Raw genomic sequence first — 60948 nt, 5'->3', positions numbered from 1 at the left:
CAAAACCATGTATACCACGTATACATGTATCCCAGTATACCATGACTGTCAAAGATGTTCATGTCCTGACCCTTAGAAACTGTGCAAATGTTATCTTACATGGCAAAAAGGACTTTGCAAATGAATTAAGGACTTTGAGATGGAAAAATTATTCTGGGTTATCTGGGGGAGTCCAATGAAATTATAGGAACTCTTACAAGTTAAAGAGGAAGCAGGAGACTCAGAACCACAAATATGATGAGAGAAGCAATGTTTGGGGTGATAAGCAGAAGGGGACCATGAGTCCAGGAGTGTGGACGGTCTCTAGAAGCCGGGAAAAACAAGGAAATAATTCTCCCGTACAGCCTCCAGAAAGAGTGCATCCCTGGGAAATCATGGCAGACTTTGACTTCTGAAACTTTAAGAGAATAAATTTGTGTGGTTTAAAACCACTGCATTTATGGTCATTTGTTACAGCAGCAATAGGAAACTAATACAGCTAGCAACTATTTTAGGACAGTTACAACATTTTGAGTACTGAAACTTGCTTTTTTCTTCACACCTTGGCCTCTGGGAAGGTCCTTCTTCCTTTCTGATTTGTCATACAGCAAGAAGGCAAATAGATACTTGGGCACTGGAAGGATAGAAAAGCTGACTTTTTGGTAAAGCCTTTGGCATTCTTATATTTTATTTAAATATCTATTACATTATTTAAAAAATTCCCCAGTGAAGCCACAGCTGAAACTGGAATTCAGCCATTCTAGGCAATAGAAATAAACAACTTGGGGTCTCCTGAGAATGGCAGATTGTAGATTGCTAGAGTCCAGAAGAGACTGTCCAGTTGAACCCACCCACTTGACAGATGAAACTGGCTGGAGTAAGAGTGAGTGTCTAGGGATGGGAAAGGTGAATGGGCCTCAGAGAACTGTGCTGGAGCCACTCACAGGCACTGCCTAGGCTCCTGGCTCTGCCCTGGTCCTGCCCATCAAGGCTGTTGTTGGTACTGGCTCTCAGTGGCCGTGTAGAAGTCGTCCAGCACACTCTGGATATACTCGAAGGTGGGCCGCTCCTCTGGACGGTTCTTCCAGCAGCGTGTCATGATGTTGTAGAGCTCCTCTGGGCAGTGATCCGGCCGAGGCATCCGGTACCCATGCTCCAGTGCCCGGATCACCTCTGGGTTGGACATTCCTGGGAAGGAGCCACGGAATTAACAAGAGAGGATTGGGAAATAGGAGCCAAGGCTTGGCAGACACTGTGGTCTCACCAACTGCCATCACTCCCCATCTCACCTTATGAGATGAGCCCCTCTCAGTGTGAAAGCCAGACACCCCCTTTTGCAGCCTCCCTTGCAGCTACAACCTGGCCTGGGACCCAGGTTTGACCAAAAGGAGCTACAGCGGTCTGCTGGGAGATTTCCAGGAAAGGTTTTCCCCCATGACTAAAAGAGAGACCTGGGGGATACCCTTCCTTCCTTCCTTTGGGTATTGTGAGATGATAAAATAGTTGGAGCAGTCATCTGAACACATGGGAAAGATAATCATAGAGAAACTGATAGCTGTTCTGGTGTTGGATGAACCAGCTACCAATGCCAGACTTAGGATGCGAAACAGTAACTTGCCTATTGTTTTGGCCACTCTTATTTTGTTATTTTTGTTACTTATAGTCTGATGCATCTGGATAGATTCAGGGTTCTATAATCCATTGCCTGGTTTTTACTAGTGTACTCACAAAACAAAACAGGTAGCAAGACCCAAGATTACTCTACAAGTGGGACCATTTTCTTGTTCAATTTAAGTTTATATTAGTTATCCACAAGAATAACCGTTAAGTGCCTGTGATCCCCAATCTATCTGCCTTGAACTCCAAACTAATGTATTCAAGTGCTTTCTTAAACATTTTTGTTTGGATGTCCATATGTCACCTCAAATTTAACAGGGCTAAAACAACTCTTGGCTTTTCACTGCTCTATCAAAGCCAGGATAACCATCCTTGATTTCTCTCTCCCTCACCTTCTCCATCAGCAAGTCACATCTTTTCTTTTTTTTTGAAAGGTAGCATCAGTTTATCAACTCATCTCTGTCACCAATGCCACCTCCCTGTGTAAGCCACCATCATCTCTGCCTGGCCACCTCTGTGGCTGCCTCACAGGTGGCCCCCCATCCCCTCCTCCCATCCACACTGACCCAAGCACCCCTTAAAGGCAGAAATCAGATGATGCCTCTTCCCATCATCTGCCCACATCCCTCCCATAGGTTCCCATTTACTTTGGCTAACATCCTACTTTGCACCATAACCCTGGGCCCTGCCTGTCCAATCCCTACTGACTTTCTTACCTATCATCTGCTCTTGTTCTTTGTCTCAAGGTACCTGGCTTTCTTGCTATTCTTCAGACACACCTGAGGCCCCATGAACAAGCAATGCCTTCTTCCTGAGCTCCTCTTTCTGGATCTGTCTTACAGTTCAAATAGGACCTGCTCTGAATGGTGCTCCCTGTCCACAGGAGCCTATGTTACTCTCTCTCTCACACAGCCCTGTTTAATGTTCTTCTCAGCAGTGATCTCTGTTTAGTGTGTGCTCCTCTAGGTCTCCTTATAAGCAGGAACCACTTCTCTCACTGTACCCTCATACAGTACTTAATGCACAGTAAGAATTCAACATATAGGGTCAGGGATTTAGCTCAGTGGTGCAGCGCCTGCCTCATAAGCGCAAAGTCCTGAGTTTGATCCCTGGTATCCCCTCCCTGCCAAAAGAATTCAACAAATGCTGTTGAATGAAGCCAGTGCCTACGTGTTTTAGTTCTAATCCTCACAAACACCTTTTGGAGGTAGATAGTTGTCTATATATTTTTGTTTACAGGTGAAGACACTGGGGTAGGGGGAGTAAAGTGAATTTCTCAAAGTTTATTAGCTGATAGAGACAAGATTCAAATTTGGAGGTGCTTACATAAAAATTCAGGGGCTCTTAGGGCCAGGGATTTAGCTCAGTGGTTTCACTGCCTGCCTCAAAAGCTCAAGGTCCCAAGTTTGATCCCTGGTACCAAAAAAAAAATTGCTCCAAAATTCAGGGGCTCTTTATATCTATCTTGCTCCTCTCTAGTGTCTGGCTAGCTACCCATTCAAGCCATAAAAGGAACAGAGATCCTCATTGTGCACAGAGTTCCGGGTAATCCACATACTGGGTATAGCTTTGTATACACATATGGTCTACTCAGTGTAGGCACTTCCTATATTAGGACTGGGTTACATTCATTCAATAAAGAGTTGCTAAGCACCCACTATGTACAAACATGATTTCTGGCCCTCTGAAGTTCAGAGTCTGATGGGGAAATTATTAAACAAATATAGAGCTATCAATTGTGCTAAATGCCATGAATGAAAGAGCATAGGTTATTATGGAAGAGTATCACAGGGGAGAAGCTTGGTACTTTAGGTATCTGGGTGGTAAGGGGCAGCTGGAAGCTGGAGAAGGAGGCAGAGGCTAGGTCATGTGGTATCTGCACATAGCTATATGAGTGTTGGGGATTTTGTCCTAATTACAATGGGACATCATTAAAGAAAAGTGGAGAAGGGACATGATCTGATTCACAGATTAGAAAAAAATCCCTTTGGCTGCAGGTGGAGAATGGCTGCAGGAGAGAAAGGGAGAAAGAGAGACACTGATTAAGAGATTACACACCACACCATCCACGTGCAAGATGTTGTTGGCCTTCATGTGAGTGGAGGCCGTGAGTTAGACAGGGGCATACACGGAATATTTTGGAGTTGAATGTGAGAACTTTGTGACTGCTAGGATGTAGTAAAGAGTGAGAGAGAATGAAGGACCAAGGAGGCTCCCAGAGTGCTGGCTTAAGAAATTGGGTGGATGATGGTACCTTTAACTGAAAACTAGAAGGAAAGTCAAAGAGGGGAGGAATAAGAACTCAGTTTGATGGACACATTGACAAGGTGGACCATTGCCAGGGTAGGTTCTAGAAGCAGCTCCAAGTTGATGGCCCTTCCCTTACCTGGGTAAGGGATCCGGCCATAGGTGACAATCTCCATCAGCAGGATGCCAAAGGACCAGACGTCAGACTTGATGGTGAAGGAGCCAAAGTTGATGGCTTCAGGAGCCGTCCACTTGATGGGGAACTTGGCCCCTGCAGGGTTGGACAGGGCAAGGTGAGGGGAGTCTGGGGAGCAGTCAGGGTGGGCTCTCTGCTAGGGTGAAGAAACAGGGCCGAATCATGATTTCCCTGCAGCATGGCCTCTCTGTGAAAGCAAGGGGCATCCATGCTGTAGACAGATGGCTAAGGTGGGGAGGGATCACAAAGGGGCATGGCATGGGAGCTCACTCTGGGGGGCCAGCTCATTAGTTCAGTAGATACCCCATGAACTATAATTGGAGGAGTGAAGTCCTAGAGATCACAGACTCTTTGGGGGACAGAAAGACTTTGGGGAGTATCAGCTAGTGCCTCAGTTACTTTATCTTGGTAATGGGGGAAGGGAGGACTTCACCTCCAGCCTTTGAGGTTTCCACCAATCACTAGATGTCTCCTCCCTTCCTTCTACTGAATCTAGAATAGGTTTGTTAGCCTCTTATTAGTACTTATCCTAATTATATTATGATTGGTGAACATGATCTGTAAGACATACAGATGCTTCTCAATTTATGATGGGATTATATCCTGATAAACCCATCCTAAGTATAAAATACCATAAATCAAATGCACTGAAACAAAGCATAATAATGTATACCTGTAATCCCAACTACTTAGGAGGCTGAGGCAGGAGGATCACAAGTTTGAGGCCAGCCTATGCAACTTAGTACCTTTCTCAGAATATAAAAGGGCTGGGGATGTAGCTCAGTGGTAGAGTGCTTGCCTAGCATGTGTGAGGTCCTGAGTTCAATCTGCAATACTGGAAAAAAAACTCAAAACACATTGCATTTGCCTAACCTACCAAACAGCCTAGCTTAGCAACACAACACACTGTAAGGTATTGTGATTGTGTGGCTTACTGGGTTCTGTGGCACACTGCTACTGCCCAGCAAGAGAGTAACATGCGTATCACTAGGCTGGAGATGGGATCAAAATTCAAAATTGGAAGTATAGGTTCTCCTAAATGTGATTTCTTTCATAAAGTTGAAAAATCCTAAGTTGAACCATCATAAGTTGGGGTCATCTGTATGTTCTTTGGAATTTGGCAAGATCTGCTTTATGACTCTGTAGTATTGGAAATGCTCTCTGTGTATATATGTTTTCCCTTCCCTTCCTTCTTTTAGATCTAGAGTTTTATTTCCTGCTTATCCTCTCCTGATATGAAATTATACATTCTACTTTTATTCTTTTCATATCCTCAATTTAAACATTTTTGGTGATATGGAGGATTGAACCCAGGGCCTTTGCCCTAAGTTATGTCCTCACACCATTTTCATATTTTTCTTATTTTTTATTTTGTGACAGGGTCTAACTAAATCATTAAGTTGCCCAGGCTGGAGTAGAACTTGAGATCTTCCTCCTCGGCCTCCCAGAGTGCTGGGATTATAGACATGCACTACCCAGTTTAAATTTTTTTATTGAGTTATAACAAACATGAAATAAAGTACACAAACCTGTAACGTACAACTTGATGCATCTTTATATATGTATACACACTAGTAATCCCCATCAGATCAGAACATTTTCACCATTTCGGAAGCCTCCCTTCCAGTCAATACCCCTTCTGACCTCTGTTGCTATAAATGATTTTGTCTATCTTTTTTTCTTTAACAGCTTTATTTGAGATATAGTTCATAGACCACAAAATCCACCCATTTAAAGTGTATAGGGCTGGGGGTTTAGCTCAGTGGTTTCGTCACCTGCTATGCAAGTGCAAGGACCCGAGTTCAATCCCCAGTACCAAAAAAATAAAAAATAAAAAATAAATAAAGTGTACAAAGTGATGACTTTTCAAATATTCACAAAGTTGTAAATTTTAGAATATTTTCACCCCTTCCCCCCCCCAAAAAAAACCCCATAGAAAGAAACCTCATTTCTCCACAACTTCCTGTAGCCCCGTAAACCACTAATCCACTTCCTATCTCTACGGCTCTGCCTATCATGAGCAATTTACATGTGCTTTGTGTTTAGCTTCCACTTAACACGTTTCTGAGGTCCATCCCTACTGTGGTGTACATCAGTACTTCATTCCACTTTATGGCTGAACAGTATTCCATTGTGTGGATGGATATTCCACATTTTGTTTATCTGTTCATCAGTTGATGGACATTAATTAGGGCTGTGCCCATTTTTTTGGCTATTATGAATAATGCTGCTATGAGCTTTCATATACAAGAACTACGACTAGAACTATCCAGCGCCTCCTTTTTTGTCTGACTTTCACGTTGATATTGTGTCTGTGACAGTCACCCACTGACTTGCATGCAACATTGCCATGTGCTTCTGCATTGCTGCATGGTATTATGTTATGTGACTATGCCACAATTTATATCCATCCTGCTGTTTATGGGCATTTGGATTCCTCCAAGTTTTCATCTAGTTTCCATAAAGTTGCTCTTCCCTTAATTTCAGCATGTACTTACTGAAGTCTCAAATTGATCAGTACTTTTCAGTCTGGCCTGAAATTTCCCTCTCAAAGTCACTGGGTGAGATTGAAATCCAAGGCACTGCCCAGGACACCACCGAGCTTACGAATGCAGAGACACTGGGATAGAGCTTGGCCTTCACCAGTCCCGCAGGTATCTGCTCTCAGCACTCACACCCCACCCACATGGACACACGGCCTGCTGGGCACCCCTCCCTACCTTCCCGAGCTGTGTACTCATTGTCCTCAATGACCCGGGCCAGGCCGAAGTCAGCGATCTTACACACCAGCAACGCGGAGACCAAGATGTTGGCAGCTCGGAGGTCTCGGTGAATGTAGTTCCTCTGCTCGATGAAGGCCATGCCTTCTGCAATCTGTATCCAAAACAGAGACATCCTCATCCTCAGACCTGCCTAGCCCATGAGGTTTCCACCCAAGAGCCGAAGAGGAGTGACCTAGTGGGAGAGAACTAGAAACTGTCTGCACCAGCTCCTTTTTTGTCAGAAGGGTCCTGGGGTCAGGCTGGCATTTCTGTCTACCTATCCAGGCTGAAGGGGATCCTCCAGACTTGGCTTAGTTTGGGGGGTTCTCCATAATTACAAAACTTCCAGAGAGTACTCTGAAATGTCCTCAAAGAAAAAGCAGTGGGATTATCTCTCTGGGACACACACACACACCTAGATTCATGTCATATTCTGATCTGTTTTTTACACCTTCCTCATCCCCATGACTGGGTAAAAAGAAAAATTCACTTATTTAACAAAAATGTATAGAGTATCCTGGGGTTGCCAGACATGTGACTTACACAGGAGGTGATCCAGAAAAAGCCTGTTTAGAGGGGACAAGTACTGTACAGAACAGATAGGGCTGGGTAAGAGGACAAGAAGTGTAGAGGAGGAGTCATTATGGTCTCTGTTTTACACAGTCAGAGATACTATTCCTGATCACATGCCAAGAAAACTGTGAATGTCAGCCTCACACCTTGGTTCTAGATTGCTGATCTGGTGCCCCACTCTGCCTCTAAAGTTTCCAGAATCACAGAGTTCTGGAGGGCAGCAGCTGGGTGCAATCTGTTAAGATTATTTGGACAGACTGGGGCAGGAAAGTCAGGACAGACCAAACCAAGGCACTGCCAGGAGGCAGTGGCCAGTGGGTGCCGCACTTGCAAGGAGTGAACAGCAGGGGGCACCCAAGGCAGCAAGAACAGGTCTACACTTGAGAAAAACTTGAAAGTGACTTTGGTCTTCTTTGGAGTAGGGTATGTGGGGAGTGGGGTGAGGCAGAGTCTCTAGGGAGTGTGGGAAAGTTATAAGGTGTCCTTAGACCAATGACTAGCAAAAGTTATTAGGCTGTTGGTAGATAATGTTGTTTGCTTATTATGATACTTAAATACAGCATTTATTGTAATGCTTTTTTTTGGTACTGATTGAAATCGGGACCTTGCACTTGTAAGGCAGGTGGCGGAACCACTGAGCTAAATCCCTGGCTGAACACAGCATTTATTGTGCTTTGGGGCAGGTACTTTTGCTATCAGTTCTCTTTCCATAGGTGAGAAAAATAAAGCTCCGGAAAATAAATAACTGTCCCATAGAAACACAGCTTTTAAACTGTAACTTCACAGTCCTCTCAGAACTAACACTTATCTATTACTCTACTTTATTTTTTCTTCCCCTGTACGGGGATTGAACCCAGGGCACTCTGCTACTGAACCACATCTACCACTTTTTAAATTTTTTATTTTGAGACAGTTTGCCCAGGCTGGCCTTGAACTTGGCAATCCTCCTGCCCCAGCCGCCTGAGAAGCTGAGTATACAGGCATGCACCGCTGCCCCCAGCTTGCCTAGTATTATTTTATGGAGCAGACACTAATGCTGACAGTCATTCTTTTTTAATACTCCCTAGTCCACGCTCCTCTAGTACTGGTTTTCTCATGAGCTCAGTGGGGCAGAGATGACCAACCCTACTGAGGATACAGTAGAGGATAATGAGTAAATGGCTCTGGAGCTACTTCACCCCCTATGCCTCGCTGTTCTCTGGAACAAGGACAATAATACGCCCTGTCTCCAAGGGGTCATGTGAAGATGAATCCTCAAGGCCCACATCAAGGGCTTGGGACAGTGTCTGCCATACAGTACTGACCCTGGTGGTGGCCAGCTGTGCTCTCAACTGGGGAGAGCAGCATGCTGCAGGGTTAAGCACTTGCTCCAAGTCCCACAGCTGGGAGCAACACAAAACCTAAGCCCACATGCTTACAGAGTGCTGCTTCTCCAGGATTTGTCCATGGAATGGGTAATGGGTAGGTTTACAGGATGCAGGGTGGGTCTAAAAACTGAGGCTGATAAGGGAGTTCATGACCACCAAGCAGGTTGCCATGAGGCCAAGTTCTAGAACTTGGGTTGCTTCCAAGAGCATCAGGGAACCTTAGAATCCAAGTTGGCAGGACTTGAAAAGATGTCCCAGTCCAGGGCTCTTCAAACTGGTGCTACTGATGCCTCCATATTGTCTGGGAGGACAAAGGGATGGCCATGTATGAAGCTCTACTCTGCCTCTTTCAATCAGAACTCAGTTTTGATTGACTGATTTTTATGGTACTGGGGATTGAACACAGAGACTTCATACTGAGCTACATCCCCAGGCCTTGTTATATTTTATTTTGAGACAAGGTCTGACTAAATTACAAAGTTGCCAGGCTGGGGTGGAACTTGAGATCCTCCTGCCTCAGCTTCCCAGAGTGCTGGGATTATAGGTGTGTCATGATGCCAGCTATATATATTGGGGCTGGGGATTTACCTCAGTGGCACCGCACCTGCCTTGCAAGTGCAAAGTCCTGAGTTCAATCCCCAATACGGGGCGGGTGGGGGGCGGTGAGAAAAAATATATATAATAGCTACTGTATAAAATCTCATTTGACCAACAGAGTTGTGGCTAAAATACTATTTTTAAACTGGAAAACTACTGCTGTGGTCTGATTCCCTTATTGCATAATGAGGAGACTGAGACTCAGAGAAGGTCTCGGGTAAAGAGAAAGTTGATGATGGGACTGGGGGATCCTTGTGCCACACCTGTCTGTCTAGGCCTGGAAGTGAAGACTAGGTCCCAAGGAGGTTCCTTTCTGTTCCTAGGTTCAGGGTCAACCTTTGCTTCTAAAAGGCCCAGAGCCACTTTCCCTCCCTTGGTTGGTTTCCCCGTATGTGCAATGGGAGAATGGACCTTGCTATAGCCCGTGATCCCTACCCAGCAAGCTTCCTGCTGGTTAGATGGTTATAACTTAGCAATGGGCCAGACTACTATTTCCAAAGGGCCCATTGGAGTGAGACCGCTAGTCTTTTTTTTTTTTTTTTTGTACCAGGGATTGAACTTGGGTCCTTGCGCGGCAAGTAGCGGAACCACTAAGTTAAATCCCTGGCCCCTCGAGACCACTAGTCTTGATTTCCATATGCTTTCAGCATTCCAGACTCTGAAAGTAGAGACCTTTGTCAGCCTTTGTCCATGGCCTTTGAGCCCTGGGATTTGCATACACAAATGAACTCTGCCCTGGGCAGCTCCAGAAGGCCCAGCCTCAGCCCCCACTAGGCTGCAAAGTCGGCTGTGTCACCTCGAGGCTCCCAGCTGACCAGTCCAGCTCCTTTGTTTCCCTGATGGGCTTCAACATAGGCCATTTCTTCCTCTAGTAACCCTTTCCTCTTGTCTTCATCTGCAGAACTTGTACTCATCCTTCAGGGATCAGCCTAGAGGCTACTTCCCCCAGGAAGCCTCCTCTGATTGCTTCTGGGCCATGGCACCCCCATTGCTTCTGCACTCCTGTGTACTCCCCTTTCTTCCCTCACAGGAGAGAAAATGAAAGAGGACAGAAGTGAAAACACTCAGTCCAGGGGTGAGAGAAGCTCTGGGAGAGGGGGAGATGAGGGAGAAATCTGTTTTTTGTAGTATGTGGGATGGAAGCCAGGGCCTCACACATGTTAGGCAAGTGCTCTGCCACCAAGCTACACTTCTAGGCCCACAATGGGTTTTAAGATGTGTTTCTATGATTCCCAGACATGATTTTCTTTCTAGATACTGTGCTCCTTTGATTCTGAGCCAGGGCCACTGGGTGATGATTCTCTAGGGTCAGTTCTTTAGTACCTGTCGACCCGCCTGGATGGCAAACTCTACAAGGACAGTAATGGTTTCCATTTCACTCACTGGTGCTTTCCCATAATTAGCACAGCAACTCAGCCAAGCCACTTAGCCTCACTGGCCTCAATTTCCTCATCTGTACTTAACTTCACTGTGCCTCCATTTCCTATTCTGGGGAAAATGGGATGGCAGTTACCTTCCTGTGGCCAGGCTCTTAAATGGGGGCACTTGCTGAGCTGTGGCTCCCTGGATTCATGCCCTGGGGCTGTCCCTTCCCACACTGATGCTGGGCTTGGCCATGTGACTTTCTCTGCTCAATAGGACATCAGTAAGCCTGATGCCAACAGAGGCGAAGTGCTTGCATGCTAAGGCCTGGCTCCCTGATGCAGCTCTTCTTTGTGCAATGCTATAAGAAGAGCTCCTGTCTAGTGAGGGATGAGGGCCTCGTGGAGCAAGATCCTGGAGGATGAGATAGCACTGCAGAATGTACCCGGTCACTTCCTGTCACCATGTGGTTGACCCAGCCAGGTGCAGTCAATGCACAAGAGCACGAGAAATGCTCCTTGTTGTCTTTTCAAGGTACTGAGCCTTGGGGTAGATTGTTATCCAAGAACAGGTAATGAAGTCCCACTCTAGAAGGTTGATGCGGCATTAAACAAGTTGGTCTGTGTGAAGAGCTGTGGGTCCTCCATATCTGTGGGCTCTCCATCCACAGACTCAGATCACAAATATTCAAAACATGGTTGCATCTGAACTGAACCTATACAGACTTTCTTCTTGTCATCATTTCATAACAATACAGATAACGTTATTTACATGGCATTTACATTGGATTAGGTATGGTAAGTTATCTAGACATGACTTAAAGTATATGGGAGGGTGTGTGTGGGCTACATGCAAATGCTACACCATTTCATATGAGGGTCTTGAGCGCTCTGGGTTTTCGGTATCCAGGGAACCCATCTCCATGGAACTGAGGAGTGACTAGACATACAAAAAGTACAGTTTTATGCAGAGCACTCAATAAATGCTATCTTTTAATTATTGCTATTATTATAGTACATGGCCAACAACCATGTGTTAAGTAAGTAGCTGAATTACTGTCCCGGTCCCCCAGCCTCCTTATCAAATTCTCACCTGGGCAGAGAAGTCGATCAGTTTTGGCAAAGGCTGCTTACTGCCTTCTTCACTTTTCAAAAAGTCCAGCAGGCTTCCTGTACAGAGGAATGAGAGAAGGTTTACTATCTTATTAATTGAGTGTCTTTTCATAACAATGCATTTTTGTTTTGTTTAGTTTTTTGAGATAGAGCCCCGCTATGTTCCCTAGGCTGATCTCCCTGCCTTAGCCTCTCAAGTATTTGGGACTATAAGCACTCACACCATGGCCAGCAATAGCACTGGATTTCAATAAACATATTTGCTGACCATTCCTGGTGCCTGAGAACTAGAACCTCAGTTTTTTGAAAGGACTTTCTCATTTTGATGGCCTTCTGAGCCCAGGGGCCTAAGGGCATGGCTTTATAAGCTGGCATAATGTACATTTAGAAAATGGAGGGGTTTTTTTTTTGGATAGAACTTGGGACTTTGCGCTTGCCAGGCAGGCGGCAGAAAGAAAATGGAGTTTGTTTTTTTTTTTTGGTACTGGGGATCGAACTCAGGTCCTTGGGCTTGCCAGGCAGGCGGTGGAACCACTGAGCTAAATCCCCAGCCCAAGAAAAGGGAGTTTTGAGATTTCAAATAATGCTCAGTGAGGCTGTATGAAATGTTTCTGTTTATCAAATAGAAAAGTTGTGAAAAGTAGCCTGAAAAGAAAACCTCTGCAATGTTCTGATTTTTTTTTTTTTTGGTACCGGCAATTGAACTCAGGACCTTGCGCTTGTGAGGCAGGTGTGGTGCCACTGAGCTAAATTCCCGGCCCTATGTTCTGATTTTTGACAGGGTGGGGTGGCCCAGTGCTGGCTTTGTCCCACTCTTTCCCAGTGTACTGGGACTGTAGGGCAGGGAGCTCAGTGGTGGTGGTGGGGACACACACACACATACACACATGACCCTGGTTCTAAGGCCCACGGGGAGCCCATGAGGAACCCCTGTGCCTCTTCTCTCCCCTCCCAGGCCCCTCTGGCCCTGCTCTCCTCTCCCTTTCCTAGGTGACCCCCTCCCACGGTGTCACTTATGGGCCAGGCAGGAGGGCTGGGCTGGTGGTCCTAGTGGGGACTCCCTGGCAGAGCTCCTGGTGCACTGAGAATGTCCATGCCATGGGCCCAGCCTGCACACCTTTGGCCATGAACTCCGTGATGATGTAGATGGGCTCCTGCGTGACCACTGCATGCAGCTTCACCAGCTTGTCATGCTGCAGCGTCTTCATGATGTTGGCCTCCTCCAGGAAGGCCTCCACTGACATGCTGCCCGGCTTCATTGTCTTCACTGCCACCTTGGTGTGCTGGTTGTAGGTGGCTGGAGAAGACGGAGCAAGGAAGGTGGTTAGGCTCCACCCACCTCCCCCAGCCCTGGAAGGCCAACTGCAGACCCACCTCTCACAGAGAGCCCTCCTTCTGCCTTAGAGAGGGAGGGACAGGCAGGGATCTCCCACCAATGTGGGGCAGACAGCTGGTCCCATACTTCCCAGCTGTGTGCACTTTGGCAAATCACTTAACCTCTCTGAGCCAGGAGTCCTCATCTGCATAGTGGGAATGATAAGCACTCCCTTTGAAGGGCAGATGCAAGATTGAACAACAACCTTAAAACACCACTTAGGTTATGCACACACACACACCCTACATCTTACTTTAACACTGTTCTTCTTCTTTTTTTTTTTTGTACGAGGGATCGAACTCAGGTCCTTGGGATTGCGCAGCAGGCAGCGAAACCACTGAGCTAAATCCCCGGCCCCATCTTGTGGATCTTGACAGTCTCATAACTGCTTTGGTTTTCATCAATGCCTTGGTTTCCAGGAAGCTCTAATCCAGATCTGTGGTCTTCCTGTAGTAAGACTCTAGGGCCTTTTATGACAGCTTTGGTTTTTTTCCCAACCTTACTACCTACCTCTGTCCTGCCTTCCTCTCCATATTTTCTTTTTCCTCATTCTTGTGTTCAGTGCCTGGCACACAGCAGGCACTCAAAGAGTGTGGTCACAGTAGGTGGATTTTAAGCTTACTTTCTCTGGCTGAATGTCTGCCTCCCTGCAAGCTGTCCTCCCTCCCACAGGGCACACTGTGGAGTGTCAACATAGCAGCACTGTGTTTACCCACCACCTTGCAAAGCAAACACTGCTGCTCTCAAGTTACTGGAGCAAGGACAGCAGGAGAAGAACATGCCTTTCTGGTGCCCCACAATGTCTGGATGGTACTGGGCACATCATGATGGGCTCAGAGTAGCTTGGTCCCCAGTTGCCAGCACTGAACTCACCTGGAAGTCTCCAAGCTGCACTGCCCCACTGTTAATTCCCTTTTCCCCCAGAGGCCTCTGGTTATGCCAACCCCACCCTAGTAGACTGTCCCAACTCCATACAAGGGAGGGGATTCCTTGTCCAGGACTCCTGATTCCTAGAAGGAAGTTCTGGGCCAGACCCAACCTTCCTGGCCCCAAAGGCAAATTGTGTTTGCACAGCAGGACAATTTGCTTTGTTCTGGAGGAATTGACCCTTTGTGGTTATTATTCAAATGCTCCCTGCAGCCTGGTGGCATTCCCACTTGGTTTCAGGATGTTCCTGGAAGCAGAAAACCTCCCGTTCCCCTCTCCACCTTCTCCCTCCCCAGTCCCTGGGTCCTTACCCATCCAGACTTCCCCAAACTGCCCAGCTCCAAGTCTCTTCTCCAGCTTGAGGGATTCCCGGGGAATCTCCCAGGCATCTTTCTCCCATGGCTTCTGGGGCTTGGAGGACACACATGGAAATGACAGCTTCTGGCACAGTCCGTCCTTCCCCTCTGGAACAGAGTCCCTGGGTTAGTTACAGGCAACAAGCTCCAAGCCAGCCAGAGGCCTCTTGTCTGGTACTCTGCATCTGGCCAACTTCTATGTGCTTGCCACACTGGGGACATATGCAAGACAGCAGAACATGATAGGATGGCACCTCTATATCTTGGCCACCTCTACCCTCCTGCTCCACAAGCCCAAGCCTTCAGGAGAATCCAAAGAAGCTGATTATCAGCAGAGAGTCAGGAAGGACTCTGAAGGCCTTAGGGGCTGCAGTGCACCTGTGACCAGGATTCCCGGGGACAGGCCCATCTTTGTGGGAATATGTGGGCTGGGGGACACAGCTCAGTGGTAGAGTGCTTGCCCTCTAGGCCCTGGGTTCAACCCCAGCACCTCAAAACAAAACAAATAAAAAAGTAAAGCAAAGTAAAGGCGTGGAAGACTAAAAGCAGTGGGGTCATATCCTTGTCCCTGCCCAGGCAGTACTTCATAGTGAGTATGGGTTCTGGGGTTAGACAGCTGGGATGTGGCCCTGGGCAGGACTCACTCTTGTAGTGGGCCACCAGGTCCTGCAGGCTGCTGAAGGTGCTCCTCGGGGAGACATAGAAGCCCCCATTGTCCAGGGTCCGGATCTTGTAGTGCTTCACTGTGTCTCCTTGCTGTGGGTCACAGTCTCGAACAGACAAAGAGTAGCTCCCTGGATTCATAAGAGAGAAGCCCCTCAGAATGGCAGCCTCCAGCTTGTGTCAGCCCCCTGACACCCTACCTGACCCCCAAGAGGCCACTGCTGCCACCATCCAGGCACCAGGGCAGGAGAACATGAGAGGAAGAGTGGGCTGTGGCACCAGGTGCCTGGATTCTATCCTGGCTTTGCCATTCCCAGCTGTGAGAATTGGGGCCAGTGACTACATTCCCACTCTGTGCCTCAGTTTCCTCATCTGTGAAATGGGCTTCATCATACCTCTCTATCTCATCACATTGCTTGATGATCAGAAGAAATAATGTTTGAAAAGGACTTGGGACAAACACTCCATAAATGTTGTCTGTCTCATCATCTTCCTGATTATTTTGCCATCTATAGTATCTATCTAACAAATAAAAAGCAAAGAAAATAACAAATATTTGTTTAACAAATAAACAGCAAAGAAAACTCAGACCAACTACTGGAATGTGAACATGTTGTTTTAGGCTGAATAATGGTCCCCCTAGATGTCCATACTCAACCTCTGACTCCTGGGAATGTTGATTTACATGGTTAAGGGGACTTTAAATTAAGGATCTGGAGCTGGAGTTATCCTGGTTTATCTGGGTAACCCCAGTATAATCCCCTGGATCCTTGTCAGAAGGAGCCAAGGTCGGGCCCAGGATTTAGCTCAGTGCTTCCGCAGCCTGCCTTGTAAGCACAAGGTCCCAAGTTTGATCCCCGGTACCAAAAAAAAAAAGGTCAAAGTTGGTAGTAGGAGATGTGAAGATGGAAAGAAGGGGTTGGAGAGATGTCAGGAAGGGCTGTGAGCCAAGAAAGGCTGTGACCTCGAAAAAAGGCACCGCACTTGCAGTAGTTTGTTACAGCAACAAAAGGAACACGTGATCATGTAGATAAACACACAAGCCTTTTGGTCTACAACCACAGTTTGCCATTTGAGGCTGTGTACCCTTGGACATGTCACAGGCCTCTCTGTCATACATTTTTCTCTATCACAATAGCACACAATGCCATAGAATCTGGGGGAAACTTACATCATTGAATGAATAATATTTGACCATACATGCCAGGCACTACTGTATTCCAAATGTCCTCTATGAATGAATAGGAATATTTATTATAATAAATTATAATATATAAAGTTTTATAATGAATTAATAACCCCTTGAAGTGGAAGTTTTATAATATTACTATCCTCATTTTTCTTTCTTATTCTTGAGATAGAGTCTCCCTATTGTAATCCAGGCTGGCCTGGAACTCATGGCAGCCTGGGCCTCATCATTGCTGAGATTACAGGCGTGCACCACCATGCCCGGCCTTACTGCCTGCATTTTACAGATGCAGTGACTGATGTCCAGAGAGGTGAAGTAACTCACCTATAGTCACACAGCTGGGAAGTGGCACAGGCACTGGCTCTGGGGTCCCTTCTTAGCCACTCTGTCCCAGTCAAGGTGAGGCTGCTTTGGCTGATGCCCAATGGGGTGGGCAGAATCCCAGAAGTGGCAGGATGGAATTCAGGGGCTCAGGCTACAAGTTTTATTAAACTGGCTAAGTCTCCACCACACCTCCACTGTGGCAGGCCATGAATCCTGGGCCCAGCTCACTTCCTTCCCCACAGGCCTGTGAAGGTTTCTTGGTTTCTTTGCCCTTGCTTGAAGGATACATCAGCTTGTCCCCAAGCTGTTCTGGGCACAGGTGGAGAGATGTGCTGAGCTGCATGTAGCTTTGCCTTTTTGACTCTGTTTCTTTTCCTCAGGGGCTGGGAGAGGACTTATTGCGTGAGAGGATTTAACACCTGAACACTCACTGACCTGAAACACTGTGAGTGACATTGTCCCAGCCACATTCGGATTTTGCCAGGGGTCAAATAGAAGGCCGCACTGAAACCTTTGATCAATGTCCCCAAAACAGTATGCTTCAGGGTACTGGGAGGTCACACTTCATACAACTTATTTATTTAAATGAATCATTTTTTAATCTAAACATGTATGTCTGACACAAACACTCTGCATGTGAAATCTGAAATCAGGAGAATCTTATTGTGACAGTTAATTGTTGTGTCAACTTGATTAAGAAACACCAACACCCAGTTGATTGGCTTAGCATAATCTGAATGGATTAACTGAAGATGGAAGATCCATCCTGGGTGTGAGTGACATTAACCAGTAGGTTTGTAGCCTAAGTGGAATAAAAAAGAGAAAGAAGAAGAAAGGCTCGTTTCTGTGTCTTCCGAGGAGCTCCAGTCTTCACCTTCACCCTGGACATTCATCTTCTGGCTTCCAGTACAGACTCTTCAGCCTTCCAGTGAAGACCCTTCAGCTTCGTGCTACAGACTCACCCAGGACTCTACAGTGAGCTCCAGGCCTTTGACTTTTGACTGTATGCTTCGATCTCAAGCACACAGCCTTTTTGTGCTCTTTCACACCTGACTCTGTAGGCACCCACTGTAAGCCTACCTTGTAAATCCATTAAATCTGTTTCTCTAGTGAGCACTGACTGATATACCTATTGGTGTTCATTCCCTTGGGAAAATTAGCCTCAGCTGGTGCCAGTTTGAGGTACTCAATATGATGTTCAGGCACTGTTCCTGCCACCCATCGCCTATTGTCAAGTTACTGCTCTCCCAGCACAGGGATTTCAGAAAGCTGCTCCTGCATCAGGCTTCCAAATATTTCCAAGGGGCATTTGAAGTAGAGTCTCAGAGGAGGCTGGCTTGGGTCTTTCTGCAATCTCATTCTGCCCCATTTCCCTACGGAGGGAGGAATCAAGCTTGTAGACAAGATAGATTGCAATGAGTATTTTTTTAAAATACAAGGTAGATCTGGGTGTGGTGGTGCATGCCTGTAACCCCAGCACTCGGGAGGCTGAGACAGGAGGATCACTATAAGTTTGAGCTCAGCCTGAGCTACACAGTGATTCCAAGGCCAGCCTGAACTACATAGAAAGACCCTGTCTCAGAAAAACAAAAAACAAAACACAAAAACCCCAAGCTAGTGAAGATCAAGTTTCAGCAGGGTATTTTTTTGTTTGTTTTCAGGGCTCAAACCACCTGAGACTACTACCATTGACCAAGCCTGCAACTACAGGGGCTGAGAAGGGCCAAGCTGAACACAGATTCTCAACTCCTCTTGCCTCAGAGTGGCAAAGGGCAGGAGAAAACATGGTGGTCATGGCCTCCTGGCTGAATTGCTCAGTCCTCCCCAGAGCTTTTTCCAAGGGAGAGGTAGGGGCAAGCCTGGGGCTTGCCCCTGCAGGGCAGGACAAAGCAGGGAGGCTGGTGTCACCTTTGGTGGTCTCGCTATCCCGGATCATGAAGGAGCCCAGCATGTTGCCAGGAGCTAGGAGTTGGCGCTCTGCGTCCTTCCGGCTGATGCCCTTGAAGAACCACCTGATGGGAAGGGATGGGGACACATGTGAACTGGGAGGGATGGGCTTAGCACAGGGCACTTGTGGCCACCTGGAGCCCAGGTGGGAGCCAGGAGGGCAAGGGCCTGGCTTTCTGTAGCATCATTTTCCTCCAAGAATTTTTTTTTTTTTTTTTTAAGAAAACAGTCATTCTTTTCATGTCAAAAGACATTTACCAAAGGCAAATCCAGTTTACTGAGACTGAAACCTGTGCAATTTGGGAGAGACTTTTTTTAAAAAAGAAAAACAATGCAGCATTACAAATGCAGAGTGCTTCACCTCTCCATGTGAAGGATGGGCAGCTGTCTTAGCTCATTGCGGTCATACATCTCAAGTCTGCAAGTTTCACAAGCACACATGACCTTGGGGAAGAACCCTCTCGGGGCCACAGAGGCCTGTAGAAGTGAAGGCCTGAGTCTGCTTAGCTTCCCACTCAATCCTCTGAGTATGCACAGGCGAATCCATAGTCAGCATGACTTTCTAAGCCAAAATGTGAGACTGCAAAGAACTTTAAACTCTGGAACTCCTGGGAACTTTCCTTCATTCTTCCTGGATATTTGGGATATTGAGTAGGAAAGTTTAAGTAGCAGCAGCTGAATCCACTCCCACCCACACTAAGGTGAGGAGCTGTGATATATAAAGCCCCAGAACAGATGTTAGCAGGCCTTGATCCTGCTGTAAACCTGCTGTGTCACTTAGAGCAAGTTGGTTTCCCTCTCTGGGCCTCTATTTCCTCTGTTATCAACCAGAGAGAAAGACAGATAATATTCATTGAGCTCTTATTATCTACAGAATTGTTGCTTTTATTATTCTGATTTTATAGGTGAGGAAACTGAGGAACAGAAAAGGGCAGTAACTTGCCCAGGGTCATTTAGCTTAGATATATAAAGGCAAGATTCAGATCTAGGCAGACTAACTCCCCAGCCCAAGTGTGAGCTCTCATTCTTGTGGGAGAGGCAGGCAATGCACATGTGAACAGCCAGAGAAACAAGATGATTTTTGCTAGTAAGAGGTGTTCAGAGGGAATAAAATAGCCTTCCACAAGGAGAGTTGCAGAAGGACCCATCTCAGGCAGGTGGGCAGGGAAGGCTCTGAGGCCTGATGCTAGAGGAGCCAGCCAAGCCACAAGCCCTGGGAAGTGTGACAGGAGGGCAGACACTACATGCAAAGGTCCTGAGGCAGGAACCGTGCTGGCTTTGCTCACACTTCCTTTTGGGAGGTAGGAAACTGATACTTACTCCTCTGTCTCCAGAGAGTTAACGCGGGCCACATAGTTGCTTGGGATGTAACCCTCTTTCTGGGTAGCCAAGGATTGCGCCCTCCACCACTCCCCAGACCTGAGGAACAAGAGAGAGAGAAGGGATCAGGGCAAAGGGACTATCCTCCATGTCCCTGTGTCCCCTACCCCCAGGGAGCCAGGAGGGGCAGAGGCAGGTCCATGACTGTCTTGCCCCTGGCCTGGGCCCCACGACTAGGAAAGGGATCTTGGCATAATCCCCACTGAGCATCCGAAGTTGAACCTTATCCCAGAGTCTCTGCCTGTGGCCCAGGTCCTTGGCCCTGCTCTTCTCTCCTGGGCCTGCACCTTTTCTGAGGAGCTGGACCCAAGACAGGGGCTGAGCCAATGAGAGACACACAGTGGCTCCAGGGGGCTGACAGGAGGAGTCAGAGGGCTCAAGGGCCTGGCCAAGCACGACTTCTCCCACCCTTGGGCCCCTGCACCTCCTGGCCACAATGCCACTGATGGCCAGGTCTGGAGGGGGATAGGAGGTGCCCACTCAGAGATCCAAGGGTTTCCTTCTCTGTGGGGCTGGGGATGGAACGCAGGGACTCACAAATGCTAGGCAAGTGCTCCATTACTGGGCTACATCCCAGCCTTTTCTACTGTTTAAGACAAAGTCTTGCTAAGTGGCTCAGGCTGGCCTCAAAGTTTTGATCCTCTCTCGGCCAGATTCAAAGACTTCCAAGTACAAAAATCACTCAACAGGGCCTGGCCCATGGGGAAGTCTGTGGCTTAATCACTGGACTGTAGGAAGCTTTCCTGGAAAGTGTGCTCACCTGCTCATCACTGCCTGGAAGTGTACCATTCATACATGCATAGTCCCCTTTATGTTTCTGACATCTCCAAGTGATAGCAAAACCCTTTATGATGATCAGTTTATCAGTTATCTACTCACAGTCTAACAGGTGCTTTTTTAAATTTTTTTGAGACAGGGTCTCACTATGCAGCCCAAGCTAGCCATCAAGTTGCACCCTCCTGTGTCAGCCCCCAAGTGCTAAGATTAAAGGCATGCGCCATCTTTATTGAAGCACAAAAGAGGGCATAACTGAGTCCAGAAGAGGGTATGTCTTAGGGGCACTGAGATGGAGACTCACTCCTCCAGGACCACCATTTGGTCCCCCTTCTGGAAGCTGAGGTCTTCTCTGTGAATGGCATCGTAATCATACAAGGCAACCACAATGAAGTCCTCGGAACCTGCTGGGAAGGGAGATACATGCATGGTGAGGCTCAGTCTGAGCAGACCCACAGCCTGAGTGTTTCCACGAAGCTCCTGGCCCCCAGCTCTGGACCCACCAATGCGTCTGTCTAATAGCATGAATAACCATCTCACTGTGCTGGGCGTGGCTCCAGGGTCTAAAGCTAACAGGGTTTTGTTCTTGTTACTGCTCAGTGTTATAGAAACACAGGGCGCCTGACAAAGAACTTCAGGGGCAATTCAGGGGATTTTCAAGGATGGTTTTAACTCTGGGATTTTGGTCTCAAGCTCTGATCCAGAACTTAACCTAACCGTCTTCAAGGTACGTGACTTCTCTGCAGATACTCACCCTCCATGAGCCCCGGGGGGTTGCTGTTGCTGTTAGGCCCCTGCAGGGAAGAAATGGGAGAAGATGAATCTGAGTGTGAGAAGCCATGGAAACGCTGTTGAAAAGGATGCCCCAGAGCATCTTACCCTATCCTTGTGTGTCATGGGACAAGGCCCATAGAGAACATGCTTGATGTCACTTTAAGGGCAGAGCCACCACAGGGATCCAGGTTTCTTGAGTTGTAGCCTTTGCTCTTGACCTTGGATATACTAGAGGATGTTGTATTGGCTCTTCACCTTCACATACAACAGGTGATCAAAATATACCATGTTTAAATTAATAATAGTTCTTACAGTAAAAGATACATTTCTGAGGCCAGGCATTTAGCTCAGTGGTGCTGTGCCTGACTCGAAAGTGGAAGGTCCTGGGTTCAATCCCCAGTACCAGAAAAGAAAAAGACACATTGCCATTAATCCCCCTCAAAATATTCCCCCTCACTTTGAATATACACACGCATATCCCATCATTTTTGTCACTTTCTGAAGCAGTTCTGGAAGTCCTCTTGTGAATGTCTTTAGTTGCAGTTGTGGCTGCCTTGATGCCCTGAATGTATTCCAGACACTTATCTTTCATGGTCATTTGGACTTTGGAGTAGAACCAGAAGCTGCATGGTACCATATCTGGTGAATAAGGTGGGTGAGGACACACTGTAATGTTTCTATGAGCCTGCCTTTCCACTGGATGGCAGTAGGCAGCATCATTCATGGCATTTTTGATCATACCTCATAAAGATACTCACAAAAGAGGGCTTCCAGAAGTTCCTTCTCTCTCTCTCTCTCCATCCCCCCCCACCCGCTCTCTCTCCTCTCTCTCTTTCTTTCTTTGAGACAAGGTCTTGCTGTGTAGTCTAGGCTGGCCTAGTTCAAGTCTAGGCTTGAACTCACTATGTAGCACAGGCTGGCCTTGAACTTACGGTGATCCTCCTGCCTCAACCTTCCAAGTGCTAAGATCACAGGTGTGTGCCACCATGCCCAGCTCCAGAAGTACTTTAGAAAGTGACAAGAATGATGCAATATGTATATTGGAAGCGAGAGGAGTATTTTGAGAGCATTAATGGCAATGTATCTTTTACAGTAATAATCTTTAAAAAACTTTAAACATTCACCCTAGTTTTTCATCACATCTTGTACAGTGAGGGGGTTAGTCCAGATCAGTATTTTCCAAGGCATGTTTGAAGAAATCATAGCTCCACCAGCATTTCTCATGAATAAAGGTTCCACTGTGTATTTGAAATAATCTAAGCATCCACCCAAAAGGGGTAACTGCCATCTATACCATGTGCTCCAAGCATTGCTTGGAAGAGGGAGGTCAAGATACATTTTTGGGTGAAAAAGGTTGGTTCTGTAGAATGAAAAATACAATACACTTATATATAACACACACACATCCTCAATGTCTTCTGTGGACACCCACTTACTACATGGGTGTGAGTGTAAGTTCATGGAAAAAGGTTTCTAAGAGTCCACACCAAGAGTTGATTTCTCAGAGGAAGGGGATGAGGCATTTCTGAGGAGGGATGCATTGGTTAGTAATTCTGTAGCTTTAACTGTCATTTTTGATTTCTTCCATTTTCAAGGAGAGTGTATTTGTATGTCATACACATCATGAAGCACTCATTTGAAAAAAGGAATTTTGGAAACACTGAGGAATGCATGATTTGGGGGGAGACTCACAAAGTCCATTACAAAGAGTCACAAAGGCTCTGAGGAGTCCTCTAGGGAAGGAATTGTTTCACCCACATTTATCACACGGACCTGACCTGGGGACCTTCTGTCTGAGGAATATGTGACTAACTCACCTCTGAGCCAGCGTCCTGTGGGGGGACAACTGCCTCCCTTAGATCTGATGCTCCAAATCTGTGGGAGAAATCCTTGACCTCCCTCTGGGCCTCTGAGGACCTGAGACTCTGGAGCCCTCACCACACACAGGGTCCAGGGGCACACAGGTCAAGTGTCAGAGAGAGAGCGGTGACCACTCCATTATTCTCCCTTCTCCAGAATTAGTCCTGTTCTAGGCATTAGTTCTGCTTGAGGAAAGAGCAAACAGATGAAGAGAAGCCAGGAACTCATGTCATGGCAATTTGGAAGGGCTGGGAACTTTGGCCTTCAATCTCTGTAGGCTACCATGGGGCAAAGGGAGTGCATGTGTGTGGGGCAGGCTGAGGGGCAGGTCTGGGACCAAGGAGTAGGGGGTATAGGGTAGTAGGCCTCCCTCCAATATGAGGAAGGACTTCTAAGTGGCCACCCCAGGCACGGGGGAGGCACCTGGGGAGGCACCAAGCAGCAGCTGTGCTCGCCTTGCCAAATGCAGTTAAGGGGAGCCTGCATGGCTGGAGAGTGGAGAGAACTCCAAGTTTGAGCTTAGAAAGACCTGGCCCCTGGGCCATTTGACCTCATTACCCTGGCTGTGAAGCAGCATCACTCCTGCGTCCCAGCTGCAGTGCAGCCTCCCCATAGGGAAGTGCCCTTCCTGGGCCTCCGAGGTGTTTGAAGGCAGGAGCACTGGTTACCCTGTTAGCCTGCTGTGGGCGCAGCCACCCCCGGGCTGTACCAGTATTCTCACCTCTGCTATTATACAACCACTGCTCTCGTGACTATCACTGCCACAGCCACCATTACTAGTGGCTATTACCATGACTGCTGTTACCATCCCTGCCATGACTGCAGTTTTATCATCACTCTTACTCCTACCACTGGTACTTAGCAATGGGGGCTGTGCTGCCCAAGTTTGTGTTCTGGCTTCACCTCTTGATAGCCATGTGGCCTTAGGCAAGTTATTTAATTTCTGTGCCCCATCTATAACATAGGTAGAATACAAATTGTCACCTACATGATGTTTATTGTGAGCACTGAGCTTTTATTTTATTTTAATGTATGTAGCACTGGGAATTGAGTTTAGGGTCTTCACACTAAGCTATTTCCCAGCCCTTTTTATTTATTTTATTTTATTTTGAGATGAGACCTCCATAAGTCACTGAGTTTCCCAGGCTATGCTTGAACTTGTAGTCCTCCTGCCTCAGCCTCCCAGAGTACTGGGATTACAGGGGTGCACTGCCAAACCGGCTGATCATGTCAATACTTGTGAAATACCTAGGTTAATGTTTGGCTCACAGTAACCTCTGGATAAGCATAAAATAAGTAAGTAAACCCTTCTACTGTGGTTACTACTACTCTTATTTACCATCCCTCCCTATTCCTGCTGCTCCTATTGCTCTTACACTCCCGATGTTATTACTACCAGTCTTACCACAATGCTCATCGTTTTCTTGCTTGACATCCATCCTGCGTAAGTGTTGTTACTGCAACTGCTGTTCTTCTCAGTCTGGTCCCATGTTACCCCTAACGTGGCTTGAAGACCAGCAATGGCCACTTAGCCTGGTTAGTGCAGCAAAGCTGGGCTATAGGAAAGATATGATTCCCTTGCCCAGGAAGCATCTTGAGACCCATCCTGTGGAGTGATGGCTTTGAGATGGGCAGCAGCGCCATCTCACCTCAGCACACCTCACCCAGCTTCTGAGGGTGATGTCGGGGGCACTGGGCAGCAATCAGGATGCCCAGCCCTCCTCTACTCACCAGCTTGACTGAGGACGTGGGGTCCGGTACATACACAGGGGTGTGCAGGTTGGAGCTAGGCTCAGTTTTGGAGATTTTCCCTCTATCCCGGAGGAACTTGGACTTCAAGCACCCCATCCTGCAGCAGACAGAGGGAAGGGAGCCCAGATTGTTCAGAACCCCATGCAGGCTGGCTCCCCACTGCCTTGCTGCTTCAGCACACTGCCAGCCCCCCTGGAGCTGCCTGGCTGGACCCCCTGGCTTCCCCACAGTACTGGCCCAGAACATGCAGCCCTGGGGACCATGGAGCAGTGGGATTTGGCACTTACTCAGGAAAACTCACAAAGCAGGTGGGAGTGGTACAGGGAGACCCATGGGCAGAGGCGGGAGTGGGCCATGAGCACCACTGGCTCCTGAGTCCGAAAGCCTGAGCTGATCCCTGCCCTGCCCCACCCAACCAGCACCTCCTTTCTCACAAGTGTCAGTTCCTCATCGGCAAAATGGGGAGAATCATAAAACCTCCTGGCAGAGGATAGGAGGCTGGGAAAGCCCGAGGTGGAAATCCTCAGCACAGCTGGGCTCAGAGCCACAGGAAAACACAACTGTGTTAGGTAGTAAATGTCAAAGATGGCATCACATACCATGGCTCCAATAATCTAGCTAGGTAATAATCAAGGCCCCATATTCCTGGGGTTATTTTATAATTGGTTTATATCCTTCCCTTTCTCTCTTCCTTCTTCCCCTCCTCCTTCTCCCCACTCTCCACTCTCTCTTTGTCTCTGGATTTATTTGGTCATTCATCCATTCATTCATTTACTCAATAAACATTTACAGAGTACTTCTTTAAGCCATGAACAAGGCAGATAAATCCATGTCCTTATGGAGCTCAAATAGATGTGGTTAGGAGACACAATCAGTAAACAAGAAAACAAATAATATGACAAATGTAGCCAGTGAAAATCATGACAGCAATGAAATAGGGTGATAAGGGAACACATGGGCAGGGCCCCTTTAGACAGCTGCTTGGGAACAGCCTCTCTTTGGAGGTGATGTGGAACCTGCAGCCTGAATGACACAAGGGAGCCAGTCATGTGATACTCGGAGGGAAGAGTGTTCCAGGCAGAGGGAGCAGCAAGTGCAAAGGCCCTGAGGCTGGACTGTGCCTGGAGAAAAGGAGGCCCTCCAGGCAGGAGAAGGATGGCAGGTGACAAGTCTGTCACATCTGCTAGGGCCTGTGAGGAATTTGGATTTTATTCTGGGGGTGGTGGAAAATCATGGAAAGTTGTTGGCTGGAGAACGATGGGGTGCAGTTTGCACTTTAAATCATCCCAGTGGTTCCAGGGGGAGGTATGGACTCTAGGGAGCAGGGGCAGGGAGCCCAGCAGGGAGTCTGCTGTGGTCGTGCAGGGATGAGATGACAGCGGCCTGGCATTGGAAGTAAGAAGTGGACAGCTTCGGGGGACACTTTAGAGGCAGAGCTCACACACTCTGTTGCTTTTTAATTCATAGCTGCTTCAAGAGGGCTGAGGGTGTAGCTCAGGTGTAGAGCACTTGCCTAGGGTGTGTGAAGCCCTGGGTTCTAGCCCCAGCATTGCAGTAAATAAATAAAATTAGGATCTCAAAGAGAATATGTTCACCTGATGGGAGCCAATACTTACTGTGGGAGTGGCAGGTGTGTTTATTTCTGCTAAGGACATGTGTGCTTGCTGAGCGGGAGGGCTGTGGGCAGCTACATGGCAATGCCCGCTCTCCCCAGCTCTACAAGTGCAGTTTTCCCTAAAGCAGGAAGAATTTGGTTGTACTTGTTAAAGTAAACTTGGTATTTGTGGTTCAAGAAAGAAGATTCCAAATTTCTAGGTTTAGGGAAGTGACTTTATTATTTATTTATTTATTTAGGTTGTTTTGAGACAGGGTCTCACTATGTAGCCTAGGCTGGGCTCCAACTCACAGCAATTCTCATGCCTCAGCCTCAGGAGTGCTGGGATCATGGGTGTGAACCACCATGTCCAGCTTAGGGAAGTGATTTTAAACAAAGGAAAGATTCCTTTTAGGTACCAGGATTTGTCTGCCCTGATAGGGATTGGGAACAGTTTACCACCTCATGACATGAGCAGTTTTTGCTTCATTTGTTGAAGAAAGAAACACATTTAGACTCCTGTAATTCCAGATCATTAATTTGAAAAATTATCAGAATTAATCACGGTTTTATAATGTAGTTATATACATTTAAAACTGAAACCAACATCTCCCTTTGATTTGTGATAAATATGCATTATGACTCTGGGAAATTAAGCAGCATCTTGTGAATTTTTTTATGGCATAAAATTATGTTAATTACATGCCACATATTTTGTTCAACAGAAGGGAGTTCTGGGAAGAGCGCTCTGCCTTGTGACACAGGGCAGCTCCCTCCACCTCTCTGAGCACCCACTGATCTGCAGCTCCCAGCCTCACAGTTCCCAGCCCAGTGCATACTGGGCACCTAGTAAGTGTAGTTCATGTTCCCAAGGGACACAGAGCCCTGAGGGATGGGCTCTCGAGCCCTTGTGTTCCTTCCCACCCTGAGGCCACTGGGGGAAGGACAGTGGGGTGGTGGAGAGCACCAAGGGAGCTGACAGATGTGCACATGTGGCACACAGTAGGCACTGAGGTAACCTGTCCTGTTCACCAGCACAGAGGGTACTGGCCTGGTGCACTTTGCACTTCCTTTGGCCCAGAAGCAGCCCTGGGGTAGCCATCCTCTTACAACAGGAAATTCCCATCGGTTCCATTTGGCACAACAAAGTGTGTGGGCTTTTTTTTCTTTTCTGTTCTGTTCTGGGGATCAAACTCAGAGCCACATGCAGTCTAGGCAAGCATCCTACCACTGAGCTACACCTTCAGCCCCAAAGTGTGACTTTAAAGTGATATGATGTCAGGAGTCAAACGTGACTGCCCCCTTAAACCAAAGGAACCATGTCCAATGTCTGGTGTGGAGTAGGCAACAGAATGTCCTTTGTCATGTTCACTAGACCTATAGATGTCACATGAGCCACATACAAAACTAAGGTTTTGTACAACTATGTTTTTAAAAGCAAAAAAAGGTGAATTAATTTAAAATGAATTTATTTTATATATTTTTTTCATTTTTTGAGATGATGTCTCACTGTGCTTCCCAGGCTGGCCTTGAACCCCAGGGTTCAAGAGATCCTTCTGACTCAGGCTCCCGGGAAGCTGGAATTACAGGTCCAACCCTGGTCTACATTCTTTTATTGTACTCAGTCTTTATATCCCAATGTGTTTGGCAGCTCAAAGCTACCACACCTGCCAGGGCAGAGGCAGGCCATTTCCATCATCAATGCACAGTCACAGTGGGTCTTGCTCATTCTGTGTCCCTGAGTGCTTAACCTGGTGCCTATCTGGTGCCCAGTAAGAGCTTCGTGCACAGTTAGTGCATGAAAACCACGCGGGCACTGTGCTCTCTGGACAATGCAGGTAATAGAATGCAGCTTCTGTTCCTGGGACTGAGTTGAGAAGGGAAGGCTGGAATGAAGGCTGAAGTTGGGAATCATAATACTCAAGTTTGGATCATGGTACTACACTGACTGGCTATGGGACCTGGGGCAAGTTACTTCCCCTCTCTGAGTCTAATTTTCTTTCCTCTAAAATAGGAGGCACCTAAGCCGGGGATGGTAGTGCACACCCATAACATCAGCACTCTGGGAGGCTGAGGCAGGAGGATCATAAGTTCAAACCCAGCCTGGGCAACTTAACAACTCAGTGAGACCCTGTCTCAAAATAAAAAATAAAAGAAGTGCTGGTGATGCAGATCAGTGTGAAAGCCTGGGGTTCAAATCCCTAATATTACAAAAAAAAAAGGAGATGTCCTGTGCGATAAGGGATGTGAGAAACTATTTGAAACCTCCCCACACACGTTTCTCTACCAATGTGGTTCAAAACCAGGCCTGAGAGCAGAAGTACCCTCTGGGGCCCCATGCTGGCTCTGAACAGCTGACCCCTGGCTGTGACACTTCCTCAGCCACTGCCCACACCTGGAACCTGAAACCTGCTCTAGCACCTCACTGGGCTTCTGGGACTGAGGTGGGTCAGCTGGCACCCAGCTTCCTTCCAGGGTCGCCATGCTGGCTGATCTCAGTGCCAAGCCCAGGGAGGAGAGGCCAGAGCATGTGGTCCTTCATTCGGTCCTTTCTCTGCTAAAAGCTCACTGTGTGACTTCAGGCAAGTCTCTCTCTTTCTCTCTGGGCCTCAGTTTCTCCAAGTGAGAAGCTGGACAAGAAGTCCTCTAAAAAGGACAGCTGTGGTTCTCTCCAGCATGGCGTCTGTTCCTCTTCTTCTAACTTTGGCCCTCCTAGCTTTCCTCTGGGGACGTCCTCTCCCCAGTCTCACTTCATGGACTGGGAAAGTGGACTCCAGTCCTTCCACCCCTCCATAGGCATGCATCTGTGACCAAGCCTGCTGAGTTGAAGTAACAGGAGCAGAAATGGACATGTGACTGTCCTGGCCAAGGAGAACCAGCCTGTGGCCTCTGGCTCAGAAACAGGGTTGTAGCAGGAGAAATGAAGAAACAGACTCTTAAACTTGGCTCAGGCCTTGTCTGGAGCTGATATCTCCAGACTTTTTAATAGCTTCCCTCTTCTGCTTGAGCTAGCTGGGGGCAGATTTCTGCCCATTTGAATACCAAAATACTGTCCAGGACAGAGGAAATTCTTACAAGGGATTGTAATTCACACTCAAGTGCAAATGGCTGATAGCAAAGACTTCTCTGATAGCAGTTTTGATAGAAGTTAAGATGATCCTAGAGCCATAGAGTAGGTGAGGATGGGTGGAATGTGGATCCCATTAAAGTGATGGCACTGAAGCCATGCCTTAAAAGCACCTGGCATATGATAGGCTCTCCGTATTCATTTGTGGAGTGAATGGATTGTGTTCTACTCCCTACAGGGCATCACCATGTGGGGCCAAAGGCAGAAGATCAGAATTGTGAACCCATTTCTCAGATAGAGCAATTAAGGCCCTTGGGAGAGAGGGTCTCCCCTTGGTCAGTGACAGGCAGAACTAGTTCTCAGCTCTCCTACCTCTCGTCACCCATGGCAGTCAGCCCTGGAGGCCACAGGCGACAAAGGGGAAGGGGGGAATGAGGAACCCCAAACAGGAAGCTCAGGAAGGTGACCGCTGGGCCCACAGCTTGAGACTGTCCAGTTAGAGGAACTTTCTCTTCTCGGAACAGCTCAGAGGGGTTAGGGAGCCTTCCCCAAACAGGGCCCAATTCCCTGAGCAGTTTCTGGGGATGCAGAGCCTGAGTCTCCCTTTTCTCAGATTCTGTGTCTTCTGAACAAACCATCCCTATCCCCAAGTGAGTGTTGGTCATTTGAGGGTCACCTCTGGCTCCTTAGCTGTGCCCTTTTCGGAGCCTCGGTTCCTTTCTGAGGGAGCTGGGAACTTGGTCCTGCAGACAGGAAGGGACTCGGGGGATCAAGGCCTTGGTACACAGATGAGTGCAGCCCCCAGAGATGGCCTGGCCCTGGCTGGTACAAAGGTGAGGGACGGAACAGCGCACTGAACCTGGAACCTCTTTGTTTGCTTGGCTTAGCTAAATGGCTGGCTCCAAGATACCTGAGCTTCAAAGACTTGTTCAGACTATGGACTCATCTCTTTTTCTTTGTACTAGAAATTGAACCAAGGACCTTGTGTAGGCTAGACAAGGGCTCTACCACTGAACAACACCTACAGCTCTTTTCATTTTTTGAGGCAGGATTGTCCAAGCTGGCCTTGAACTTGAAACCTGCCTGCCTTAGCCTTCCAAGTAGCTGGGATTACAGGTGCTTTGCCTGTACATACTAAATTCTTAGCATGTTCAGTGTTACCTTTGGGTCATGTGGTCAGTTCCAGATTTCCAGGGCAACTGTGAACTTCTTTGGAATAACTTTTTTTCTAAAGCAGGCAGGGGTGGGACAGTTTGGAAAATACAAGATTTGAAGCCAGTCAGAGCTGGGTTTCAATCCTAATTCTGCATCTTACAAATAACCAAGCCTTTTAAAATGTAGGTCAAGTCACAACCCTCCTCTTCTCAAAACCCCCAGGGCTCCCATCTCACTTGGAGTAAAAGCCTCAGTCCTCTCCTTGGGATTTGACCTCCTCCAACCTCATAGACCTGTCTCCTGCACTGCTTCCATCATTCCACTCCTTATCCACCTCACACATCACCTTCCTCCTCCCCTTCATGCAGCAGCCTCAAGGGTGCCTCTCAGCTCTTCAACTGCAAAGGGCACAGGTGGTCAGCAGCCCTGGCTGTGCTGTGAAAGCCACCACTGCTGCCATGTGGAGGGACACTGAGGCAGGCCAGTGACTAGGGCACAACCCTGCCCATTCTCCTTCCAGCAGTTGGAGCCCCTCCACCTGCCCTTCCTCTCGTCTCCCGCCTCTTCTTTTCCTTGCTCCTTCTCTTCTTGCTTATGGGTCAGATCTGTCTCTCCTTACCTCTTCCCACCTTCTCACCCCACAAACTCCCTGAAAGTTCCATCCCATGGGAGGGAGGCTGCTTCTCAAGGGATCTGGATGCACACACCGGATACACCACCTGTTGGTTTGGTTGTGCTCTGGGAATGTAAGACACCTAGGGAAGGAAGGACCTTGCTCTCTTCCCGGCAGCATCTCAGTGTGTAAAGCAAGGACCCAGCTGGTGCTAGGAGAATTTCTGCTAAATAATAAAACCAGGTCCCCTAGTTTCCTGGGTGTGCCAGCTTTCCCATGACAACTGTGAATGCCCCCTTCACACAGGAAGTGGTGACCAGTTCTACCCACTGGGCACAGTGACTGGTTCCACTCTAACCTGCCATGCTGCTCTGAGGCAGCTGTCCTCAAGCCTCAATAGTGCATGCTCTGACCCTTTCAGTTTTCTTTCTTTGTTTTTGGTACTGGGGATTGAACTCAGGACTTTGCGCTTGCAAGGCAGGTGCAGTGCCTCTGAGCTAAATCCCTGGCTCATAGTTTTCTTTTTTAAGTTGACAGAGCTCCAGGCCTTGGTTTCTTTTATATTTTGGAGGATATGTATTTTGTTTTTAAAATTATCTCTCATCTATGAAAACATTAGTACATCCATCCTGTTAAAAACATAAACATTACAAGGTGGATGTGCTGGTGTGCACTTATAATCCTAGCTACTCAGGAGGCAGAGGCAGGAGGGTCACAAGTTTGAGGCTGAGGTCCAGTGAGACTCTGTGTCAAAGTAAAATTTAAAAAGAGCTGGGAATGTAGCTCAGTGATAGAGCACTTGCCTACCATGGGTAAGGCCCTGAGTTCAACCGCCAGTATTGCACACACATACAAAACATTAAACATTTACAGATAAAATCAAGGCACCCTTGGGTCATTTCTTTCTTTCTTTTTTTTTTTTTTTTGGTACCTGGGATCAAACTCAGAACCTTGCACTTGCAAGGTAGGCACAGTGCCACTGAGCTAAATCCCTGGCCCTGGGTCATTCCTTTTATACACCACCACAGACACCTTTTGCCCTTTTCTACCCAGAAAACCTCTGCCAACATCTGGCCTCTGCCTCCACATTCAGATACATGTATATGGAAGCAGGTGCTATCCATGCCCTGCCCCTTTCATTCTACCCTTTTGGGACATTCTGGCAGGACTTACAACTGCCAGCATCTATGCCCGAGAGTTTCTCTGTGGCTACAGGTGCCTGTGGTGTCCATGAGCTTGGCAAGCAGGAAGTGCTAATGAGCTGTCAGACCTTGAACCAGCAGCTGGCAGACACAAGTGGACACACATTTCAGTCCCCTCATCTCTTGAGTGAGCGCTGCACTGGCTCTCCGAGTGCCCAGGGGGACCAAGCTCCAAGTGCTCACCATGGGAATAGGTTTGATCACATTTTTATTGCTGCTTTCTCTTCCCTAGTTCCATACCTGGGTTTCTGAAATCACCTCCCAAATAAACTGTTTACATTTGAAACCTTGTCTATGGTCTGCTTCTGGGGAAACCCAAATTATAACATAAATACTCATAGAAATCATGCACGGATATATATGTGTATGTGTGTGTGTGTGTGTGTGTATGTGCATGCAGGTGCACATAAAAGGAATTGCATTGCTGGAATCATGAGGTGGTGTCCCTCTCACACCCATTTTTCAGATTAAAAAAACCCCTGAGATTCAGAGAATAGAGGGATTTTCCTGGAGCACACAACTAAGAGGAGGCAGAGTGTGCATTCAAGGCTCAGGTTTGTCAAATGAGCTCTGTCTATTGCACTTCATTTCTCTAGCAGAAATGGGGCTACATCTCTGTCTCTGGTCCCAAAGACTTCAGGGTGATGCTGGGAGCTCAGGTGGTGACTTTGGGGGAGGATTAGACATGCAAGTCCCAGGGCAGGGTGTCAAGAGGATGCAGCATCATGCAGGGCTACAGCATGTATGGCCACAGCCACTGAGAACAAGAAACATTTTATACAGGAACAAGGGTTTTTTCCACATCACTGCCCACACCTCTGACCATACACATGTCGCCCAGGCTGTAGAAATGGGGTGGGGAGCAAAGTGCTCTGGGGGTTTGTGAAGAAAGATGGAGGGTGAAAGAGATCATGCTACTGACTCACTGGGTGGGTGGGACAGTTACCCTCTCCAGCCTTCATGTTCCTTTTCTAAAGAAAGGAAACCTGGTCATGATTGGAGAGTGATTAGAATAGTTTACAGGTCAAGGTCCCCTGAGTGCAGACACTCTTCTCATCCCCTGCAGAAAGGGCCCCCAGGCAGTGGCCTGGATGGGATGAGATTATGATGCATGTTTTCAGGCCTCTCATTGTAGCTCAGTGGTAGAGTTTTTTTTGTTGTTTTTTTTTTGGTACCGGGGATTGAACTCGGGTCCTTGAGCTTGCGCAGCAGGTGGCGAAACCACTGAGCCAAATCCCTGGCCCAGTGGTAGAGTTTTTGCTTAGCATACATGAGGCCCTGGATTTGGTCCCTTGCATCTCTCTCTCTCTCTCTCTCTCTCTCTCTCTCTCTCTCTCTCTCTCACACACACACACACACACACAATAACAAATAAATAAAGATTTTAAAAATGTTTTTCACACCCACTATGGTGGTAATAGTAATAACCATAATAATGCAGATAATAGAGATTGTTCATGAGAATGTGGAGAAAGCCAACTCTCATATGTTTCTGATAGAAATGTAAAACGGTGAAAAACAGTTTGGCAATTCCTCACAAAATTAAACAGAATGATGATATGACCTAGCAATTCCAGTTCTAAGTATAAACCTAAGGGGACTGAAAAGCAGCACTCAAACAACTATGTGTACACAACAATACTATTCACAATAGCTGAAAGGTGGAAACAACTGGAATTTCCATGTACGGATGAATGGATGAACAAATTGTGGTCTATCCAGACAATGATTCAGCCATAAAATGAGTGACGTACCAATACTTCTTACCATGTGGATGAACTTTGAAAATATTCTTTTAGGCGAAAGAAGTCTGCCGAAAAAAAAGTTACCTATTATGTGATCTCATTATATGAAATGTGCAGAATAAATTAATCCAAAACCAAAAAGCAAAGTGGTGGTTGCCAGGGACTGTGAATTAACTACTTACTGGGTATATATATAGTTTTCTTTTGGGGTGATGAAAATATTTTGGAAATACATAGAGGTAGTGCTTACACAACATTGTGAATTTCCTAAATGCCACTAAATTGTTTACTTAAAATGGTTAATTTTATAAAGTTATGCGAATGTTACCTTAATTTAAAAAATTTAAATTGCAAATTACACAGGAGTGCTAATTTAGAAAGGTTAAACAAGTGATGGTACATCAAACAGTAGAATGTTATACAGCCATTAAAAATCCAAGGACATTATAATGACATGGAAATGCTTATAATGTAAAGCGAAACACATAAATAACGTAAAAAGGGTATGTGCAGCATTCCACTAACAATGTTAAATAAAATATGCATAGAAGACTGTAGAATGTACTAAAATTTAAAAATCCATGCTTTCATGTTTTGAGTACCTTCTGAGTACCAGACACAGAGAAGAAGAATAAAGATCCTTGCAGCAAAGAGCCTGTGGCCTGGAAAACAACATGGGTCTGGAGAGAACTGGGGGACCCACAGAGCTAGACTCTGCTCTCTTCTCTGCCCCAGACTCCCTGGGTGACCCATCCAGGCCCCCGTATTCCTCTCACACAAAAGGGAAGGGTGACAGTGCCACTCTGGAGAGTCAACCAGCCTCTTGGGCTTTTCCCCAAGAAATATCTGCACATGTGCCCAAGGCCACACACCCAGTGATATTACTTATTGTAGTGAATACCTGGGAATGACCTGAATGTCAAACAACAAGAGAATGAGAAAAAATGGTGGTGTCCTTCTGGGATACGCACGGCAGTCAGAGGGAATGAATTAGACCTCTGTTTCTCATCCTGGATAGATCCTGACAATTTAATAACAAGAAAGGAGGTTGCAGAAGAAGCTCAGAGTCAGATACTCATGTACAGTAGTCCCTCTTTATCTATGATTTAGTTTTCCAGTTTCAGTTACTTGGAGTCCACCGTGGTCTGAAAATATTAAATGGGAAATTCCAGAAACAAATAATCCATAAGTTTTAAATTGTGTGTTCTTCTGAGTTGCATTATGAAACTTCACACCATCCTCTCCATCCCAGTCAGGACGTGGATCACTCCTTGGTCCAGCATATCCATGGCATAGGAGCTGCCCACCCACTCGTCCCTTAGTCTCAGTGATAAGACTGCAGCAGTGTTGTAGTGCTTGTGTTTAAGTAACTCTTGTTTTACCTAATAATGGTCCCAAAGCACCAGAATTCTGATGTTGCCAATTCAGATATGCTGGAGAGACTGCAAAGTGCTGTATGCAGTGGATCAATACTCTCCATGATTTCAAGCATCCAAAGGAGTCTTGGGATGTATCCTTTGTGGATAAAGGGAAACTGCTCTAGAGCTTTAAAATATAGAGAACAATTTTATGTATTGTTTATGCATAAATACATGTGCGATAAATTTATAAAGGCAAAGACTGGAAGGACCAGAATCCATGACAATGGTTGCCTCTGAGGTGGGAAAGAAATAGGAATAAGAGGAATACAAGGTGGAGACACTTATTTTATCTATTATGTTTAGTAATTTTATTTTTAAAAAATTGGATGCAAACAGGATAAACACTGACATTTGTTAATTTGAAGGGTGGATTCCTGGGATATTTAGTATATTATTCACTTCACCATATTCTAACACTCCACCCCCCCGAAAAAAGATGAATGAAAACAAAACGATGAGATCTTTCTCTAGGCCAGCCATAGGTGATGCTAGTAGTTCTCAAAGTGGGGTGCCTGGGCCAGCAACATCGGCATTCCCTGACAATGCAAATTCTCAGTGTCCTGCACCAGATCCACAGTATCAGGAGCTCTGAAGTTGGGGCCTAGCACTGGGTCTTTTAGCAAGCCTTCCAAGGGGATGTGGACATGCAAATTAAGTCTGAGAACTACTGGGCTGGACAGTAACAGTAGTGACAATAGTTAACATGTATTGGGTATTGAGACCTGTCAGACAGGGCTCCAAGAGTTTTCCTTCAGTACTCAAGTTAATCTTCAAAACAACCCATGAAGGAGCAACCCAGGTCTGAAATCTGAAATGCTCCAAACTCTGAAATTTTTTGAGCATGGACAGGACACCACAAGTGGAAAATTCCACACCTGACCTCAGGTGACAGATGGCAGACAAAATGCAGGCACACCAAACTGGGTATGGTGACACACACCTGTAATCTCAGCTATGTGGGTGGTTGAGGCAGGAGGATAGAAAGTTCCAGGCCAGCCTGGGCAATTTAGCAAGACTCTATCTCAAAATAAAAATGGCTGGGGATGTAGCTCAGTGGTAGAGTACCTCTGGGTTCAATCAATCCCCAGAATCGAAAAAACTAAAGCCAAAAATGTAGACACACTAAAAATGTATAAATAACTTTCAGGCTATGTGTATAAAGTGTATATGAAACATACAAATTTAGTGTTTAGATTCCAAGGTTTCCCTGTGTACTTGACAATATCCACAAATCTGAAAAAAATCTGAAATCCAAAACACCTCGTCTCAGCCTTTCAGATAATCAACACTCAGCCTGTTTTAATTAATATCATCTCCATCCTGAAATTGTGGAAAGGGAAGCACAGAAAAGGCCAATCCCCCCTGTGAAAGGCCCAACAGAGAGTTTGCCCCCAGCAGTTCCTTCCTTTGACCTCCACACTGAACTGTCACAAACATCACCTCTCACATTCTAGCTCACACAACCTCCAGAGGAAGACTTAAAATAGTCCCGTTTTACAGATGAGGAAACTGGAATCCAGAGAGACACAGTGACTCGCCAAGGTCTCACAAACAGGAGAGTGACCGGGAGGACATTCCTTGGTCTTTGTCCTGGAGGTTCTGAGGTTGGACTTAGACCTGACAGCGTCTGGCGGCTGAGGGGGCAGGAATGAGGGGTAGGAGGAAGGCGGGAGGAGGGTGCTGAGCGGCCCAGCTGCAGCCCGCCGGGTGTGGCTCGCAGGTCACGCCCCTACCCAGCTGCCCCCTTCCCCACGCCAGCTGCCAACCCGGCGTGACCCGTCACCCACCCACACTGGGAACCATAAGAGCCTTCCCCTCCCGCTTCTCGCTTTCCCCCCTTCCCTTCAGAAGGGGAACCTGGACGGCCCAGAGAAGCGGAGCCACGCAGAGCCACTCGGGCGCCTCGGTTCGCGCAGACCCTCGTCCCCCGCCTGTCCCGCGGCTCCCCGACGTCCCTCCTCCCCTCTCCGCCCCCGGCTGCACTCACAGCCACCCCACCCACGACCCGCGCTACCTCCGCCATCGGAAGACCCCGTGCCCCCCCCCCCCGATCAGGGGTTCCCAGCCCCGACGCCACCTCACCTGGGAGCCGGCTCCTCGTCGTCTCTCCGGCAGCCCGGATCCTCGCAGCTCGAGCGCCCCCCCAGCTCCGCGGTCTCCGGGCCCGGGCGCCCGCGCCTGGACAGCACCGACTGACTTGAGCACGGGCGCGGGGCCGCTCTCCGAGGGGCTGCGAAGCCGCGGGGCTGCTGGGCACGGTAGCGGTGACCGGCGTGTCCCTTCTCGCTCGCTTCTGAGTCTCCGCGCGCCTCCGAGGTGCAACCGTGGACCCGGGGCGCCCGCAGGCATCTGGGCGCCTTAGCCGCGCCCCGAGCCACACGAACCCCGCCCCAAAGTGTCCTAACACCGCCCCCCTTAGAATCAGACCCCACCCCGAAGGGATCCTAGCTCCAGGAGGATCCTAACCTCAGGCTTCTGCTACCGCTATTCAAATCCCACCTCCAGAGAATTTTTTTTCTTTTAACGTCACCCACTGGAGGCTTCTAACCCTGCCTCGGAGGAACCTAATCCCACAACTGTGCCACCAAGGATTTTTAACCCGTCTTCCAAATATCCTAAATGCCTCCTTCCCAAATCCTAACACCTCTTCTAATGCATTCTAATCCCGCCAGCAGTCTAACTTTGTGATTAAAGGATTTTAACCCCACCCCCAGGGATCCTAATCCCGCGAGTTCAACAACCCAACACCTGCTCTCCTCCCAAGAGCCGAACTCTGCCCCCAAGGATTCTAATTCAACCAAATGAAGGATTCAAGCCCTCATAATGGAATATTATTCAGCCATAAAGGATAAAATCATGTCGTTTGCAGGACAATGGGTGGAATTGGAAACCATCATGTTAAGTGAAATAATCCAGCAGCAGAAAGTCTATATCGCATGTTTCCTCTCATATGAGGAATATGGGGGAGGGGAGAAGGCGAGAGAATAAAAGGGAGAAAGAGAAGGAGAGGGAGGGAAAGAGCATGGAAGTAGATAGGAGACTATTAGAGAAGGGGCATGGGGAGGAGAGGGAGAGGATAATGTGGGGGATGATCGCATATGTTATATGCACGCACCAACAGGCCGAACTGAAACTCACTAGCCTGGGTAACTAATACTCACTTTAAAAAAAAAATCTAGCCCTTTCTCAAAACTTGTAACCCATGGGTCGGGGATTTAGCTCAGTGGTTTCGTAGCCTGCTGCGCAAGCGCAAAGACCCGAGTTCCATCCCCGGTACAAAAAAAAAAAAAGATTTGTAATCCTAACCCCAGGGATTCTAATATTGTTCCTAGGTGATTCCTCTCTCCCAAGAGTTTTAATCTCCAGGATTCTAATTCCACCCATCCAAAAATTCCAACCTTTCAGAGATTCCAACTCCGCCTATCAAAGGATTCTAACCCCTCTCTTCAAAGATTCTAAACCTGCTCAGAAGGGCCCTGCCCCACCCTCATCACCCGCATAGGATTCTATAGCCCTCCCTGAAAAATTCCGACCCATTTCCCCCATTCCATCCCTCCCCACTTGCCTTTCCCCCACCTGCCCTTCCTCCACACTGCATCCCCAGCCTTCCCTGCCCTTCTGTCGTCAGAGGTTTCCCTTCCACCTTCCCTTGCTATTCAAACGTTATGCAAAGTTCTCCTCGCTGCCCTCCTGCAGGAACCTCCTGGCTTCATTTCGGGCAGGATTCTGGACAGTTCAGAGGGCCAAGTGGAAGGGGGTGAAAGTTTGGCTGGAGGGCCTAGGCCTGAGATGCATGGGCTGGTGCATGCAAGCGTAGAGCACTTCCATTTCTGGGAAAGACAGGACTGTCACCCTAAATTCTAAGGAACAGCCTTTCAAAGCATATAGAGATCAGTCTGTTCCCACCGCTCCCAGCCAGTCCCAGCCACTGTCACCTCTCCTTCACTTGCTTATACACGTGCACATTCATTCATTCAGCAGTGCTGTGCTGGGCTCCATTCTGGGGTCTGGGGTGTGACGAATTCTCAAATTCAGCACTCTGAGTATCTGGGCCAGATAGTTCTTTTTTGTGACCAACTGTTCTGCACACAGTAGGGTGTTTAGCAGCATTCCTGGGCTCTACTCACTAGATGCCAGTACCAACCCCCCTCCCTAGTTTGGATCATCACAAGTGTCTCCAAACATGGGCAGATATTCCCTGAGAGGGCAGAATCGTGAATGAGAAAGACAATGACCCTACTCTTACATGTTTGGTATATGTGCTTGCATATGTGTTCACCCTTTTTATAAAAATAGGCCATTTTTTTGTGTGTGTTTACTTAAATGATACTCAGTTTCTTACTTTTTCCACTCTATTACTGTTATTAGTATCTGTTGAAGGTCACAGCCCTACTGTAGTCATTGTTTATACCCTACACATTTTATTTTTTTCATTCTCCTGGTCATGGACACCTAAATTGTACACAGTTTCTTGTTAGTGTAAACAGTGCCACAGTGGACATCCTTATCCATGTTCCTTTATGGACCTGTATGAGAATATTTGGAAGACTTGCTTTGCCATGAATAACAATTGCTGGCAGAATGGCCACTGCCCCATTCTCTCTCCCACCTTCTCCACATTCTTACCAATCCTTGGTATCACACAATGGTCTTGAGTTCCAGAAGCAGAGCCTAGATACAGACTTGAATGAAAATAGTTTATTTAGGAAATACAGAAAACTGGTCAGGAAGTGGATGAATGAGGCAGAGAAGGGAAGGCAGCCAATTAAGGGAGGATTGTTGAGAAGTTACCATTGTGGGCAGCTGGGGTTCAGTCCGCTGGGGAACCTGGAGGCAGTGTACCCTCCCCACCTGTCAGCCATCCCACCAGAGCTGCACTGGGTGAGGGAAACCCTGAAAGGTATTAATCTCCGGCACTTCTGGCCTGCCCCATGCATGCTCCAACCACTAGACCCTCCAGGAGGAGCATGGGAGGTCCTGGGGGAAGGCCCAAGGGACACTAGAGGGTTTTCACCAACATTAGCTACATCTCCTTTCAAAACTTGCCATTCTGCTGGCAAAGGACCATAGAGAGCTGAAACATTCTCTAGGTCACAGACAATTTCCAAAATTTTTTTCTATTGAAGTAATGTTGCTATAAAAATCCTTGTACAAAAACAATCAAAATCCGTGTACAAATTCCCAAAGTTTGTATCAACTTACTGTAGCATAATTTTTTATAAATACACCTTTATAAATATTCAGTTTGATGAGCTTTAGCAAATGTATACACCTGTGTATGCACCAACCCAATTAACATTTCTCTCACCCCTAAAAGTTCTCACTGGATACACTGGCACATACCTGTAATCTCAGCTACTTGAGAGGCTGAGGCAGGAGGACTGAAACTTTAAGGTCAAACTTGTCAAACTAGTGAGACCTTGTCTCAAAATAAAAAAGTAAAAAAGGGCTGGGGATGTAGCTCAGTGCAAGACCCTGGATTCAAACCCCAGCACTGGACAAAGATAATTCCTTTGTGATCTATTGTGGTCAACTCCTCCTATGCTTAGGTGGCCTTAGGTGGCTACTGTTTGCCCCTTTTATCACTATAGATTAGGTTTATTTTTTCTAGAATTTCACATAAATGCAATCATGCAGCATGTTTCCAGTAGTTTATTCTTTTTCACTGCCAAGTGGTATTCCACAGTATATACTTATCACTATTTGCTTGTCCATTTATTTGTTGATGGACATTTGGGTTGTCTTCAGTTTTTCACCATATCAATAAAGCTACTATGAACATTCATATATAAGTCTTTGTGTAGACATGGTTTTACTTCTCTTGAGTAAACATTAGGACTGGAATTGCTGGGTCATATGGTAGGTATATGTTTAACTTCATAATAAACTGCTAATCTAGCTTTGAAAGTGATCACACCACTTTTTACTCCTACCAGTGATACATGATTTCTAGTTGCTCTGAATCCTTGCTAACATTTGGTATTGTCATTCCTTTTAATTGGAAAAAAAAAAAGCTGAGCATGGTGGCACACCAGTAATCTCAGCTACTTGAGAGGCTGAGATAGGAAAATTGCAAGTTCGAGGCCATCCTAGGTGACTTAGCAATACCTTGTCTCAAAATAAAAAAGGCTGGGATTATAGCTCAGTGGTAGAGCACTGTGTGGCATCCTTAAGGCCTTGGATTCCATTCCCAATATCACAAATTAATTAAATCACAAATTTTCACCTAATTTGGATATTTGCACCAAAAATAGTTACAAAATTGCAAATTTTATCCTAAAGCATTGTCTTACTAGTCTTTGGAATGGCAAACATTTTGTCTGCTCATTCACGTTCAGTGTCACTCATTAGATATTGCGGAGGGTGTAACTTCTCAGGCCAGGTCATAAGAGACATTGTGGCTTTTGTCTGGCTTTCTCTTGTGTCATTCCCTGTGGAGAAAGCCTGCTGTCCTGTGTGAGGACACCAGCAGTTTGTGGAAGGACCATGTGGCAAGGAAATGAAGCTTCCTTCCAAGGACCAGCACCAACTGGCCAGGTGTGCATGTGAGCCGCCTGGGCAATGGATTCTCCAGTCAAGCTCTGAAGTTACCACAGTCCTGGCCAACATCTTGCCTGCAACTTCCCTGAGAGACCCTAAAACCAAATCACCATGTGTTCATGGTTTCTTGAACTCCAGGAATTGGGAGATTTTTTGTTATTTTAAGCTAAGTTTCTATTGTTGTGCAACACTGCTAAATAATATGAGATGTGAAGGCCTCAAGGCAGGAAGGTGTTCTGTGTGCCTGAAGAACCTCAGTGTGGCTGCAGAGGAGGGAGCCCAAGGTAACGTCCACAAGGGAGGTCTTGTCACTCAGGACTGTGTCCACCTCTGTAAGGAGTGTGGGTTTTATTCTAAGACTCAAGGGAAGCCCCTGGATCTTTATAAATGGGACTGGCCTCATTATCCATTCATTCAACAAATATTTATAGGATGTCTACTGTGGGCCACACTATTGCTGATGCTGACAATACAGTAAAGAACGAAACCAGTTCCTTATGCTCTTAGAATTTCCACTCTGGAGGGGAAGATGGAAAATTAATAGATACTGAAAGCATATCGTATGGCTGGGGACGATACGGCTTATGACAAAGAAAAGGAGGACAAGGGGACAGGTGGAGGTGGGAGAGGAGTGGTGGTCTGGGGGGACACAAGGTGGCCAGGGGAAACCTCTCTGAGGAGGTGGCAAGAGAGCAAGGCCTGCTGAGTGGGGAAATGAGCCATATGATAACCTGGGAGAGTGAGCTAAACACGAAGACAGTAATAGCAAAGGCCCTGAGAAGTGACAGCAGAACACAGGGCCAGTGTGCCTGGGACACAGTGGGTGCAGGGGAGAGTGAGGGACACAATGTGGTAGAGGAGAGGGTCCAGACTGTGAAGGGCATGAACATCTCTGTATCAGTGTTAAATTTTAATTGACACAGAAGGGAGGCTCTGGAGGGTTTTGAGCAGAGGCGTGAATCAAGCTGACTATTTCAACAGGATCCATCGGCTGCTGGGTGGAGAGTGGATTAGAGGGGCAGCAGGGCAGCAGGGAGCCCAGTGAGCAGCTGGAGGTGGTCTTCCAAGAACAAGATAATGGGCCCAGGGCCAGAGTGGTAGCAATGACAATCAGAAGAGCTGAGAGAGAGAAAAGAGCAGAAAGCCTAAGTGACACCATGGAGAGTCATTACAGCACTGCTTTCCACTATGAAAAGTTTGGACATAAACTAAATGGCCTTGATTTGGGGACTGGGAAAATAAATGATAATATAATAATGGAATACTAAGCAGTTGTCAAAGAGAACAAGGAAGCTGTGGTGGTGAATGCCTATAATCCCAGGTATTTAGGAGGCTGAGGTAGGAGGATTGCAAGTTTGAAGTCAGCCTGGGCAACTTAGTGAGAGCCTGTCTCAAAAATCAAAAGGTCTGATGGTGTATCTCAGTGGCAGAGCGCAGATTTAGCATGTGCTGAGGCCTTAGCTTCAATTCCCAGTACTGCAAAAACCAAAAACCAAAACCCAACTTGCCTTTTGAGTGTGTGTACAGAAATAAATTGAAACTAAAATTCCATATGGAAAGGCAAGGAACTCAGAAGAGCTTATACTATGTCTAAAAAGAACAAGATTGGAGAACTCACATTCCTCAATTTCAAAATTTACTATAAAGCTACAATAATCAAGACACTGTGGGGGCCGGTGATTTAGCTCAGTGGTTCCACTGCCTGCCTCACAAGTGCAAGGACCTGGGCTTGATTCCTGGTACCAAAAAAAAAAAAAAAAAAAAAAAATGACACCGTGGTACTGGCATAAGGATAGAAATCACTGGCCAGAATTGAGAATTGAGAAGTAAATTCTTACATTTCTGGCCAGTTGATTTTCAACAAGAGTCTAAGACAATTCAGTGAAGGGAAGTTTCATTTTTTCAAAAAATGATCCTTGGAACACCTAGATATCCACATGCAAAGCAATGAAGTTGGATCTCTATGAGACACCATATACGAAAAAGAACTTGAAATGTATCATAGAGTGAAATGTATGAGCCAAAATTATAAAACTCTTGGAAAAAAATATAAAAGAAAATCTTTCTGACCTTGGTTGGGTTAGGCAAAGTCTTTTTAATGTGATATGAATGACAAAAAAAGAGAAAAGGGACTTCATCAAAATTAATAAACTCTAGTTCTGCAAATGATGCTACCAAGAAAATGAAACGACAGCCCACATAATGAGAGGGAGTATTTATAAATCATAATTCTTATAATGGACTGGAATCTTGCTATAAATACATAAAATTCAATAATAGAAAGATAACATTTGAAAGTGGGCAAGAGATCTGAATAGAGATTTATCTGAAGATGCTATACAAATGGTCAATAAGCACATAGAAATATGCCTAGCATCACTAGTTGTGAAGAAAATGCAAATTAAGACCACAGTGAGATGCCACTTCACATCCATTAGAGTGGCTATAACAGAAAAAGATATAATAACAAGAGTTGGTGAGAATGTGGAGAGATTAGAACTCGCAGACACTGCTGATGGGAAAAGGTAAAAAGTAAAAAGGTAGAGCTGCTTTGGAAAACAATCTGGTAGGTCCTCAAAAGGGTAAAGATATAACTATTATATGACCCAGCAATCCTACTCCTAGGTACATATCCAAGGTAATTGCACAAAGATCTGTCCATAAAGTATTCATAGCAGTGCTATTCATAACAGCTGAAAAGCAGAAACAGCTCCAATGTCAATTAATGGATAAACAAAATGTGGCATATCCATACAAAGAAATATGAATTGGTAGTAAAGAGGTGTGAAGCACTGATACATGCTATAACATGGATAAACTTTGAAAACATTATGATACATAAAAGAAGCCAATCCCAAAAGATCATATAGTGTATGGTTCCGGTTATATAATATGTCCAGAATAGGCAAATCTATAGGAATAGAAAGCAGATTAGTGGTTGCTTTAGGCTGGTGACTGCTAGTGGGTACAGAGGGTTTTTAAGGGGGTGATGATTGTGACAGTGTTCTAAGATAAATTGTGGTGATAATTGCTCATCTCTGTAAATGTCCCTTAAAAAAACACTGCACTGTAAAACTTAAACAAGTGAATTGTATGGTGTACAAATTGCAATTCAAGATATATGGGTAAATGGAGAAAAGGCAAGGTGTGCAGCGACTTGTATTATATTTTAGCATCTATACAGAACAAGAGAACAAACACATGTGGGAATTTGCTGGACAACCCCTGGGCTGAGTCAGGAAGGACACACATAATCATCCCAATGGTTTCTTCCAGGGAGAGGAACTGTAGAGCCCCTGTGGTCTTGCATTATGAACTGCTTAAATATATGAACTCTTCACAAACAGCATAAAGACTTTTTAAAGAAACAAAGAATCCTGGACATGATGGAATTGGAGTTAGGCAGGGTCTTTTTTAGAAGAGTTAAGAAGTGCCTTCTGTGTGTGCAGTTGACAGTGGGGCTAGAGCGAAGGAGGGCAGTGGAGCATGGGGGCCTGACTCCCTGCCTCTCATCAAGGGGACCTGGGCAACTCCTCTCAGCGGGGTGGTCCTCATCTGCTAAGTAGAATAAGAGGTCCTGTCTCCTGAGTTGTGCTGGTGTCTTCACTTACATTGTCTCATTTATCCTTTTTTGGGGGCGGTACTGGTGATCGAACTCAGGACTTTGCACTTGTGACGCAGGTGGTGGAACCACTGAGCTAAATCCCCAGCCTTCATTTATCTCTTATAAACAAATCGAGATGACTGTAAATGGATGGCTCCAAGTTAAAGACACTTGCCTGAGGTCACACAGCCAGTAAGTGGCAGAGCTGGGGCTCAAACCCACGTGGGCGTGCTCCTGGAGTGCCTTCAACAGCAGTGCCTCTAATTGCCGCACGTGCTGGGGGTGGAGGCTGGAAAGAGTGCAGGCTCCACTTTGCAGTGGGTCAGATGCTGACCTTTTCCAAAATTTATTTTCCTATTTCCAGGAGCATTTGCATGTCGTATTTTAAATTCCTTGGGACCACTGCTGATTATTCCATATTCAAAACAAGTTGGAGTGCAGAAGAGAAAGCAGCAATCCCTACCTACAGACTAAGTTCAACTATTTCTCTTTTTATTTGCAAAGTAGCCACTGATCATTTAACGGCTACACCCCAGCAGGCAGGAGCTCACTGCTGCTCTCCTTTTCCAAAAGGGCAAAGGAAATGCTAAAAGCACCACCCTGGGAAACTCACGGACAGCTCCCTGCAAGCTCTTGATCTTGCTTTGTAGAAAGACCCCTCCCCCATCCTCCAGGCTTCTCTAGCTCCCGTTACACTTGTTTTTCTCCAGAGAACTTGTCACCATCATCCACCATGGGACATATTCCCACATTTAACCTGTTGGTTGTCTGTCCCTTCTGCTTTTTTGGCAACTTCTGTGCAGATGGTATTCATATGCCTATTTTATAGATGAAGAAAGAGACGCTCACAGTTTATGAGCAGCCAGTAAAGGCTTGTGCTGGGATCTAAACTCTTCCTTCTTTAATTCTAGTGAAATTTATTAAGAGCCTAATATGTGTGTTTCAACCCAGATCTAGGAGCATAAAAACGGACAAGGATGGACTTGGCTCTAAAGCAGCTTCTAATCCAATTAGGGAGACAAACACAGAAGCTGATAACTTAGATACAGAATGGAAAATGGGGGGGGGGCGCTGTGCCAGAGGACATCTTATGAATGGTAATACATGTGAATTGAGGCTCAAAGGATGCCTGAAGCCCACCAGGGGAGACAGAATTGCACACAGTAGGGCCAGTCTGCCACAGCTTGAGGGAGGCAGAGCTTGGCCTGTTAGAGTAGCCACAAAGGCTTCTGTGCCCCAGGCATGGAAAACGTGGCATATGAGGTGGAGAAGGCAGACAGGGAGCTGGGGCTTTCTTGTGTGGGTGTGACCCAGAGAGGGATTTAGGCTGTCCTCCAGCTCCCCTCCCGCAGGCGCCATCCTGTGGGTGTCAGAGCGCCTGCCTAGGGGGAGAGTAGGACTTGGAGGGAATGGGGGATGCCCGGGGAACCAGACAAACTGTTTTTCTGCCCCCAGCTGTGTGGCCACCTCCAGCTGACAGGTCCCCCCAGGGGGTTTAGGGGACTCTTGTTCCGTTTCACAACACCCCCTCCCCTTCCCCTCAGTGTCCCTCAGAGGCCAAGAAAAGAGGAAGTGCTTTGAGGACTTTGGGTGCCAGTGCACTGCTCCTCACCAGAGGGGCAGAACCAGACCTGCACACTGCATTCTGCTAGGACAAGGGGCCTGGTGCTGCCAGGCCTGCCATTCAGTGGCAGACACGCCTGGGAACTAGGAGATCCGGCTGGAGTCCTGGCCCTTCTGACTTGCAGTGTTGCTCCAGCGAGGGCCTCTCACCCAAGCCTGGAGCTTTGCATGTTGAAGAAGCCACATCCTTACTCAACACCTTGAGAGGGGGTGGGGTGGGTGGGTGGGTGGTGCACCAGAATTAACATTGAGAGAGCCCCAAGATATTCTTGCACAAGAGTATAGAAAGCATATTTCTTTTAAAAATGCATTTTGCATTTACCTGTATATGCATGTAAATGTGCAGAGAAAGGTCTGAAAGCTATACAACCCTAAGAAACAAGTGTCACTAAAGAGGAAAAGAACACTGGGATCAGGGAGGAAGTTGACTTTTTCTGTATTTGGGTTTTTTCTTTTTTTGTATGTTTTATTTTGATTTTTTTTTTTGGTACCGGGGATCGAAATTGGGACCTTGCACTTGCAAGGCAGGTGGTAGCACCACTGAGCTAACTAAATCCCTGGCCCTGTTTTATTTTGATTTTTGAGACAGGGTCTTGCTATGTAGTTCAGCTGGTCTTGAATTCACTATGTAGCCCAGGTTGGCCTCAAAGTCCTGACAATCCTCCTGCCTCAGCTTCTCAAAGTGTTGTGAATGCATTTGGTTTTGTGTATCTAAAAGAATAATAATAATAGTAATAATAACAATAACAACAACAAATACGGGAATTGGTGTGTATAGTTATCAAGTGGCCTTTCCTCCAAACGTTTTCTTATAAAAATTTCTAAATATACAGAAAAACCGAAAGAATCTTGCAGTGAAATTCCAACAGTCACCACTTGCATTCTACCATACCATTACCATTGCTCTCTATCCCATATGTTCATCAATTCTTTTTTCTTTACTTTCTCTTTTTTGGTGCACTGCTGAGGATCAAATCCAGGGCTTTTCAGAAATATGCTAAGCAAGCTCTCCACCACGGAGCTACATCCTCAACCCAATTGTTTTTTTTTCTTCCAACTGCATTTCAAAGTAAATTGCTGCAACACAGATATTACATTTAACATAGGGCACAAAATTAAGTTTCCATTTGCTGAGTTTTTACAACTGTACACACATCTATATAACTTAAATCCCATGAAGATATACATTCCCATCACTCCAGAAGGTTTTCTCTTGTCCTACAATGTACATAAATTGCCAACATCCTGCAAGTCAGAACTAAGCACAGGGCCAGATACAGAATAATTGCTCAGCAAATGTTGGTTGAAGGAATGCATGGGTCTAGGGATCATCATCATAACCATGTCTTTTTTTCTTGCATTCCACACTGAATTGGTACATAGTAAGTGCTTAATAAAGATTAGTTGATTATATTAGTTATGTATTGCTGTGTAACAAATCACCCCCAAATTTAGCAACTTGGGGTCTCTCCTGAGGCTGCAGCCAAGTGTCAGCCTGGTCTGGTGTCATCTAACAGCTTAAATGGGGCTGGAGGATGTTCCAAGATGACTCAGTTACATGGCTGTCGGCAGGAGGCCCCAGTCCCTCTCCATAGGGCTGCCTGCCTGTGCCATGACATTAGTGGCTGACTTCCCCCAAAGCAAATGATCCAAGAGAGCAAGAGGAAACAACCCAGTGGTCATGGGCCGCACCCTCCATGGGGGAAGGGTCCGAAAGACAGCATGACTACTAGGAGGTGGGTCTAATTAGGGTTCATTGTGGAGTAGGTGGTCATTGTGAATACCCATTTAAATTTTCCACACACCTGCTCTGTTCTAGATGCTGCGCTGAGCTCTAGTGAGTATAGGAATGAGTTAGAATCAGCCCAGCCCTTACAGGATCCACACGTGGGTCTGTGCGTGCTGGGGGTGTGGGTGAGGAGGTCAGACAGATATGGAAGCAGATGGTGTCAAAAGAGTTCAATAAATACGCAATAGTAGAGCAGTGGTTCTTAAAAATGGCTTTGCTGGAATGGGGATTTAGCTCAGTGGTTACACTGCCTGCCTTGCAAGCGCAAGGTCCTGAGTTCGATCCCCAGTACCAAAAAAAAAAAAAGGCTTTGCTGTAATACATATTCATCTACAACATTTAAATCACATCATGAAAAGACTCCTCCCCCTTAATCTACCACCAACAACTCCCCCAGCTCAGAGGCAACAGGTGCAACCTGTTTTGTGTATTCTTCCAGAATTATTCCATGATACACAAACACATTTCCTGCCTCTTTAAACAACTAGACAGCACTGTTCAAGGTGCATTGTTCTGCAGCTTGCCTGTCTGGTCCTATTTTGCTCTATGTTGGAAATAAATCCTACATAAAGAGCTACATTGTTCTTATTTATGGCTGCAAGGTATTCTAATGTCTGTGTAAGCCACCATTTCTCTAATTACTCCTCTATCATTGAACATTTGGTTTATTTCTAATCTCTTGTTAGAGACAAAGTTAGTGATTTTCCTTCCCATCCCTTTCCACTCACATGTATATAAACAGAGGAGAACTTCTTGGGAGTAGACTTGGATCCCTATCTTGGACCCACCAATAGGACCATCAACTTCTGGTCATTTAGGCCTGATTGGGTGGTTATTACACCTAGAAGCTGCAAGTAACATTGTTTCATAGTATTGTAAACTCCTAGAATGTCAGTTCTAAGAGTTTTAAGAGTTAAGTAAATAGCTGTGGAATGAATGAATGAGTGAATGGGTGAATGAATGACTCTAATCAAGGATATGTGTGAGAGGCTGTTATTTCTGAGCCAGGAGGAAGTCTTCTTCTTCTCCTTCCCCCTTTGAACTTACCCTCTCTTCTTCCTTCCTCTTTCTCCTCTGAGTCAGCTCTTAGCATCTGTCAGGGTCCTTGTTCCAGTCCCTGTCCCATTCTCCTGCTCCCAAGACTCCTCCTCCATTCATCCTCCTTCTTAGCAGCTCCATTCTTTCTGCAGAGAACAGAGAAAAACAAGCCCACTGGCCGCTCCCTGTTGCTTGTACTTCTTTGCCTGCCTTCTCAACCTGCTCACTTTTCTAGTTTCCTCTCCTACCAACCCACCTTGCCCCTTGCCTCACAGACCCCATGCTCCACCAGAAATAATAATGGTGACATACATTGAGCACATAATATGTGTACTTTGATGTGGATTATCATGTTCAAACCTCACAATATCCTATTAGACTTTTATGAGGGCAATGCTATTGTTATCCCCATTTTAAGGATGAGAAAATGGAGGCCCAGAGACACTCAGGGGCTTAGCCAGGTCACCCGCCTAGCAGATGAAGTGTTGGGATGCAAAACCATTCAGGTGACCCTCTGGCTGATTACCTCCACTGCATGAGTCCTAGCTGGCTGCCAGTCTTGGAGTGTTCCATGCTCCTTCACACTCCTCCGCCTTTGCCCAATCCTGTCAACTCCCCACCTGCCAAATCCTTGTTTGTTCTTGAAGGTCTTGCTCATAAATCACCTCCTCTTCAGAGCCTTTTCCAGATTCTCCAGAAAGAGCTGGTTTCTCACTCTTTGATTTTGCAGTTGAGAACCTAGTGCTATGATGATTTGAAGACCTATCTTCTGCTCCAGATTGTGCCCCCAGAGGGCAGGAATAGTGCTATATCTCCATCTAGTGTCTTCTATCAATCCTGGTACAGAGCAGGTGCTTTCTAAAGGCTGGGGACTGAATGACAGGGTTCTAGGACTTCTTCTCTCAATACAGGGTTGGGAAAGATGGGTAGGAGTCTCCAGTTGGAAACTGGGCAGAGAAGGAAGTTGTAGAGCCCTCAAATAGAAGAAGCCCCCACCTAGGGGGCCAGCTAGCGAGAATTTTACTAACCTTACCACTTGTCCTTGGGTCAGAACTGTCCCCGGGGGACCCTGCTGATGGGGAAGTTCCATACTTGCACTACTCCCTAGAGGTCATTGGGAACCAGCTGCCCTACCCCTAATGGGTTTTCCCCTCTTGCAATGCCAGGAACTGAACCATAATAGGAAATGACCCTAGCAGGGTCTTTGGACGTTGCAGGAGGAAGTATGACAAGATTTCTGTGCATAGTGCTTGGGTCATCCCAGCCAACACCCTTTGGACTTCTGAAACCAAGGGGTTACATAGCTTTGGTAAGACAGTAGTTCCGGGGAGGGGAGGGACTTTCTTGGGGTGTGAGGGAAATTGCCCCATCCCCTGAACTGTGGTGCAAGCACTGTTCCAAATCGCCTCTCAGCAGCCCCGTCACTGTGCCTTGGCTGGGACTGTAGGTAATTTCTGAGCTTCTCTTGCAGGCTTTTAAGAGATACCGCAATCTCTGGCCCCTGCCCCTTTCCAGTCAACCTTTCTGTCTGTGGCTGCCTCACTCAAGAACTTCCTGGACCAGGGATATAACTCAGTGGCACTGCACCTGCCTGGCAAGCAGAAGGTCCTGAGTTCGATCCCAAGTACAAAAAAAAAAAAAAAACAAAAACCAAACAAAAACACCCCAACCAACCAACTAACAAACAAACCCACAAAACTTCCTAAGGCTCAGACCAGGGATTTAGCTCAGTGGTTCTGGCGCCTGCCTTGCAAGCGCAAGGTCCCGAGTTCGATCCCCAGTACCAAAAAAAAAAAAAAAAAAAAGGATGTTTCTTTAATAAAAGGGAAAAAAACCAAAACGAAACAAAAATCTTCCTAAGGATCCCTGTGGCACTACACATCCCAAAAACTAGAAACAGAACAGGAGAGAGGCTGTGACTCATCATGTGAACTTGGCTCATTCACTCTACCTCCTTTAGTTCCAGTTCCCTCATCCATTAAATATGGATAAAAAATTTGAAAATATCAAAATTAAGCAATTTGTTCAATAAAACAAATTCATTCAAAGGAAGTCACCCTAGACTAGTTATTCTCTAAGTGTGATTCCTGGACCATGAGCATCACCTGGGCACTGGTTAGAAAGGCAAATTCTTAGACCTCACCCCTGCTTCAGTGAATCAGAAACTCTAGGGTAGGGCCCGGCACTGTTTTAGCAAGCCTTCCAGGAGACTCTGATGCATGCTAGAGTTTGAGAACCAACACCACAGATAAACTTAACAGATGGGCTACATATTGGGAGAAGATGTTTAGAATGTCAACATCCAACAAGGTATTGATAGCTAAAATTTGTGATCTAGTCTTGTGAATCAACAAGAAAAAACAGGAAATCCAATAGAAAATGAACAAAAGATATGAACAAGCAGTTTACAGAAGGGGAAGCTTAAATGCCTGGTGAATATAGGAGGGGATTCTAAGTCTCAGGATTAAAAGAGAAATGCAAGTTAAAACAATGAGATGCCATCTTACCCTTGAAGTGACAGGCCACAAGGATATAGTCAGGAAATGTAAAAGCTTTTGAAGACATGGGGAGATAGCATTGTTCACATGCTGTTGGAGGGGTCATTCTGGAAGAATTCAGAGACACTTACGATGTATATGGGCTGTGATCTACTAATTTCTCTGTTGGGAATAGAGCACAAAGTTTTCACATAGTGCATGAGGGTCAAGCACACAGATGTACAGCACAGTATTGTTGGTGCTAAAAGAGTGTTGGAAGCAACCTGGGTGTCCATCACTGGGGAGATGGATTTAAGAGTGGATGCTTAGCTTGGACTATTTTGCAGCAGGTGGATGTGATAAGTTAGATTTTCCACAGCAACATGAGTAGATCTTACATTATGGAGTGAAAAAAGGAAGCAACAGCATGAGATCCTTATGCAATACCACTTATATAAACACACACACACCGTGTGGTGGTGCTTTCTAAGTCAGGGAAACATTTCAATGTGTGGGGGTGGGTGCTTTTGGCACAAGGGGGCAGGAGTGTGAGGAATGTGTGGCCGGAAAGGGAATAAAAGAAAACATCAGATGGACTTTTCATGGGCCAGCAATGATGGGCTGTTCATTTGCCATCAGCTAAGCATGAATCATGAAACTCTCAGAACCTAAAATCCTAGCAATAATATTACTTAAAAATTGATGATAGTTGTACCTTGTTTTCAGTAAGTGCCATGTGTCTGGCCACAGAAGGCTTTGTAAGGTTGAAGGTTCTGCAAGTTAATGTTAGCTCTTCTAGGAGTGTCTCTGGCTTCTTCTCAAAGGCTCAGGCTGTGCCAAGCCTCATCTCATCTCTACCTCTCTAGCTCTCCAGGTTTGGCTTCAAATTGCTTTGACTGGGCCAGGGATTTAGCTCAGTGGTTTCACCACCTGCTGCGCAAGCGCAAGGACCCAAGTTCGATCCCCGGTACCAAAAACAAAACAAAACAGAACAAATTGCTTTGACTTCCCCCAGACCCCAGGCTGTGGAGTCCTAGGTAATTCTCTCTGTGGAGCTTGGGCACAGAGCCCCAGAGAGCTGCAGGGATGAGTCAGTCCTGTTTCTCCTCCCAAACCATGAGCTCCTTGACAGTTTTTTAAACACCTTACCCCACCACAGCTCCCATCCTATTGCCCCAGGAAAGACAGAAAACCGAGTCAGAAGGCATTCCATGGGAAGGGAACAGCATTTATTGAACACCTACTATGTGCTAGGCTCAGCACTAAGGTCTTACCCTTCATTAATTCCCCATGACTACCCTATGAAGAAGGCAGGGCTGAAATGATTGGAGAGAAGAAAAGGGAGATAATATCTAAGGAGAATCAGGAGATTCCCTCATATCTCTTGGCCTTTTTTGAACTCAGTTTCCAAATCTGTAAAATAGAAGTAGAGTTCTCTGAAAAAAATGGATGTGTGGTGTGTGTGTGTACACACGCGCACGCTCTGTGGATTGAACTCAAAATTCTTTTCTCAGTCTGCCAGCAGATGGAGCCCTTCTTCATCTCTCAGCCTTCGAAAAGCTGAGGGGTCCCGAGGAGGAAGGGATTTTCTGAGGCGGACCAGGGCTACTGGCCCCTGCTGATCCCTGGTGACACCCTGGGGCCTTTAGGATCCGCCCTCGCCCGCCCCCTGCAGGACATTCTTGGTACTTCAGGGACTCGCGCCACAAAGGCCAGGGACAGAAACCTGGGGAGTGGAGCCCTCCTGAAGGGGTGCGACAAGGGAACAAGGATGGCTAGGGATGGAGTCCCGCAGGGAAGAGTGAGGAAGGCTCAGAGGCGGGTTGCAAGGGGCAGAGGCTACAGGTAGTTGTCTTCAGCCACCTTGCCCCCGCCCCTGGACTTGTCATAGTCGTCGTCGTTGTCGTCGTCATCAGGGGCCAGCGCTTCAATGTCGTGCGTGATGTCCGTCAGCAGCCTGTGGAAGGCCTGCTCCTCGGGCCGCTGGGCCACGCCGTCGTAGCTGCGCACCGCTGACGCCGACGTGGAGCTCATGCTGCGCTTGATTCGGCCGAAGCTGTCGGTGAGGATGCCGCCCTCTCGGATACCCACGCCCTCCAGGAAGCCCTCGAAGTAGCAGATGTCCTGGTCTGGGATGAAGGGCCGCATCCCTGCAGGCCGCAGGCCAGGGTGATTCCCAGGATTCAGCCCCTTCCATCCCACAGAGGGATCTGCCTCTGACGATCTGAGTTCAAGTGCCGACTCTGCCACTTGCTGGCTGTGTGACTTTGCCCAAGTTCCTTAACTATCTGCACCAGTGGATCATGACACACTGCTTAGCACACGGTGGATGCTCACTGTATGTCAGCTTAGTCTATTCCTGCTATGTTCCAACGTATGAGCTACATTACCTTCACTACATAGCTACTCTGGGCCTCAATTTCCCCATCTGTAAAACTGAGATAATCGCACCTGTTCTGGTAGGCAGGTAAAGAGTAAATAACAAGGAACTTCAAACACCTTTGAACACATGCACACCCAATGAACATTATCTCACTTGGCCTCCATCCCTGCTTACTAGCTATTTGACTTTACTTTACTACTCTGAGCCTGTTTCCTTGCAGGCACAAAAGGGAAAATAATTGTATCTACTTTCCAGAACTGGGGCCTCTCAATGAGATGGTGCTTCTCATGGTAATTGCCAAACACGTGTTCTTGCTAGTATTATTATTCCTGTTGTGGTTATTAGCCTGGCTTCTTAGCTGTGTGACCTTAGGCAAGTTCCTTATCCCCTCTGAACCTCAGCTTCCTCATGAGGAAAGATGGAAAGACTCAGTCTCCTTCCCAACTTTGTTCTGGAGGTGAAATGGCTGCACTAGGACCTCAGTCTGGTCAACTTTATTTCCTGATGGTTGCAAATCCTTTCCTTTCTCTCTGCCTCCATCTCCATGTCTGCCCCACGATCTCAAGATCCTGGCCCGTATCAGAGGCTGAAGGATAAGGAGAAAACCCTCCAGGGTGGTACCTGCTTGGGAATGACACGGATCCAATAGGGGTGGTTCACTGCCCACTGGGGGTGGTAGGTGGTGGGTCGGGGCTCACCCAGGAGCAGGAACTTGCGGTGGTCTCCATAGAGCTTCAGCAGGCTGGCACAGAAGTCCTGGATGGGCAGCCCCAGCCGGTACTCCCGCAGAAGCAGCGCGAACTGCTGGATCTCAGAGGACCCCAGCTTACTCCGCAGCTGTGAAGGGACCCCCTTTGCCACCAGTCCCAGGAGCAAGCCTTCCCAGTCCCTGCCTAAAGGAGCCAGAGCCCTCTCTGGGGGACCCACGTGGCTTGGTCCCCTTCTGAAAACCCTTCCATGGCCTACTCAGGGGACTCACACCCCCTGTGCTGCATCTGAGAATTTGGGGCACAACCTTCCTGACCCTAGCCTTCCTCTCTGTGAGATGACAGCACCTCCCTCTTGGGGGCATTAAAAAGATGAAAAGAAATGATACATGAAAGGTGCTTAGAGAGTGCTTGGTATACAGCAAGCACACAGTGAATGTTAGCTGGCATGGTCAAGACCTTTCACAAGCTGGCTTCAGTTCACTCGGCTGCCTTTGCCTCTGAGGCCTCAGGCTGTAGTACATCCAGACCTGTGCATGGTTGCTCCAGCCTCCCAGCCTCCCAGCTCACCGTGATCATGTAATCCTGCAGCTGCTCAAGGCTCAGGCCGCTGTGGTCACTGCCACTGCAGTGTGAGCCGTGGAAAGAGGGAGTGGATGTGCCACTGTAGCATGCTTCAAATGTGTCCTGGGAGCCGTTGCTGCAGGGACAGGCAGAAAAGAACCTTCACTCATCACCCTCCAGCTCCTCTCCCCAGGCAGGCTGGAGTTGGGTGGGCTAGGCTACCAATGCCATGGGCCTGAGGCCTCATTCAAGACCCCATTTTGGCCTCCGAGATCCTGCATTCTGGCCCCTGGTCAATTCTCAAGCCTCTCCTCCAACTACTGCCTCTTGCTTTTGGTGCTCTGGCCATCTTCCTTCTCCTTTTCCTTCCTGTACTCCAGGCATCTCCCTGCTTCTGGGCCTCTGCACATGCTGTTCACTCTGCCTGGAATGCCTCTCCCCTATCCCATGCTAAAACCATCTCTTGCTCATCCTCCAATCATATCACTCCTCAGAAAAGTCTCCTTCGACCCCCAAACTGGGTTAGACCCTCTGTCAATGTGCTCACTGAGTCATGTCACCCCATGAGACGCAGACCTTTCCAGATCCCCCACCAAACCCTGACTTTTTCCCTGACACCCTCTGCCACCAGCACAGCCTCCTGCCTGATCCTCAGACAGCCAAACTACCCTGACCAGAATCCTTGCTCTTGCTGTTCCCTCTACTGACATTCTTTCCCCTTCATCCTCCAGATCTTGATCTAAGTGTCGTCAGAGCCAAGAGGCCCTCCTGACTCCCCAGCTCAGTGGGGGCCCCTTGACTCTCTCATAGCACATTGAGCTCCCCGTTAGTGCTTAATATCATCAATGCTTATTACTACTAATAGCGAGCTCACTGCCTCCTATGTTAGACTGTAAACTTCATACAAGCCATAGCTTCCTGGTTAAAGGTGTGAACTCTTGTGTGCATATCTCAGGCCTACCATGCAGCTGCTTGATCCTTGAAAGGCTAAACTTAAATTCTTTATTCCTCAGCTTCTCTATCTATAAGATAGGGTGACAAAAATTGATGCCATTGTGAAAAATAGTGGAATTAAAATTTGTAAAATACTTAGAGTCATGGACTACATGCATTAACTAGTAACCACAGTAATGTTGCCATGTAGCTGCTAACAGCAGCAACAACAACAACAACAACAAAAACAAAATAATGAGTGCTTTATAGAATAGCATTTGGCACAGAGAAAGCTCAATAAATGTTAGTCATTAGTATGATTTTCATCTCTCCGGTAGCTATCAGGTTGTTTACGGCCTAGCCTAAGGACACAAAGTATTACAAAGGCAAATCTATTGCCACTAAAAAGATAAAACAAATAATAGAGCATATATCATTGGCAGGAACTGCAACTTGCTGATCCAAAGTCCTTTGTAGCATGACTAGGGTGACTAATAGGATTTGCCTAGGCTTTTTTGGTTTTAGAATGAAAATCTCATATCCCGGGAAACCCCTCATTCTTGAGCAAACTAAGATGGTTAGTCACCCTAAACAGAACCTAGGCAATCTTCCCAACTGAGAAAAAACATTTCAATCCTACGTTTTCAGCCTTGTTTACAGCTAGTTATGACTGTGTGACCAAGTTCTGGTGAATGAGATGTAGGCAGAAGTCACTGGGTAGGAATTCTAGGAAATAATTTTTTTCTTGCAGTTCAGGGATCGAACCCAGGGCCTTGCTGAGCATGCATTCTACCACTGAGCTATACTCAGTCCCACTGTGAAATTCCTTAAAGAATCCTTGCCATGTGGTTTTGATGGCTGGAGCTACATCCTGGTTCATGAAGTGACCTTGAGGATGGAAGCAAGTACCAAGGAGAATAGGGCAGAAAAAGAAGCCTGAGGCCCCAGGTTAATCATTAGGATTTGAATGCCTGCTCTATTTATTTATTTTTTGGTACTGGGGATGGAACTCGGGACCTTGCACTTTCAAGGCAGGCACCGGAACCACTGAGCTAAATCCCTGGCCCATGCCTGCCCTATTTTATATAAGAAATAAGAAAGACAGGTAAAAGAAAAAGAAAGCAAGCAAATCAGCTATGTCTTTGTTGAGCTACTCAGTTTGGGGTTTTCTACTACACAATAAGCCAAAATGATTTCTGGCATTGGCTATGGCTTGAGGCTGCAGCTTGGGTAATTAAAGAAAACCTCTGTGGGTCTGGGTTACCTCCTACCCTCAGTGCCTAGTGTCCCAGCACAAACCAGGGTTCGACCCTCCCTCTCTGGTGGAGGGATCCTGTTTGTGCAGGGGTGGGGGAGCAATGGTATCACCGACAAGGGCAGTACCTACAAGGAGCTGCAGCAGCTGAAGTCAGCATCATAGGCATAAGTCCCATCTGTATGGCAGCTCTCACCTGTGACCAGCAGAGGGATTGTCAGAGTGGCAAAGCAGGACATCCCTGGCTTCCCTGCCCCAACATACAGCAGACCTTGGGCAACTCCACTTCCCACTGCCAGCACAATACCCCTTCCTGCCTACCTCATAGGGCCTGGGGAAGAGCAGGTGCGGGGGCAGGGGTGTGTTGTGATGTGTGTTACAAACTGTGTTTGAGGCAAGACAAGAAAGAATTTTGCAAGGGGGAAGGAGTTCAAAATCTTCAGGGGTCCTGGGGGGGGGGTGCACACCTGTAATCTCAGCACTCAGGAGGCTGAGGGAAGAGGATCACTGTGAGTTCACAGCCAGCCTGGGCTACATGGCGAGACATTGTCTCAAAAAAAAAAAAAAAATCTTCAGGGAAAAGCAGCACCATCTACAGAGAACTTGCCTTCTTCCCAGCCTGCTGCCTCACCTGTCCAGGTATTAGACTCACTCTTCTGATCTCAGCTCTTTCAGTGTCACTTTGTCACCCTGACTTCTCTGATGAGACCAGTTCCTCATTACACATGCTCTGTGTTTATGTATTTATCTGTATAACTATTTCACTACAGTCAGCCTGCCTCAGCCCAAGCTTCAGGAAGACAGAGCTCGATCTGGTTTTTCCTACCAGTATATCCTGATTAGCACTGGATCTGACATAGTAGGTGCCCAACAAATATTCGTTGAATGAATGAGTTTGTGAACTACTTACTGCATTATATCATTTATCAGTCTACCATCCCATTGAGAGTTGGTGAGTTATCCCAGCTTCCCAACAAGCATAGTTTCCATGGGTGGGGGCCTTCAGAGGACAAGCGCCAGTGCCCTGCTGTGGGAGCTATATAAACAGGGACCAGGCTGCAAGGGCCTGTGGCTAAAGGAATTCCCTAATAGCCTTGAGTGCAGCATGGGGACTGAGGCTGTTGCAGATGGAAACTTTGGAACTAGACACACCTGGGTTCGAGTCATGACTCTTAACGTTTGCCATCTAGGAGATTTTCTATTCTGAGCCTCAATGTCCTCATCTGTAAAATTGCAATTTATGGCCCCACTGAGTTCTGTCTATTCAGAGTACCTCCTGAGTGTCTGTGATGTACCCAGTCCTTTGCTAGGCTACCAGGACAGACAAGTTACTATAAGGACTCAGTAAGACTACTATTGTGCTTGGCACAGAGTTGGTGCTCAGTAAATGCCTCTGTTGGCCTCATTCTCATTCTAAACCCTGACTGCAGCCAAGGACCAGTCTGGAGATGTTGCTTTTGACCCTGGCACCTAGTGAGACTGGAAGGCTCAGCAGGTAGACAGCGTATGTGCTTAGATTTCTGCAAACCAGGGCCACTCAACTCAAGAAAGAGAAAAGTCCAAGTGTGAGGGACTCATCCTGAATTTGGCAATCTGAACATCTTTGATGAAGCTAGGTTTGAAGTTGTCATGTTGAAGATCAACATCTTATTTTACCCACCTATGAAGGGGACACTGTAACTGTGGCAGAGATCAGGACTCTACAGGCTTTCATCAGCCCTGAGTCCTCAAGCATCTGCCCTGTCAACAGGAGAGGAGGCCAAGAGTCTGGGTACTCACTGCGGCTGCAGAGCCATGGCCGTTCAGGTGTGGACATATAGTGGTAGCCGGCCCGGTCCACACACTCGATGCCTTGGTCCCCATAGATGATCTGGAAAACCTGACAGATGAGTGCGCAGGATTCCTCGGCAGCATCCTGGTCCAGAGAGGTGGAGAAGAAGAGCTCAGGTCCTCACCTGTCTCCAGGTGACCCCTGCTTCATCAAACACAGTGTGAGGGGACTCAGGACACACACCTAGGGGTCCCTTTAAATTCATCTTGAAGACAATTCCCATCAACATTATGTGATACTCTCTGGGCCTTGTGACTCTTTTACAGAATCCAGA

At 46.8% G+C, this 60948-nt stretch overlaps 2 protein-coding genes across 8 annotated transcripts in view; both read right to left on the bottom strand.

Moving 5' to 3' along the window:
- Positions 1-649: 649 nt before the first annotated feature.
- Positions 650-38299, bottom strand: Hck (HCK proto-oncogene, Src family tyrosine kinase). 4 transcript variants are annotated; one of them, XM_004840586.3, is made up of 13 exons: positions 38013-38299; positions 25113-25230; positions 21502-21541; positions 21052-21154; positions 19914-20012; positions 18555-18658; positions 15115-15264; positions 14426-14578; positions 12930-13109; positions 11793-11869; positions 6760-6913; positions 3983-4114; positions 650-1167 (listed from the first exon to the last, which is right to left on the bottom strand). In XM_004840586.3, exons 2-13 carry the CDS (start codon positions 25227-25229, stop codon positions 965-967), a joined length of 1512 nt encoding a protein of 503 aa, XP_004840643.1. In that variant the 5' UTR covers position 25230; positions 38013-38299; the 3' UTR covers positions 650-964. The 4 variants fall into 4 exon arrangements, with proteins under 4 accessions (XP_004840643.1, XP_004840644.1, XP_021110555.1 ...); XM_004840587.3 differs by having other exon boundaries at positions 21052-21151; positions 38013-38275; XM_021254896.2 differs by lacking the exons at positions 25113-25230; positions 38013-38299 and adding an exon at positions 21627-21772.
- Positions 38300-54208: 15909 nt separating this feature from the next.
- Positions 54209-60948, bottom strand: part of Ccm2l (CCM2 like scaffold protein) — a 15768-nt gene continuing 9028 nt past the window's right edge. For 3 of the 4 annotated variants that reach the window (XM_087188811.1, XM_087188809.1, XM_087188810.1), the window contains exons 6-10: positions 60623-60758; positions 58976-59039; positions 56662-56791; positions 56083-56221; positions 54209-55151 (exon numbers count right to left, since the gene is read on the bottom strand). In XM_087188811.1, the coding sequence (XP_087044937.1) occupies positions 54841-55151; positions 56083-56221; positions 56662-56791; positions 58976-59039; positions 60623-60758 (780 nt within the window). In that variant the 3' untranslated portion in view covers positions 54209-54840. Of the gene's footprint in view, positions 55152-56005; positions 56222-56661; positions 56792-58975; positions 59040-60622; positions 60759-60948 lie in introns of all 4 variants that reach the window. The other variant, XM_087188812.1, reaches the window with a different exon arrangement.

Source organism: Heterocephalus glaber, unplaced genomic scaffold (assembly GCF_053883595.1).
Source record: "Heterocephalus glaber isolate CG9 unplaced genomic scaffold, H.glaber_assembly_v1.0 deba00001532, whole genome shotgun sequence".
Lineage (NCBI taxonomy): Eukaryota > Metazoa > Chordata > Mammalia > Rodentia > Bathyergidae > Heterocephalus > Heterocephalus glaber.
The sequence above is the reverse complement of the archived record's forward strand: the minus strand, read 5'-3'. Positions and strand labels throughout refer to the sequence as shown.

Excerpts from the sequence above, each read along its gene's own strand:
- Hck (XM_004840586.3), bottom strand. The coding sequence starts at position 25,229 with ATGGGGTGCTTGAAGTCCAAGTTCCTCCGGGATAGAGGGAAAATCTCC. Across the intron at positions 11,870-12,929 it reads CACGGAGTTCATGGCCAAAG|GAAGCCTGCTGGACTTTTTG; the intron begins GTGTGCAGGCTG and ends TCCTCTGTACAG. Across the intron at positions 6,914-11,792 it reads TGATCGACTTCTCTGCCCAG|ATTGCAGAAGGCATGGCCTT; the intron begins GTGAGAATTTGA and ends TTTTGGATACAG.